General features: G+C 44.5%; 1 protein-coding gene across 1 annotated transcript; it reads left to right on the top strand.

Annotated features, from left to right (window-relative positions):
• Positions 1-25,661: 25,661 nt before the first annotated feature.
• On the top strand, positions 25,662-71,038 carry DNTTIP1 (deoxynucleotidyltransferase terminal interacting protein 1). Its single transcript, XM_069752224.1, has 13 exons — positions 25,662-25,991; positions 40,243-40,313; positions 40,400-40,496; positions 41,822-41,920; positions 41,990-42,058; positions 46,676-46,732; positions 46,807-46,868; positions 48,174-48,219; positions 67,951-68,009; positions 68,842-68,902; positions 69,865-69,936; positions 70,020-70,075; positions 70,203-71,038. Exons 1-13 carry the CDS (start codon positions 25,908-25,910, stop codon positions 70,309-70,311), a joined length of 942 nt encoding a protein of 313 aa, XP_069608325.1. The 5' UTR covers positions 25,662-25,907; the 3' UTR covers positions 70,312-71,038.
• Positions 71,039-72,089: the final 1,051 nt, after the last annotated feature.

Raw genomic sequence — 72,089 nt, 5'->3', positions numbered from 1 at the left:
CCAAAATGGTGTCACTTGTGGGGGGTTTCTACTGTTTAGGTACATTAGGGGCTCTGCAAACGCAATGTGAAGCCTGCAGACCATTCCATCTAAGTCTGCATTCCAAATGGCGCTCCTTCCCTTCCGAACCCTTCCATGCGCCCAAACGGTGGTTCCCCCCCACATATGGGGTATCAGCGTACTCAGGACAAATTGGACAACAACTTTTGGGGTCCAATTTCTCCTGTTACCCTAGGGAAAATACAAAACTGGGGCCTAAAAAATAATTTTTGTGGGAAAAAAATTTTGTTTTATTTTTATGGCTCTGCATTATAAACTTCTGTGAAGCCCTTGGTGGGTCAAAGTGCTCACCACACATCCAGATAAGTTCCTTAGGGGGTCTACTTTCCAAAATGGTGTCACTTGTGGGGGGTTTCAATGTTTAGGCACATCAGTGGCTCTCCAAACGCAACATGGCGTCCCATCTCAATTCCTGTCAATTTTGCATTGAAAAGTCAAACGGCGCTCCTTCCCTTCCGAGCTCTCCCATGCGCCCAAACAGTGGTTTACTGCCACATATGGGGTATCAGCGTACTCGGGACAAATTGGACAACAACTTTTGAGGTCCAATTTCTTCTCTTACCCTTGGAAAAATAAAAAATTGGGGGCAAAAATATAATTTTTGTGAAAAAATATGATTTTTTATTTTTACGGTTCTGCATTATAAACTTCTGTGAAGCACTTGGTGGGTCAAAGTGCTCACCACACCTCTAGATAAGTTCCTTAGGGGGTCTACTTTCCAAAATGGTGTCACTTGTGGGGGGTTTCAATGTTTAGGCACATCAGTGGCTCTCCAAACGCAACATGGCGTCCCATCTCAATTTCTGTCAATTTTGCATTGAAAAGTCAAACTGCGCTCCTTCCCTTCCGAGCTCTCCCATGCGCCCAAACAGTGGTTTACTGCCACATATGGGGTATCAGCGTACTCAGGACAAATTGGACAACAACTTTTGAGGTCCAATTTCTTCTCTTACCCTTGGAAAAATAAAAAATTGGGGGCAAAAATATAATTTTTGTGAAAAAATATGATTTTTTATTTTTACGGTTCTGCATTATAAACTTCTGTGAAGCACTTGGTGGGTCAAAGTGCTCACCACACATCCAGATAAGTTCCTTAGGGGGTCTACTTCCCAAAATGGTGTCACTTGTGGGGGGTTTCAATGTTTAGGCACATCAGTGGCTCTCCAAACGCAACATGGCGTCCCATCTCAATTTCTGTCAATTTTGCATTGAAAAGTCAAACTGCGCTCCTTCCCTTCCGAGCTCTCCCATGCGCCCAAACAGTGGTTTACTGCCACATATGGGGTATCAGCGTACTCAGGACAAATTGGACAACAACTTTTGAGGTCCAATTTCTTCTCTTACCCTTGGAAAAATAAAAAATTGGGGGCAAAAATATAATTTTTGTGAAAAAATATGATTTTTTATTTTTACGGTTCTGCATTATAAACTTCTGTGAAGCACTTGGTGGGTCAAAGTGCTCACCACACCTCTAGATAAGTTCCTTAGGGGGTCTACTTTCCAAAATGGTGTCACTTGTGGGGGGTTTCAATGTTTAGGCACATCAGTGGCTCTCCAAACGCAACATGGCGTCCCATCTCAATTCCTGTCAATTTTGCATTGAAAAGTCAAATAGCGCTCCTTCCCTTCCGAGCTCTCCCATGCGCCCAAACAGTGGTTTACTGCCACATATGGGGTATCAGCGTACTCAGGACAAATTGGACAACAACTTTTTGGGTCCAATTTCTCCTGTTACCCTTGGTAAAATAAAACAAATTGGAGCTGAAGTAAATTTTTTGTGTAAAAAAGTTAAATGTTCATTTTTATTTAAACATTCCAAAAATTCCTATTAAACACCTGAAGGGTTAATAAACTTCTTGAATGTGGTTTTGAGCACCTTGAGGGGTGCAGTTTTTAGAATAGTGTCACACTTGGGCATTTTCTATCATATAGACCCCTCAAAATGACTTCAAATGAGACGTGGTCCCTAAAAAAAAATGGTGTTGTAAAAATGAGAAATTGCTGGTCAACTTTTAACCCTTATAACTCCCTAACAAAAAAAAAAATTGGTTCCAAAATTATGCTGATGTAAAGGAGACATGTGGGAAATGTTACTTATTAAGTTTTTTGTGTGACATATCTCTGTGATTTAATTGCATAAAAATTCAAAGTTTGAAAATTGCAAAATTTTCAAAATTTTCGCCAAATTTCCGTTTTTTTCACAAATAAACGCAGGTACTATCAAAGAAATTTTACCACTATCATGAAGTACAATATGTCACGAGAAAACAATGTCAGAATCACCAGGATCCGTTGAAGCGTTTCGGAGTTATAACCTCATAAAGGGACAGTGGTCAGAATTGTAAAAATTGGCCTGGTCATTGACGTGCAAACCACCCTTGGGGGTAAAGGGGTTAAAAGATTTTCTCCAAAGGTGTAAACTGACTCATGGAATATTAAAAATTATCTATAAAATGTTCATAGTAATGTTTCCCATTCTGTAGGAAATGTTCTTTAAGAGTTTGCCATATGTTAATTACAGTGCCTCCTGGACTAATTTTCTGAGAGACATTTTGTGGTTGTGGAAACAGTAAAGAAATACTGGATGGAAAGGGGCTACCCTACTACTTCATATTTAATGTCATATGTTTACAACCATAGCTGAAAAAAGGTACTCTACAAAGTAATTGCATTATCTGTCCAATTTCATAAGTATTACATAACCCCTCCTAACCAAAAAGTTTCCTATGAGATCTTTGCCATCTAATACTAGCCGTTCAGTTGATTTCTTTGTCTTATGAAACATTTACAATGAATCATTCATCACACCTCAAAGGTGTGCAGCTCATCTCCTATTGCCACATCATAGAAGAGATTGAAACAATTAACTTGTGGGATAAAGCCAGTCATTAGGGTACCGTCACACTATAACATTTCGATCGCTACGACGGTACGATTCGTGACGTTCCAGCGATATCGTTACGATATCGCTGTGTCTGACACGCAGCAGCGATCAGGGATCCTGCTGAGAATCGTACGTCGTAGCAGATCGTTTGGAACTTTCTTTCATCGCTGGATCTCCCGCTGTCATCGCTAGATCGGTGTGTGTGACACCGATCTAGCGATCTAGCGATGCGATCCAGCGATGCGTTCGCTTGTAACCAGGGTAAACATCGGGTAACTAAGCGCAGGACCGCGCTTAGTTACCCGATGTTTACCCTGGTTACAAGCGTTAAACTAAAAAAAAAACAAACAGCACATACTTACATTCTGGTGTCCGTCAGGTCCCTTGCCGTCTGCTTCCCGCACTGTGACTGCCGGCCGTAAAGTGAAAGCAGAGCACAGCGGCTGTGCTTTCACTTTCACTTTACGGCCGGCAGTCACTGAGTGCGAGAAGCAGACGGCAAGGGACCTGACGGACACCAGAATGTAAGTATGTGCTGTTTGTTTTTTTTTTAGTTTAACGCTTGTAACCAGGGTAAACATCGGGTAACTAAGCGCGGTCCTGCGCTTAGTTACTCGATGTTTACCCTGGTTACCCAGGGACCTCGGCATCGTTGGTCGCTGGAGAGCTGTCTGTGTGACAGCTCCCCAGCGACCACACTACGATTTACCTATGATCACGGCCAGGTCATATCGCTGGTCGTGATCGTAGGTAAATCGTATAGTGTGACGGTACCCTTACAGAAGAGGCATTGTAAAGACAGTATCTATCTATCCACTGCTTGAGGGCTCATACTCACTTGCGAGAAAAACGGACGAGTGCAATCTGATAAAAATTTCGGATTGCACTCGGACCAATGTTATTCAATGGGTGACATCTCATCTGCGATTTTTTTTCTCAACTGAAATCGGACTGAGAAAAAAAATCGCAGCATGCTGCGCATTGCTGCGTTTCTTAGACGAGACTCACCAATGCAAGTCAATGGATGTGAGGAAAAAAATGCACAGCACTTGCACCATGCGAGTGCTGTCCGTTTTTACACACCGGTGTCCTTTGAAAAGCCGGTAATTCATATACCGTTACTGCAAAAATCACACTGACATGTTATAATAGAAAAGATAGAATAGATATATACACATAGAATACATACCGTATATACTCGAGTATAAGCAGAGATTTTCAGCCCCCTTTTTTGGGCTGAAAGTCCCCCTCTCGGCTTATACTCGAGTCATACCCAGGGGTCGGCAGGGGAGGGGGAGCGGGGGCTCACCACACCCCTCTCTCTTCCCAGCAGTCACCTGGTGCCCTCTGTCCAGGGCAGAAAGTCTTCCCCCCAACAACCCAGCTGTCTGACTAAGTGGTTCCAGGCAAGGAGCAGGGAAAGCAACCTCCTTAGGCCAGTTTCACACGTCAGTGTCTCCGGTACGTGAGGTGACAGTTTCCTCACGTACCAGAGCCACTGACACACGTAAACACATTGAAATCAATGCATCTGTGCAGATGTCACTGATTTTTTGCGGACCGTGTCTCCGTGTGCCAAACACGGAGACATGTCAGTGTTCGTGGGAGCGCATGGATTACACGGACCCATTAAAGTCAATGGGTCCATGTAAAACACGTACCGCACACGGACATTGTCCGTGTGCAGTCCGTGTGCTGTGCAGGAGACAGCGCTACAGTAAGCGCTGTCCCCCCACTGGTGCTGAAGCCGCCATTGATATCTTCTCTGCAGCAGCGTTTGCTGTAGAGAAGATATGAATATTCCTTTTTTTTTTGTCCCCACGTGACCGCTCATACAGTAGAAGGTGCGGCCAGGACAGGAAGCAACGCCAGCCAGCGAGGGAGCCGGGTGAGTATTTTAAAAACAGCGGGAGGGCGCACAAGGGGTGGGAGGGGGTGGGGACATGGATCTTTATTTTAAACACGAGAAACAAAGAAAAAAGGAATATTCATATCTTCTCTACAGCAAACGCTGCTGCAGAGAAGATATCAATAGCTTCAGCACCAGATGCAGGGGACAGCGCTAAACTTTAGCGCTGTCTCCTGCACGGTGCGTGTGGTACCCAGTGGGCACACGGGCTGCACATGTGTGCCGCACGTGTGCCACACTGATGTGCCACAGAAACGCACGGGCACACGGACACGGATAATTCCGGTACCGGAATTATCTGGACGTGTGGGACTGCCCTTAGATATATGCCAAACACGGACAAAGGCAACGCGTTTTGATCAAAGATCGCTGAGATCGAAACGCGATGCCTTTGTCTGTGTTTGGCATATATCTAAGGGAGCATGTACACCATGTGCATTTACTTTCAGGCTGTGTGCACACGTTGCTGTTTTTTCGCATTTTTTTCGTGGTTTTTCCCGATAAAAACACTATAAAACCGCGAAAAAAAACACATACAATAAGCATCCCATCATTTAGAATGAATTCCGCATGTTTTGTGCACATGATGCGTTTTTTTACGCAAAAAAAACGCATCGCGGTAAAAAACGCAGCATGTTCATTAATTTTGTGGGTTTTTTGCGGATTTCCCACTACAAAATGCATTGGGAAATGTCCGGAAAAAAACGCATCAAAAACGCGGCCTAAACGCGGCAAAATCGCATGCAGATTTCTTGCGGATTTCTTGCAGAAAATTTCAGTTTTTTCTCAGGAATTTTCTGCGAGAAATCCTGAACGTGTGCACATAGCCTAAATGATGAAATAATGAAGAATTTTAAGGATATGGTACTGCTTTCTCTTTTCCCTTGGAAAACAGCGCCTTTTTGTTTTTTTAAACAAACTTTGGATTTTTCTTGTCACCATTTTAACCCCTTTACCCCCAAGGGTGGTTTGCACGTTAATGACCGGGCCAATTTTTACAATTCTGACCACTGTCCCTTTATGAGGTTATAACTCTGGAACGCTTCAATGGATTCCAGTGATTCTGACATTGTTTTCTCGTGACATATTGTACTTCATGACAATGGTAAAAATTCTTTGATAGTACTTGCGTTTATTTGTGAAAAAAACGGAAATTTGGCGAAAATTATGAAAATTTCGCAATTTTCCAACTTTGAATTTTTATGCAATTAAATCACAGATATATGTCCCACAAAATACTTAATAAGTAACATTTCCCACATGTTTACTTTACATCAGCACAATTTTGGAACCAAAATTTTTTTTTGTTAGGGAGTTATAAGGGTTAAAAGTTGACCAGCAATTTCTCATTTTTACAACACCATTTTTTTTTAGGGACCACATCTCATTTGAAGTCATTTTGAGGGGTCTATATGATAGAAAATACCCAAGTGTGACACCATTTTAAAAACTGCACCCCTCATGGTGCTCAAAACCATATTCAAGAAGTTTATTAACCCTTCTGGTGCTTCACAGGAATTTTTGGAATGTTTAAATAAAAATGAACATTTAACTTTTTTTCACAAAAAATTTAATTCAGCTCCAATTTGTTTTATTTTACCAAGGGTAACAGGAGAAAATGGACCGCAAAAGTTGTTGTACAATTTGTCCTGAGTACACCGATACCCCATATGTGGGGGTAAACCACTGTTTGGGCGCATGGGAGAGCTCGGAAGGGAAGGAGCGCCGTTTGACTTTTCAATGCAAAATTGACAGGAATTGAGATGGGACGCCATGTTGCGTTTGGAGAGCCACTGATGTGCCTAAACATTGAAACCCCCCACAAGTGACACCATTTTGGAAAGTAGACCCCCTAAGGAACTTATCTAGAGGTGTGGTGAGCACTTTGACCCACCAAGTGCTTCACAGAAGTTTATAATGGAGAACCGTAAAAATAAAAAATCATATTTTTTCACAAAAATTATCTTTTCACCCCCAATTTTTTATTTTCCCAAGGGTAAGAGAAGAAATTGGACCCCAAAAGTTGTTGTACAATTTGTCCTGAGTACGCTGATACCCCATATGTGGGGGTAAACCACTGTTTGGGCGCATGGGAGAGCTCGGAAGGGAAGGAGCGCCGTTTGACTTTTCAATGCAAAATTGACAGGAATTGAGATGGGACGCCATGTTGCGTTTGGAGAGCCACTGATGTGCCTAAACATTGAAACCCACCAAGGGCTTCACAGAAGTTTATAATGCAGAGCCGTAAAAATAAAACAAACATTTTTTCCCACAAAAATTATTTTTTAGCCCCCAGTTTTGTATTTTCCCGAGGGTAACAGGAGAAATTGGACCCCAAAATTTGTTGTCCAATTTGTCGTGAGTGCGCTGATACCCCATAAGTGGGGGGGAACCACTGTTTGGGCGCATGGGAGGGCTCGGAAGGGAAGGAGCTCCATTTGGAATGCAGACGTAGATGGAATGGTCTGCAGGTGTCACATTGCGTTTGCAGAGCCCCTAATGTACCTAAACAGTAGAAACCCCCCACAAGTGACACCATTTTGGAAAGTAGACCACCTAAGGAACTTATCTAGATGTGTGGTGAGCGCTTTGACCCACCAAGGGCTTCACAGAAGTTTATAATGCAGAGCCGTAAAAATAAAACAAAAATTTTTTCCCACAAAAATTATTTTTTAGCCCCCAGTTTTGTATTTTCCCGAGGGTAAGAGGAGAAATTCGACCCCAAAAGTTGTTGTCCAATTTGTCCTGAGTACGCTGATACCCCATATGTGGAGGGAACCACCGTTTGGGCGCATGGGAGGGCTCGGAAGGGAAGGAGTGCCATTTGGAATGCAGACTTAGATGGAATAGTCTGCAGGCGTCACATTGCGTTTGCAGAGCCCCTAATGTACCTAAACAGTAGAAACCCCCCACAAGTGACCCCATATTGGAAACTAGACCCCCCAGGAAACTCATCTAGATGTGTTGGGAGAACTTTGAACCCCCAAGTGTTTCACTACAGTTTATAACGCAGAGCCGTGAAAATAAAAAATCTTTTTTTTTTCCCACAAAAATTATTTTTTAGCCCCTAGTTTGTTTTTTCCCAAGGGTAACAGGAGAAATTGGACCCCAAAAGTTGTTGTCCTATTTGTCCTGAGTACGCTGATACCCCATATGTTGGGGCAAACCCCTGTTTGGGCACACGGGAGAGCTCGGAAGGGAAGGAGCACTGTTTTACTTTTTCAACGCAGAATTGGCTGGAATTGAGATCGGACGCCATGTCGTGTTTGGAGAGCCCCTGATGTGCCTAAACAGTGGAAACCCTCCAATTATAACTGAAGCCCTAATCCAAACACACCCCTAACCCTAATTCCAACGGTAACCCTAACCACACCCCTAACCCTGACACACCCCTAATCCCAACCCTATTCCCAACTGTAAATGTAATCTAAACCCTAACCCTAACTTTAGCCCCAACCCTAACTGTAGCCCCAACCCTAACTGTAGCCCCAACCCTAACCCTAACCCTAGCCCTAACCCTAGCCCTAGCCCCAACCCTAACCCTAGCCCTAGCCCTAACGGGAAAATGGATATAAATACATTTTTTAAATTTTTCCCTCACTAAGGGGGTGATGAAGGGGGGTTTGATTTACTTTTATAGCGGGTTTTTTAGCGGATTTTTATGATTGGCAGCCGTCACACACTGAAAGACGCTTTTTATTGCAAAAAATATTTTTGGCGTTACCACATTTTGAGAGCTATAATTTTTCCATATTTTGGTCCACAGAGTCATGTGAGGTCTTGTTTTTTGCGGGACGAGTTGACGATTTTACTGGTAACATTTTCAGGCACGTGACATTTTTTGATCGCTTTTTATTCTGATTTTTGTGAGGAAGAATGACCAAAAAACAGCTATTCATGAATTTCTTTTGGGGGAGGCGTTTATACCGTTCCGCGTTTGGTAAAATTGATAAAGCAGTTTTATTCTTCGGGTCAGTACGATTACAGCGACACCTCATTTATATCATTTTTTTATGTTTTGGCGCTTTTATACGATAAAAACTATTTTACGGAAAAAATAATTATTTTTGCATCGCTTTATTTTCAGGACTATAACTTTTTTATGTTTTTGCTGATGATGCTGTATGGCGGCTCGTTTTTTGCGGGACAAGATGACGCTTTCAGCGGTACCATGGTTATTTATATCCATCTTTTTGATCGCGTGTTATTCCACTTTTTGTTCGGCGGTATGATAATAAAGCGTTGTTTTTTGCCTCGTTTTTTTTTTTTTTTCTTACGGTGTTTACTGAAGGGGTTAACTAGTGGGCCAGTTTTATAGGTCGGGCCGTTACGGACGCGGCGATACTAAATATGTGTACTTTTATTGTTTTGTTTTTTTTATTTAGATAAAGAAATGTATTTATGGGAATAATATTTTTTTTTTTTTTTCATTATTTTGGAATATTTTTTTTAATTTTTTTTTACACATTTGAAAAAATTTTTTTTTTACTTTTTTACTTTGTCCCGGGGGGTACATCACAGATCGGTGATCTGACAGTTTGCATAGCACTCTGTCAGATCACCGATCTGATAGGAGTGCAGGCTGCTTCACAGTGCCTGCTCTGAGCAGGCTCTGTGAAGCCACCTCCCTCCCTGCAGGACCTGGATCCGCGGCCATTTTGGATCCGGGCCTGGAGCAGGGAGGGAGGGAGGTAAGACCCTCGCAGCAACGCGATCACATCGCGTTGCTGCGGGGGGCTCAGGGAAGCTTCCCTGCACCGTCGGCACATCGCGATCATCTTTGATCGCGGTGTGCCGGGGGTTAATGTGCCGGGGGCGGTCTTTGACCGCTCCTGGCACATAGTGCCGGATGTCAGCTGCGATAGGCAGCTGACACCCGGCCGCGATCGGCGGCGCTCCCCCCGTGAGCGCTGCCGATCGCATATGACGTACTATTGCGTCCTTGGGAAGTAAAGCCCACCCCACATGGACGCAATAGTACGTCTAATGGCAGAAAGGGGTTAATTAAATAGAACCTATATATGTTTGTGTCTGTGAACTTGTAATGACCTGGAAAATCATAATGGCAGGTCAGTTTTAGCAATTAGTGAACTTGGTAAAAAAAAAAAAAAAAAAACTGTGGAATTGCACTTTTTTTGCAATTTCACTGCACTTGGAATTTTCTTCCCGTTTTCCAGTACACTGTATGTTAAAACTAAGGTTGTTGTTCAAAAGTACAACTCAAAAAACAAGCCCTCGCATGGCCATATTGACTGAAAAATAAAAAAAGTTATGGCTCTGGGAAGAAGGGAAGCAAAAAACGGGAAATTCAAAAACTGAAATACCCCTGGTCGTTAAAGGGTTAACAGGCAAAACTGAGGGATAAAAACAATGCGCAAATATACTTCAGTAAATAAATAGTGCATGTATATAACATGCTGTACTTAGTTGATACTATTTTGATCATTAAAGGGAACCTGTCACCCCGTTTTTTGAGATTGAGCTATAAATACTGTTAAATAGGGCCTGCGCTGTGTGTTCCTATAGTGTATGTAGTGTACCCCGATTCCCCATGTATGCTGAGAAATAACTTACCAAAGTCGCCGTTTTCGCCTGTCAATCAGGCTGGTCAGGTCGGGAGGGCGTGGTGACATCGCTGGTTCTTCCTCAGCTTTACGTTGGTGGCGTAGTGGCGTAGTGGTGAACAAGCAGCGCGCGATCTGCGCTGTCATCCCTTTCGTCGGTGGGGGCGGCCATCTTCCTGGGGCCGCGCGTGCGCAGATCGAGTGCTCTGCTGCACGGGGCTTCAGGAAAATGGCCGCGGGATGCCGCGCGTGCGCATTAGAGATCGCGGCGGCCATTTTCCCAAAGCCGAGTTTGCATCTCGGCTTTGGGAAAATGGCCGCCGCGATCTCTAATGCGCATGCGCGGCATCCCGCGGCCATTTTCCTGAAGCCCCGTGCAGCAGAGCACTCGATCTGCGCACGCGCGGCCCCAGGAAGATGGCCGCCCCCACCGACGAAAGGGATGACAGCGCAGATCGCGCGCTGCTTGTTCACCACTACGCCACTACGCCACCAACGTAAAGCTGAGGAAGAACCAGCGATGTCACCACGCCCTCCCGACCTGACCAGCCTGATTGACAGGCGAAAACGGCGACTTTGGTAAGTTATTTCTCAGCATACATGGGGAATCGGGGTACACTACATACACTATAGGAACACACAGCGCAGGCCCTATTTAACAGTATTTATAGCTCAATCTCAAAAAACGGGGTGACAGGTTCCCTTTAAAGCAAAAAAGCCATCCCACTATTGCTAATGGCCACAGTGTGAATGTTCACATACACATTGCACTTATATTGTACGTATGCCAGCCCATTTCTTTGGCTTTGCTTTAGTTCCTTTGTTCATATAAGTCCATGCCCCACTCCCCTTTTTGGGTTGTGCACCTTGTCTATCTAGCTTTCCATGTGCAGGTGCAGGTCCAAAAATAGGACCATCCTCATTGTATATGCATTATTGCAGTAGGATGGCTTTTCGGCTTGTTTGGTCAAAATAGTGTCTACAAAGTCTCCTGTCATTTATATGTATTATTAGGGTATGTGCACACGTAGAATGGTCCACTGCGGATTTTTCCGCAGCGGATTTGATAAATCTGCAGGGCAAAAACGCGGCATTTTTGCTGCAGATTTATCGCGGATTTCACTGCGGTTTTCTATTATGGAGCAGCTGTAAAACCGCTGCGGAATCCGCAGAAAGAAGTGACATGCTGCGGAATGTAAACCGCTGCGTTTCCGCGCGTTTTTTTCCGCAGCATGGGCACAGCGTTTTCTGTTTCCCATAGGTTTACATTGTACTGCTGCGGACCCGCAGCTGCGGATCCGCAGCAAAATCCACATCGTGTGCACATAGCCTTACAATTTACTTACTGCAGGGTATTTATTCATTGCTTTTATCATACGTTTTGTCTGTTAATGGCTACAGTGTGAATGTGCACATATACATTGCACTTACGCCAACACGTCTGCTGGCCACTTTTTTGGGTTTTCCCTATACACATTAAGGTACCTTCACACATAACGATATTGTTAACGATATCGTTGCTATTTGTGACGTAGCAACGATATCGTTAATGAAATCGTTCTGTGTGACAGCGACCAACGATCAGGCCCCTGCTGGGAGATCGTTGGTCGCTGAATAAAGTCCAGAACTTTATTTCGTCGCTGGACTCCCTGGAGACATCGCTGGATCGGGGTGTGTGACACCGATCCAGCGATGTCTTCACTGGTATCCAGGGTAAACATCGGGTTACTAAGCGCGGCCCTGCGCTTAGTTACCCGATGTTTACCCTGGTTACCCGCATCGTTGGTCGCTGGAGGAGCTGTCTGTGTGACAGCTCTCCAGCGACCAAACAGCGACGCTGCAGCGATCCGGATCGTTGTCGGTATCGCTGCAGCGTCGCTTAATGTGAAGGGGCCTTTAGACTTATGTCGATATTGGAGGGTTCAGCTGATAGTCTAATGTGTTTTCAGATGATTGTTGGGAGAGATAAGGATCTGGTATGTTCAAGTTTGAACTGCAGATCATTTTGTTCTCTAAGGCCAGCGTCACACACAACGTCTAAAAAAATCGGTCCGTTTTATACGGACGAGAATCGCACAAATGTTTCCTAAACACTGATCCGTCTGTAATCCGATTGTAATGCGAGGATGCGATTTCCTCGCATGTGAGCGTCCGTTCGAAATCCGTTTGACATCCGTCTGGCGATATTTTGTCGGCGGCTAGCAAAATGGACAAATAACGGTTTTTAGGCCTGTAATAAATTAAAAACAGCAGCCAGACACCTATTTATTGTGAGGCTACCAACTTTACCCAACATTTGTTGCTTGGTTTGTGTTAGTTGTGCTTTGTGACAAACATGACAGATAAACTGGCATTGAACCACCACTGAGCATGTGCTTTTCAATTGTGTTTTATTCCGACGTTTTTGAGAGGCATACCCTGTGATTGTGGATCCGCGAAGGAGGAGCAAGAATGTTGGTCCATCCACTTTTGAGGCAAAGGCTAACTAAAAGGACATTTCCCCCATCTAAAATCATGTCTGCGTAGCCATCCTGACAATTATTTGCAATATTCTTGGATGGGCCTTGTTTTTTGTTATTTTTTGGTGATATTGGGCACCCTGAGGTCACGTTTCCGGACACCAGAATGCACAAACCTATTTCTTGAGAGGAGCGGCTTATCATTACGTTATTGTATGTCTAAACAATGATATGTTGCTGTTCCTAGAATCAGCATAGTTACTTCCCTGCCCTAGGACCCTCCCTCCCCATCGTCCCCTTGATGACTTAAAGTACGTGATGAGTTAACAACTTATTTAGTGTCACCTCAGGGTGCTACTCCCTGTCAAGAGGATGCATTATCTATGTAGCGTTTTCCTAGTATAAACTCTATTCATTTCCCGATTTTGGGTATGTTCTTTTGCTATTGTTTTCCTGTTATATTTAGCTAACAAATTACGTAACATGTCCTAACATTAACAAGGAGTCATTGTGCTTAAACATGGAACTTTTTATTTTTTGTTTTGTATGAAAATTAGAAAACCATATTTCAAACATATGGTATAATGTTATCCTCACATATCAATGTCCAAATATAAAACCAAACATAAAAATTTTTGATAAAAAAAATAGAAGGCACTCACTGTGTCACAAAATCAAAACTACAAATGATGGTAGGTCGGGGGTGGAGAAGGCGGTGGTCCAGATTGGGTTGCTTGCCTAGGTTGCTGGCCAACCTCAGTGTCAGCATGTGTGGTGGCAGACAGACCTGGATTCTGTTGGAACCTTCCAGGATCCAGTTGTGGGTTTTGGTATTGTAAATTTTGTAAATGTTGAGGGTTGTCCTGAGTGTAGGGCTGACCAAACTGACTATATCCCCCAATATGGCCATGTCGCCCATACCCATGTTGTGGCCAGCCAACAACATTGGGTATGTTCAAGTGGCCATATTGGGCATGTGCACTATGGCCCATATATTGGCCTTGATGAGGCACATTTGTGAGTGGTGCTAGCTGTGGCGGAGGTGTAGGCATCCGTGCTTGAGTAGGAGGAGGAGCTTGTGGAGGATGAGAGGCTGATTCACCTTGCACTTGATGGCTTACATGTGACTGTATTGGATTATCATTTGTAAGCTGCCGCCTTTCTAATAAAGAAAAAACAGGCCTGGGATTATTGGGTGGGGTACTGGCATCTAGGACTATTTGTATAGCCCCTCTTGTACGCAACCGGAACTCACGGGGAATAGCCCTGAGATACTGTGCCAGACTGCGTCCATATGCCTCCTCCCCATCATCACGAGTCACTGATGACAAGTAATCCAAAACACCTCTGTCCACCTGAGTCCTTGTGACAGAACCTGCTCCTTCTCTTCTTCGCCGGGCTCGCCATGGGATGCCAGAAGCCTGGGGAGAGGCAGCCAGAGGCATGGTGGGGCTGCTACTGATGGCCTGTTCATCGGAATGTGCAGCCTGGCTTTCTGATTCCGGTGGTGGTAGTGGTGGTGGTGGTGGTGCTGATTGGGTGCTTCTGGAAAGTGATGAGGAAGGACCAGCCTGTTCATCATCATCACCCACTGGATCAATTTGCACCTCTGATTCGGTACCCGTCTCCCTCTCTGTCAGGTTTGACTCAGTGCTATATTTAGAAATTAAATCATATAAATTAAAATAATTCAATCACCAAAATAAAACAAAAACAGAATAATAAAATTCACTTACGGTCTCAGATCCATCACCGGAGCTAGGAAATTCAGCCGGTCAAAGTAGAGGTATTTCCTCTTGGTGGTTCCATCCGCACCACTCCGGCTCCGCAGCTGTCTCTCCCTCCTATATGAATCCCTACAGCTACGCCAACGCCTTGTCACATCATTCACTGAAATGTAACACAAAACACAAGTTTTGAAAACACAAATATGGTATGTTCAGACCATCAAAAAATTGACTTTGCAAACAATAAAAATCAATTAATTAATTGATTAACCCACTAAAAAAAAAAGGGTGGAAAAGGACCTTCATCAGAACATACTTGAAAAGGAAAGTAACTACAATGATGATGTTTTGATTCACCTATATACTGGCTAAGATAGGGGCAAAACATCAACAAGAAATGGTAAAATTTTTGAGTGAAAAATGTGGAAATTAATGCATAGCAAAGTAATGGGGACAACATACATTGCGGCCCAAAATTTAGGGGGTAAACATTCACACATAACAATGTGCCGTAATACTTGGAAAAAGCTGTTTATCTGACAAGGAGGACACTTCTGTCTCTCTTGGACCAGAACTATGAGCATCTCGACGTTAATTAGCATCGACATGCTTGTAGGAATCCGTGGAGGCGTTGTTCCTGGTTTTTTTAACTCTCCCAGTGTAATTAGCATGCCAAAGCTTCCTGGCAATGCCTGATGCAATTTCCTGTCACCTGGCGAAGTCTGGCGATTTAATCGCAAGTCACACTTGTGGTCCGTTTGTAATCCGATTTTTCCTCGCATCCATAGACTTGCATTGGCGAGTCCGATCCGATAATCGGTGACAATCGCAGCATGCTGCGATTGTCTCGGACCGAGGAAAACGGGCGTCAAAAAGTCGGCTGCTGGGAGCGGCCCCATATGTTAACATTGGTCCGAGTGCAATGCGATTTTTTATCGCATTGCACTCGGCCGTTTTAAACGCCAGTGTGACGCCGGCCTAAGGCTAGGTTCACATTAGCATTTCTGTGCACAGCGTATCATCTGCATGCGCAAACGCATGCCAAAACGCATGTTTACGCTGAGTTTTTTATCTGCATGATCTTACGCATGATGGCCAAAAAATGCTGCGTGTGCATGCATTTGTATGCGTTTTTGCATGCGTTTGCATTGTTTAGGTGCATGCGCATGGCATTTCCCAATGGGGGTGGCTTATGGAATTTCTACATATAGACCCTGCACAGATGAAATCCTCTTCTTTTGATGCTGTATCCTGCTGCAAGATGGATCTTAGCGTGGAGAGCTTCAATCTGAATCTGGATTTATCATTGATTTTGGCTTTTGCTGTGGCTTGTGAGGAAGAAAGGAGAAGAGAAAGACGGAGATGTCGTTGTTGCTATTGGCAACACCCCATTGTTGAAGCCTGAGCGAGCTGTGGAGCCTACCACTCGTACACCGAGCTTCGTGAAAACCCGCAAAAGTTTTTCGAATACACGAGTATGCCTGAACAGAGCTTCGATGAATTGATGCAAGGATCCATCACCAGTCAGGACACGCAACTACGTAGAGCAATTCCTGCTGAGAAACGTCTGTTGGTGACCCTGAGGTACGTAATTTTGAGAAAGAAACACCTGCCATTAATATTATTGTTCTAAAAGCCAGGTACTCATTTTTTTTTCCCATTTTCTTTTCCACAGTTTTCTGGCTACCGGAGAGACCTTAAGATCTCTACATTTCCTAATTCCGGATTGGAGTGTCCACCCTTTCTGGGATTGTTGGAGACACCTGCCTTGCATTGTGTGACGTTCTGCATGCAGAATTCCTCCCCCAACCCACAACTGAACTAAGGCTGAAAAATTAAAGGAAATTTGTAATTTTCCAAACTGTGTGGGGGCTGTAGACGGCAAACACATTCGGAGTCTTAAACCTGCTAGAAGTGGATCCTTCAAGAACTGCAATTATAAAACATACTTTTCCATTGTTCTCATGGCGATTGCAGCTGCTGAGTGTCGATTTGTCGCCATTGGCTCATCTGGACGAGGAAATGACTCACACAATTTCAAAAACTCTGACATGAGACAACGTTTCTATGTTAATAATTTTAATTTTTCACTGCCACAACCTCTTCTGAACACTGAAGGACCACCAATGCCGTTTGTTGTTGGGGATGAGGCGTTTCAAATGTGTGCCAACCTCATGAAACCATTCAGCCTCACAGCCTCCTGCAGCAGGATTTATCCTATGGTGCTTTCTCCAGCACTATTTTCACCTTTTGACCACTCCTAGGATCAGACTATGCAGGGTATTTCAGTGTTTATATTTGGACATCTTCCCCTGTCCCTTTCTTTGGATATCTAGGGCAGTTTATTTTATCTGCTCCTCTGGGTCCATAGGGGTTTTTTTTGCTGGAAGACTATTCAGCCTCACAGCCTCCTGCAGCAGGATTTATCCTATGGTGCTTTCTCCAGCACTATTTTCACCTTTTGACCACTCCTAGGATCAGACTATGCAGGGTATTTCAGTGTTTATATTTGGACATCTTCCCCTGTCCCTTTCTTTGGATATCTAGGGCAGTTTATTTTATCTGCTCCTCTGGGTCCATAGGGGTTTTTTTTGCTGGAAGCTGCATATTGTGGTGGGGTGTTGCATGCTATTTGCATGCTGTGTGGCTTGTATTATACTTGACTGTGTGCATATTTGTTGTTATATGGTTGTATACAGCGTGTTCATTTCAAATTTTGACTATTTATAGTTACATTAATAATATTAAGTGCAGAGGGCAGGGACACGTCTGGAAGATTTCATACGTTTATATATCTATGTATATTTTGGCATACAGTGTTCACAGGGGCATCTGCACGGAGGTTATGTGTGATTTTAGATGTTTTTAATTATGTTCCCAATAAAGCTTATATTATTTTTATCATAACTTTGGTGGTGTGCAGATATTTTGATGGCTCTTGTTTCTTCTTGTGCTTTTGTTAGTTAACCTCATAAAACCATACTCGAGTCGGGACTTGATTCACACAAAAAGGATTTTAAACTACAGACTGACAAGGGCACGAAGAACTGTGGAGTGCGCCTTTGGTTTTTTGGCAGCTAAATGGCGCGTTTTGGGAACACCAATGAATCTTAAAATAGAGACAATTGATGAGGTTGTGAAAGTATGTGTTGTTCTGCATAATTACATCCTGTCAAAAGGGCAACCCCACTTCGTACTTACGAAACCTGTTAATACCACATTGCCGGATTACCATGATCACCCTCTGAGGACTACAGTGGAAGTTGCACAAATGAGGAATAAATTTGCTGCCTACATAATGAGTACAGAGTACAGACTGCAAGACATACAGACATTTTCAAAGCTTCTATACTTTCATCCAGCAGCACCAGGAAGACGGCGGCACCACCAGGAAGACGGCAGCAGCACCAGGAAGACGGCAACAGCAGCAGGAAGACGGCAGCAGCAACAGGAAGACGGCAGCAGCAACAGGAAGATGGCAGCACTGTGATACACACCATGTCTCCAAACAGCACAGTGAGTATCTGTAGCCCTATATACAAGCCCATTCACTGACTCCAAGATTGTAGACACCTGTGATGCTAGTTAATGGACACACGGTGATTTAACATGTCCGTTTTGTCACATTATTTTCAGGGGTACCATCATCTCTGTCCAGGCCTATTTCATGAGTTTTATTTTTTTTTAAATTCTGTGGAACCATGGTTGAAAAGCAATGTCTGACTTTCATTTGTTCATTTTCATAGATTTATTTATTATTACTTTTGTCAGATTCAAGCTATTTCTGTGACCATTGTAGGTTTTTCTGTCATTAAACGAGGGGTACCAACAATTTTGACTACGTGTGTATATACCTGACCAGAACCATAATCAGTACACGAATGTAGAATTAGAACAATGCAGCACCTGAATGTAGCACCAGAACCATGTTCAGTACATGAATGCAGCACCAGAACTACAATCAGAACATGAATACATCACTAGAGTCACCAACAATATAAGACTTTGACACCAAAAACCATCATCAGTACATGATCACTAAGCTTAGTACAGTGATCAATTGCATTATGAGGTCAGCCCGCAGCATATACAGTGGACTGCAAAAGTGTTCAACCCCTTGGCTAGTTACATTACAACCTGTTTTTGTAATACACTTTTTGTGGATACTAAAATACTATTATCATATATATCAGCACTAAATAGTCTAACTTGGTGAAGTGGGAAAAAGAAAGGCATGAATTAATTTTATGGGATCAAATAACTAAAAATTGGCATGTGCATATGTATTCATCCTGTTGCTATGAAGCTCCTAAAAATTTCTGGTGCAAGCAATTACCTTCATAAATCACATACTTGGTGAAAGGAAGTCCATCTGCATGCAGTCTAAGTGTCACATGGTCAGTCAGTACATACACACCTTTTCTGAAAGACCACAGAGGTTTCATTAAACATTTAAAAAGTAACTTGACTTTTGGAAGATATTTTCGGCTCAGCCTGCAGTAGCGCAAAGTAGATTTCGCCCAGCTATGTGGATTAAGCAGCAGACGTCATACATTTCAATCAAAGCAGGAGGATGGCACGCAGCAGCCAGGAGGATGGATAGAGAGCCCATGATTACCGCCTCTCAGACCGGATAAAATCCTTGAGGGGTGCAGTTTCCAAAAAGGGTAACTGGGGAGGGGTGGGGGGGAGTTTCCACTCTTAAGGCACATCAGGAGAATGTACATCAATGTACTCAGGAGAAATTGCGCAACAACTTTGAGGGTTAATTTTCTCCTGTTGCCCTTGTGAAAGTAAAAAAAATGTAATATAGGCCCAGGGCCGGCTCCAGGTTTTCGAGGGCCCCGGGCGAAAGAGTCTCAGTGGGCCCCCCCACTTTAACACATACCCCGATTTATGATGCCCAGATACGGCAAATGTATAGTACAATGCCAGATTTCACTTCTTACAAGTGACAGCTATTGTAGATTCTGCAGTGTATATATACAGGAGGAAAGGCTCTGTGCAGTGTATATATACAGGAGAGGTGCTTTTCTGTTTTGAGCTTTTCTATGAAACAAAGACTTTTCTACATAAACAACGTTGTTTGGTTTTGCGGCCCCAACAGATCTGTGCTACAAAGTAACAGGCGGCTCGGGCATTAATGAGGGACCTGATGCTGAATCCTTTCCACAAACCCTAATGACCCAATTAGTGCCCCGTCATTAGAAGCTCATTAAACGCCTCCCTGTCCCGAGCAGTCATGTACAGTATGGGGGGATCCTGCAGCCCACCCCCTGACTGCTCCATACCATGCACTGCCCTCTGTCGCGCTCACTATTATCCTGTGCATTTCTCTGTCATCGTTACCCCATGTTACACTTGTCACCCCCCACTACAGAGTAGCAGGGCAGCCAACGTCACCCCCTCCCGGACCCTAATGGCAGCAGGAAATGTCTGCTCCTCTATTGGGTTGGAACCTGATTTAATCAAGGAATAATGTGGATTTGTTGCTGGTGGCTGCAGGGGAAGGGTTAAGTGATGCCATGTCCTTGGTGGGAGCAGTGGCAGCTGCTGGGACCTGGACAGACACAACCACTGTTGCTGTGACTGCACAGTGTGACCTGGAGGAGAGAAGCTGAGACTCCGGAGCAGAAATCACCCACATGCCAGCACTGGGCAGAGTCCCTCCAGTCACCAGCCTGGGGCCACGAGGCCCCAACATACAGCCCACAGCTCAGATTTATCCATGGCAGCAGCTCCCCTTCCTCCTGGCATCTGGTTAACCCCATTTATGCGGGTCGGATTGTTATCTTTAAGGTTCAGCAATAACCTTCATACAGATGGGAAGGGGTTAAGCTTCTTCCTACCCCACTGGTGCAGGTTTGGTGCAGCATGCATGTATTCTGGGTGAGCTGGGCGGCTTACAGGCTGCACCCCACCAGCTGCTCCTCCAGACATCACCCACATTTTTAGGCAGCGGAGACAGACAGCAGCAGACTGAGCCACAACTGCAACCACTGCTGGATACCTTTGCACTCACTCAGTCGCTAGTAGGACGGAGCTCCTCCGGAATCTGCCTGATAAACTTCAGCACTGTCTGCAGCTACCCAGGGGGGACCTGCTCTCTCCGCCCACAATGTCACACTGGCTGCCTTCTGTTAACCCCTATGTGTGCCTGCCTGGCTGCACTGACTGAGTGAGAAGATGCTTGTGTCAGAGCTGGCACATAGGGGTTAAGAGAACACAGCCAGCAGTGACTTTGTGGGGGGAGAGAGCATGTTATCTCCTGCTCTGCTCTCCCAGCTGTATCTATGACAGCATGAGTGGGCCCCCCCCTCTCCCCAGGGCCCCGGCATTTGCCCGGTGTGCCGGGTGCTGACGCCGGCCCTGTATAGGCCCCCCAAAGTCACTTCAAATGTGATGAGGCCCCTAAAAAGTGGTTTTGGTAAAATGATAAATTTTGTTGGAAAAATGAGAAATTGCTGATCAACTCTGAACCCTTCTAATTTCCTATGAAAAAATTTATGCTTAAAAAATTCTGCTGATATACAGTAAATAATATGTGTGGAAAATGTTATTTATTAACTATTTTGTGTGGTATAACTATTTGATTTAAGGTAAAAAAAAAATTTCAGTTTGAAAATTGAGAAATTTTCACATTTTTTGTTACATTTTCATAAATGTACGCAAGTGATATCGACCAAAATGTATTACTAACATGAAGTACAATATGTCACTAAAAACAATCTCAGAATCCGTGGGATCTATTGAAGCGTTCCAGAGTTATTACCACATAAAGTGACACTGGTCAGATTTCAAAACTTTGGCCCAGTAATTATAGCGAACCTGTCAGCAGGAATGTGCACAGTAACCTACACACAGTGTCAGGTCGGCGCCATTATACTGATTAAAATGATGCCTTGGTTGATATAATCTGTCTTGTGGTTGTTGTTTAATCTTTATTTTCAGTTAATGAGATTCTCGTGCTTCGGGGTGGGCCAGTGGGGGGGCTGTGTGGTGTTTTGATTAGGTATTCATCTATATGGGCTTATGACAGGTCACTGATCCTTCACTGACCTGCCCTCTATTTTATATAAGGCACATCATATTGTGTGGTCAGAAAAAAATGTTTTAACTTCATCAACATGGCGCCGCCGCATGTGCAGTAGCATCTATCGCATTCCGATAAAGCTACTGTGCAAGCGCTGCCGCAGGCACCATTTTGATGGAGAAAGAAAAAATTAGCTGCAGCAAAAGGGAACATGATAGATGCTACTGTACATGCGCCGCTGCCGTTTTGATGAAGTTCAATTTTAATTTTAATTTTTTTTACCAGGCAATATTATAAGCATAAATAATGCTCCTGTGGTTTACGCTATAAAGTGATACATGATGCTGTGCAGGCACCGCCGCAACTTTTCTAATCTCACATTATATGCATTATGTAAAATAGGGGGCAGGTCATTGAGGGATTCGTGACCTGCCATAAGCCCATATAGACGAATGGAGCACTAGTGATGAGCGAATATATTCGTTACTCGAGATTTCCCTAGCAACCAGGCAACCCCCACATGTACTTATGCTGGCTAACAGATGTAAATCATTCAGCTGCGGAGAGAAAAACTAAAACTCCGAGCACTAAAAAATACTCGGAGGACCCCCGAGCGTGCTCGGGAAATCTCGAGTAACGAGTATATTCGCTCATCACTACAGAACACCACATGAAGCCCCCCACAGACCGCTTCGGGGCACGGGTATATCATTAACTGAAAACTATAAATCAAGATTAAACAACAAGACAGATTTCACCAACCCACGTATCATTGTAATCAGTATAACGGCACCGACCTGACACTGTCTGTAGGTTACTGTGCACAATCCTGCTGACAGGTTCCCTTTAAGGTCAAAATTGACTCGCTCACTAAGGGATTAAAGGTTGAAAAAGTTCTGAATTATTTCTTCTAGGTATGCTCTTTTTACATGGCAAGAACCTTGTATTTTAACAGGGTGTGTAGACTTTTTACATCCATTGTAGATGATATCTTCACTGTTTGGATTTGTTCTCACTTTCTTCATGTGGTCCAGACACCATGATGACTTTTCACAGCTACGGCTCGCCTCTACAGACTTCCCTCTTCTCCAGAGCACCCCAACATAGTTCACATAGCAGTGACATTATTTCGCCACCTGACTAAAAATCACTGCCAACGTTGAGCCCAAAATATTTATAATTTTATTCACTTATATAGCACCATTAATTCCACATTGCTTTACGGACATTATCATCACTGTCCCCTTTGGGGCTCACAATCTAGCTTCCCTATCGGTAAGTCTTTGGAGTGTGGGAGGAAAACCCATACACACAAACATGGGGAGAACATACAAACTCCTTGCAGATGTTGTCCTTGGTGGGATTTGAACCCTGGACCCCAGTGCTGCAAGGCTGCTGTGCTAACCACTGAGCCACCTAAGCCCTACACTATACCCTTTGATAAATAATTACCCCTCACTGTGCTCCCTGCACAAAAAATGACTCCAACACTATCCCTCTTATGGTACATTACCTACACACAGTCCTATCCTATGAAATATTCTCTCCATACCATCCCAACTAATGTACTATGACTTCAACACTGTCCGCTCTTGTGAACTACAACTGCTACACTGTCCTTCCTTATGAATTATATCCAGCACATCTTCCTTCTTCATGAACTATGGCCTCGAGACTGTGTCCACCCCTTCTCCACGCTGTCATCTCTCCATACTAAGCTTACTATTCTCTGTCCACCAATCATGTCCTCTCCGCATGCTAAGCCCCCATTACACTATTCCCCCTATAATGCCCTCCTTCCATATTGTTCGCCCTTCATGCTGCCCCTTTCCATACTGTGCCCTCACTCTTTATGACCCTATAGTAAAAGGCCCTGGTATTTTAGGCTCTACATGGCGCTTTCTCTTGCTTGCTGCTCCCGTGTCTTCGCCTCCTCCGTGGTGCTGTAGTTGCAGTGTGATGAGGTGACCGCTGACGTCAGAATATCGTGCCACGGACGTGCGTAGGGGAGCTGATCCAGTATGTCAGGGAAACTAGCTGGTCTTGAAAAACAAGAGATAGCACACTAAATATTGAGGCTTTGCATAATCTTCATGTATTCGTCAATATAAAGTGTAAAAACTTGTGAAATGCTGATAATTGTACTTCAGTAACCATAGAAACATCTAAACGATGGAAAACCACAGAATAAGAAACCAACAGCATCGTCTGAAGTAACAAACTTTGGGAAAACCAAAACTTGCATCAGTCTGAAAGCTTTTGGCCAGGACTGTACACTCGGAGTTATCACTGTATTATGTGTGGTGTTACATAGGACTGCAGGGAACATCCATTATGTTAGGCTCTGTGCACACAATTGGGATTTTGCTGCGGGTCCGCAGCAGTTTCCCATGAGTTTACATTACAATGTAAACCTATGGGAAACAGAAAACGCTGTGCCCATGTTGCGGGAAAAAATGCGCGGAAACGCAGCAGTTTACATTCCACAGCATGCCAATTCTTTGTGCGGATTCCGCTGCGGGTTACACCTGCTCCACAATAGAAAACCGCAGTTGTAAAACCGCTGTGAAATCCGCACAAAAAACGCGGTAAATCCGCGATAAATCTGCAACAAAAACGCAGCGTTTTTGCCCTGCAGATTTATCAAATCCGCTGAGGACCATTCTATGTGTGCACATAGCCTTATCGTGACTCAGAGCGGAATCTCTGTAGTGATGTGACGTTCATGAACGAGCCGACTCAAAGAGCCGGCTCTTCACAGTGAACGATATGAGCCGGCACCCATCAGTGAGCTGCTTGTTATCTAGTGGCTCTCTGCTCTCCTCCCTTCCCTCAGCCTGGTGGTGGAGGGGGAGGAGAGGAGCCAGGAGAGACTGTGCTGGAGGGGGAGAGAGGAAAGCTGCTGCTGAAAGTCCTGTAGGAGAGGAGTCGGCACTTGGCAGCAGTGCACAGTGTTATCTCATTCACCCGGCCAATACAGAAGCAGGATGTAAATGAAGGCAGAACATGTGACCACAGAGCAGCCAGTCACAGCTCAAGTTTCACTTGTCCTCATGCACTGTCTTCTTGCATCTTTGGCTACTTTCACACTAGTGTAACTGCAATCCATCACAATGCGTCATTGTGCAGAAAAAACGCATCCTGCAAAAGTGTTTGCCGGATGCGTTTTTTCTCCATTGACTAACATTATGCGACGGATTGCCACACGTTGCAACCGTCGCGCGACGGTTGTGCCGTGTTGTGGCGGACCGTCGGCCGCAAAAAACGTTCCATGTAACGTTTTTTGCAGCCGACGGATCGTCTTTCCGACCGCGCATGCGCGGCCAGAACTCCGCCCCCACCTCCCCGCACCTCACAATGGGGCAGCGGATGCGCTGAAAAGCAGCATCCGCTGCACCCGTTGTGTGGCGGAGACGCTAGCGTCGGTAACCTCGGCCCGACGCACTGCGACGGGCCGAGCCCGACGCTAGTGTGAAAGAAGCCTTTATTGGCATCCTGCCCTGTGTTCAGTAGCAACATCAGTCCCTTCAGAGAGAATTTTCTCCAAAACAGGGCAGATAATCACAGAGAGAAGAAACCGGATCAGTCCGTCCAAACTGAGGCACTTAGTGTTTCTTAATGCCAATTTGTCCTAATGACCTTCTAAAAATGTTTCACTGTTAAGTTATACTGCTGTTTTGCACATTTTTTGCATTTGTTTGATGTTCTTATAATGAAAAATAATATAAACAATGTTAATCTGTTAACTAGAAGGTTTTGTGTCATTATTTTGGTGAGATTACTGAAGAGCCGATTCAAGAGCCGAAAGAGCCGGCTCTTCTTGCTGAGCCGAGCCGAAAGAGCCGATTCCCAAAAAAAACCCCGAAGTCCCATCACTAAATCTCTGGATGTTATAGTGTTACATAGGACTGCAGCTGGCGGCCGAATGAGAATGTAATTGTGCTTCCTGGGAGGAAGGGGCAGCTGAAATAAAACAACAGTGTGGTTTGCTCCTTTATTACTGAGCTGCCTGAAAGACTGAGTCTGTATTTGGAAAGGAGTGTGCCTTACTGCAGCAGCCAATCAGATTTCAGCTCTAATTTGTCTGCCACCCGTAAAGCAATAAAGGCAGCAACCTGATTGGTCGTTATGTGTAACATCCCCTACACTAATTTCGGAGACACTAGCATCCCAGGACAGAACGCAGGACAGAGCTGGTTACAGGAGGCGGCGCGTCTGGATGACGTCATCGCGCCATGTTTACTTGATGTCCGGGATTGCTGCTGAAATCAATGATGGGGACGAGTAACGATTCGGAAGTCAAGGGCCAGAGCTGTGGAGAGGAGGATGGAGACCCCGGGGACCGAGCGTCACCGGTTAGTGTTACTGCAGCGGATTGATATACAACCTGGCTGTATGGGCGATAGTGGCACTACTGTATGTACCTACCTGGCTGGTGGTGGCCGCTGTATGTGAGTCATCATCACCTCCATGTAAGGGATCGGTGTATGTGAGAGACGTGATCACCTCCATGTAAGGGATCGGTGTATGTGAGAGATGTGATCTCCTCCATGTAAGGGATCGGTGTATGTGAGAGATGTGATCTCCTCCATGTAAGGGATCGGTGTATGTGAGAGATGTGATCTCCTCCATGTAAGGGATCGGTGTATGTGAGAGACGTGATCTCCTCCATGTAAGAGATCGGCGTATGTGAGAGATGTGATCTCCTCCATGTAAGGGATCGGTGTATGTGAGAGATGTGATCTCCTCCATGTAAGAGATCGGTGTATGTGAGAGATGTGATCTCCTCCATGTAAGAGATCGGTGTATGTGAGAGATGTGATCTCCTCCATGTAAGAGATCGGTGTATGTGAGAGATGTGATCTCCTCCATGTAAGGGATCGGTGTATGTGAGAGATGTGATCTCCTCCATGTAAGGGATCGGTGTATGTGAGAGATGTGATCTCCTCCATGTAAGGGATCGGTGTATGTGAGAGACGTGATCTCCTCCATGTAAGAGATCGGCGTATGTGAGAGATGTGATCTCCTCCATGTAAGGGATCGGTGTATGTGAGAGATGTGATCTCCTCCATGTAAGGGATCGGTGTATGTGAGAGATGTGATCTCCTCCATGTAAGAGATCGGTGTATGTGAGAGATGTGATCTCCTCCATGTAAGGGATCGGTGTATGTGAGAGACGTGATCTCCTCCATGTAAGGGATCGGTGTATGTGAGAGACGTGATCTCCTCCATGTAAGGGATCGGCGTATGTGAGAGACGTGATCTCCTCCATGTAAGGGATCGGTGTATGTGAGAGACGTGATCTCCTCCATGTGAGAGACGTGATCTCCTCCATGTAAGGGATCGGTGTATGTGAGAGACGTGATCTCCTCCATGTAAGGGATCGGTGTATGTGAGAGATGTGATCTCCTCCATGTAAGGGATCGGTGTATGTGAGAGATGTGATCTCCTCCATGTAAGGGATCGGTGTATGTGAGAGACGTGATCTCCTCCATGTAAGGGATCGGCGTATGTGAGAGACGTGATCACCTCCATGTAAGGGATCGGTGTATGTGAGAGACGTGATCTCCTCCATGTGAGAGACGTGATCTCCTCCATGTAAGGGATCGGTGTATGTGAGAGACGTGATCTCCTCCATGTAAGAGATCGGTGTATGTGAGAGACGTGATCTCCTCCATGTGAGAGATGTGATCTCCTCCATGTAAGAGATCGGTGTATGTGAGAGACGTGATCACCTCCATGTAAGGGATCTGTGTATGTGAGAGACGTGATCTCCTCCATGTGAGAGACGTGATCTCCTCCATGTAAGAGATCGGTGTATGTGAGACGTGATCACCTCCATGTAAGGGATCGGTGTATGTGAGAGACGTGATCTCCTCCATGTAAGGGATCGGTGTATGTGAGAGACGTGATCTCCTCCATGTGAGAGACGTGATCTCCTCCATGTAAGAGATCGGTGTATGTGAGAGACGTGATCTCCTCCATGTAAGGGATCTGTGTATGTGAGAGACGTGATCACCTCCATGTAAGGGATCTGTGTATGTGAGAGACGTGATCTCCATGTAAGGGATCGGTGTATGTGAGAGACGTGATCACCTCCATGTAAGAGATCGGTGTATGTGAGAGACGTGATCACCTCCCTGTAAGGGATCGGTGTATGTGAGAGACGTGATCACCTCCATGTAAGGGATCGGTGTATGTGAGAGACGTGATCACCTCCATGTAAGGGATCTGTGTATGTGAGAGACGTGATCTCCATGTAAGGGATCGGTGTATGTGAGAGACGTGATCTCCATGTAAGGGATCGGTGTATGTGAGAGATGTGATCTCCTCCATGTAAGAGATCGGCGTATGTGAGAGATGTGATCTCCTCCATGTAAGGGATCGGTGTATGTGAGAGATGTAATCTCCTCCATGTAAGAGATCGGCGTATGTGAGAGATGTGATCTCCTCCATGTAAGGGATCGGTGTATGTGAGAGATGTGATCTCCTCCATGTAAGAGATCGGTGTATGTGAGAGACGTGATCTCCTCCATGTAAGGGATCGGCGTATGTGAGAGACGTGATCTCCTCCATGTAAGGGATCGGCGTATGTGAGAGACGTGATCTCCTCCATGTAAGGGATCGGTGTATGTGAGAGACGTGATCTCCTCCATGTAAGGGATCGGCGTATGTGAGAGACGTGATCTCCTCCATGTAAGGGATCGGTGTATGTGAGAGACGTGATCTCCTCCATGTAAGAGATCGGTGTATGTGAGAGACGTGATCTCCTCCATGTAAGGGATCGGTGTATGTGAGAGATCTGATCTCCTCCATGTGAGAGACGTGATCTCCTCCATGTAAGAGATCGGTGTATGTGAGAGACGTGATCACCTCCATGTAAGGGATCGGCGTATGTGAGAGACGTGATCTCCTCCATGTAAGAGATCGGCGTATGTGAGAGACGTGATCTCCTCCATGTAAGGGATCGGTGTATGTGAGAGACGTGATCTCATCCATGTAAGAGATCGGTGTATGTGAGAGACGTGATCTCCTCCATGTAAGGGATCGGTGTATGTGAGAGACGTGATCTCCTCCATGTGAGAGACGTGATCTCCTCCATGTGAGAGACGTGATCTCCTCCATGTAAGAGATCGGTGTATGTGAGAGACGTGATCTCCTCCATGTAAGAGATGTGATCTCCTCCATGTAAGGGATCGGTGTATGTGAGAGACGTGATCTCCTCCATGTAAGGGATCGGTGTATGTGAGAGATGTGATCTCCTCCATGTGAGAGACGTGATCTCCTCCATGTAAGAGATCGGTGTATGTGAGAGACGTGATCACCTCCATGTAAGGGATCGGTGTATGTGAGAGACGTGATCTCCTCCATGTGAGAGATGTGATCTCCTCCATGTAAGAGATCGGCGTATGTGAGAGACGTGATCTCCTCCATGTAAGGGATCGGCGTATGTGAGAGACGTGATCTCCTCCATGTAAGGGATCGGCGTATGTGAGAGACGTGATCTCCTCCATGTAAGGGATCGGTGTATGTGAGAGACATGATCTCCTCCATGTGAGAGACGTGATCTCCTCCATGTAAGAGATCGGTGTATGTGAGAGACGTGATCACCTCCATGTAAGGGATCGGTGTATGTGAGAGACGTGATCTCCTCCATGTGAGAGATGTGATCTCCTCCATGTAAGAGATCGGTGTATGTGAGAGACGTGATCACCTCCATGTAAGGGATCTGTGTATGTGAGAGACGTGATCTCCTCCATGTGAGAGACGTGATCTCCTCCATGTAAGAGATCGGTGTATGTGAGACGTGATCACCTCCATGTAAGGGATCGGTGTATGTGAGAGATGTGATCTCCTCCATGTAAGAGATCGGTGTATGTGAGAGACGTGATCTCCTCCATGTAAGAGATCGGCGTATGTGAGAGACGTGATCTCCTCCATGTAAGGGATCGGCGTATGTGAGAGACGTGATCTCATCCATGTAAGAGATCGGTGTATGTGAGAGACGTGATCTCCTCCATGTAAGGGATCGGTGTATGTGAGAGACGTGATCTCCTCCATGTGAGACGTGATCTCCTCCATGTGAGAGACGTGATCTCCTCCATGTAAGAGATCGGTGTATGTGAGAGACGTGATCTCCTCCATGTAAGAGATGTGATCTCCTCCATGTAAGAGATCGGTGTATGTGAGAGACGTGATCTCCTCCATGTGAGAGACGTGATCTCCTCCATGTAAGGGATCGGTGTATGTGAGAGACGTGATCACCTCCATGTAAGGGATCTGTGTATGTGAGAGACGTGATCTCCTCCATGTAAGGGATCGGTGTATGTGAGAGACGTGATCACCTCCATGTAAGGGATCTGTGTATGTGAGAGACGTGATCTCCATGTAAGGGATCGGTGTATGTGAGAGACGTGATCTCCATGTAAGGGATCGGTGTATGTGAGAGACGTGATCACCTCCATGTAGCGGTCAAATCTGCTAAGGTGGTCAACACCCGATAATAGACGAAGCATGACTGCAGTTTTCCCAATGGCATTTACTTGATGCCATTAGGGGGCTTTAAATGGTATTCAGTCTGGTCATGTGAGTCCAGCTGATTAGCATTTGTTGCAATTCTCTGGCAATGTGTGGCCCAGCATTCTGCATTGTCACAGTGCTATGAGAACTTTTTAATTCCTTCCAAACGTGGCCAGTGTTAAGTTTTGCAATTTCATTTTTTTCAAGAGTCATAACTTTTTTTTTTTTTTTTACATTTTCCTGTTGACATTTCCATGTGAGGGTTTATTTTTCCAGGGTGAGTTGCAGTTTTGAATGACATTATTCAATGTACAAAAGAATGGGGTGAGGAGGGGGTATGAAAAAAAATCCAAGTTGGTTGAGGTGAAAAGAATACAGATCTGCTGTTATTTTGTAAGTTTTTATTTTTTTTGTGTGTGGTAAAATGTTACATGGTAACTTGATTTTCCAGGTCAGTAAAATTACCATAATATCAAACTTTTCTTTATTGATTTAGTGGTGAAAACAAATTATTATTATTATTATTATACATTTTTTATAGCGCCATTTATTCCATGGCGCTTTACATGTGAACGGGGCGAATATAGACAAGTACAATAAACATGAGTAAAACAAGGCACTAAAGGTACCGTCACACATAACGATATCGTTGCTTTTTGTGATGTAGCAACGATATCGTTAAGGAAATCGTTGTGTGACAGCGACCAACAATCAGGCCCCTGCTGGGAGATCGTTCGTCGCTGGGGAAAGTCCAGAACTTTATTTAGTCGCTGGATCTCCTGCTGACATCGCTGGATCGGCGTGTGTGACACCGATCCAGCGATGTCTTCACTGGTAACCAGGGTAAACATCGGGTTACTAAGCGCAGGGCCGCGCTTAGTAACCCGATGTTTACCCTGGTTACCAGCGTAAACGTAAAAAAAACAAACACTACATACTTACCTTCAGCTGTCTGTCCCCGGCGCTCTGCTTCTCTGCACTCCTGCATCCTGTGTCAGCGCCGGCCAGCCGGAAAGCACAGCGGTGATGTCACCGCTCTGCTTTCCGGCTGACCGGCGCTGACAGTGCAGAGGAAAGCAGAGCGCCGGAGGACAGACAGCTGAAGGTAAGTATGTAGTGTTTGTTTTTTTTAACGTTTACGCTGGTAACGATGGTAAACATCGGGTTACTAAGCACGGCCCTGCGCTTAGTAACCCGATGGTTACCGGGGACCTCTGGATCGTTGGTCGCTGGAGAGCTGTCTGTGTGACAGCTCTCCTGCGACCACACAGCGACGCTGTCGGTATCGCTGCAGCGTCGCTTAGTGTGAAGGTGCCTTAAGGCTGCCGTCACACTAGCAGTGTTTGTTGAGTTTTTTTACCTCAGTATTTGTAAGCCAAAACCAGGAGTGGGTGATAAATACAGAAGTGGTGCATATGTTTCTATTATACTTTTCCTCTAACTGGTCCACTCCTGGTTTTGGCTTACAAATACTGATGTAAAATACTGACCAAATACTGCTAGTGTGACGCCAGCCTAACTGGTACAGAAGGAGAGAGGACCCTGCCCGTGAGGGCTCACAATCTACAAGGGATGGGTGAGGATACACTGGGAGGATATTTATAGCCACATTTATGGTAAAACATTTCCAGGGTGCCAATATTGATACTACTGGAATTACACAGTGCTTTTAAACCTTCTACACCTTCAATAATTCTGAAGTTTGTGAAAATCTAAAAAAAAAAATAGTCTTGTGTCTTTTCTGAGACCCATCATTTCTTTTTCTGTCTGGTGCTGTGAAGGGACATTATTTTGCAGGGTGAGCTGTAGTTTTTAACATGCCATTTTAGGGTGCGTGCAATACTTTGATTTATTTGTATTGTCAAAAAACATTGGCGTTTACCTTATGGGTTAAATTATTTTAGAGCTGGCAATAATGCATATCTAATATATAATTGCCTAGAATACTACTTCCTGCTATTTGTGCCAACTTCCTGTCCGGAGATAACTGACGTCAACAGTGTCCAGTGTCTGATTGGTTGCCGCCTGCTGCGAGCGACCAATCAGAAACGTGCCGTACTGTGACACTCCACCCACCATTTTGGTGTGATTTTTGAATTTTTACCTCACAGCAAGTTTCTACTGCGTGGAGGCGGGCCCAGTGACGTTGCTCTTCAAGCTCCTGCCGAATTTCGTCAAAAAAATGATAATACCATTTACCAAAACTATATATATTTAGTTGTGAAGTGGTTCAGTGACATTTTCACACCAATTTTGAACTTTTGTTTGGTGTTTTCTCCATATACTGCCTATTATTCACTGACTGTTATACTGAGAGACTGCAGTTTATCAACCTCTTCTTTGCCACATTGGGTATATTGCTCTATTATTTGCCACATAAGGACATTGTCCATTATTGCCCAGCAATTTCTTAAATAACAAGAATTGTCAAGAGCTGGTAAGTGCAGCCATTTTTTGTTCTTTCTTACTATTATTTATTAATTGTATTATTCTTACATTTGAATAAATAAAGTATATATGGATTCTAGACTCCCGATTCTTTAGAATCGGGCTGCCATCTAGTCTAATATATAAAGCTGTATATATGTATGTATGTCCGGGATTGGCATCTGCACCGTCGCAGCTACAGCCAAAAAATTTTGCACAGTCACACGTCTGGACCCCGAGAGCATCATAGGCTATATTGTGAGGCTAAATTTTAACCCCGCGCGTTCCAATTCACCAAACAATTTTGCCCCTACCTACATAATGGGGGGGGGGGGAGAAGTGAAAGGAAAAGTGTTGGCGGCAAATTAACAGCTGCCAGATGTGAACAAGGGGGACTTAAAGAATGAGAGCGATGGCGCCAAAGAGTATATACCATACAGTTGCTAAGGTGGGGCCCCAACATGGGATACTCACCACACACGGGGATATGAACACACACAAAATGCGCCACACACTACCACGTACTTGAACACTTATACCACCCTCAGCACACATTTCACCACACGTACACCAACCTCCCCACATAAAATTCGAAACACAAAAGTCGCCGCTCAAAACTCGCCACGCTCAAAACTCGCCACATGCAAAACTCGCCACACGCAAAACTTGCACACGCGGTCAAATTGCCACATGCACAAAAGTTGCAAAACATGCAACAGTTGCCTCACACAAAACTTGCACATACTCAAAACGCACCACACATAAAACTCGCACGCGCAAAACTCGCCATGCGCAAAACTTGCTGCACACAACTTGCTACACTAACCTAACACCAAGAATGAACACCAGGCCATAACATATGAAAAAATACAAACTTTATTTTGAACATATCTAAAACCATATACCACACATAAAATTATGGAGCAACCAAAATACAGAGACAACCGACAGGTATGACTGGAACAGTGGCAAAGAACTAATATATATATATATCCTTCCAATCAATCATATAGTGCCTATATACACACCCGCAAGAAGGAAAAAAAAAAAATCCTGCAGGTGTAGCCAGTAGCATCCCCAATGCAGCCGTCATAGATGACAATGCCCAAAGATTATTTAAATAGAATATGAGAAATATTTATGTATTAATGTTAAATATATTAAAAGACTAATAGGGAATAAATATATCTTAGTAACAAGTGCAATGTCACCGACAGCCGCAGCATCATGGACAACCACCGTGCAGTCACCAAAATGTTCGCAGTACATATAGAGGAAGGACCATAGTTACCAAATGTAAGCCACCAGTCAGGGACCCACTAACCTGTCACATGCAACTCGACACACAAAAAGTTGCTACACGCATGTCGCCATACATAACTCATCTCACAAAAGTCGCTACATGCATGTCGCCACACGCAACTCAACACACACAACTTGACACACAAAAGTCGCCCTAAAACACACACAAGTCTGGTATTATCCATCAAAAATAAAAATCTTGATTAATAAGCAGACAAACTACAAGAGCAACAAATGTACCGTATAGGAGATCCGGCAGCTGTCAGTCACATGACCTGTCTATTATGTGTAGGTGTGAGCTAATATATACTGCCAGGGGGGAGGGCTTCTTGTTGGCTGGGGATTTATCAGGCTGCCAATTTATCTTACAAATACTGAGGTGAAAATACTGACCAAATAACATGTGAACGAGGTCTAATACAGGAGGAGATGACACACAGGTATATACTATATACAGGAGGAGATGACACACAGGTATATACTATATACAGGAGAGATGACACACAGGTATATACTGTATACAGGAGGAGATGACACAGGTATATACTGTATACAGGAGGAGATGACATACAGGTACAGTCATGGCCAAAAGTATTGACACCCCTGCAATTCTGTCAGATAATACTCAGTTTCTTCCTGAAAATGATTGCAATCACAAATTCTTTGGTATTATTATCTTCATTTAATTTGTCTTAAATGAAAAAACACAAAAGAGAATGAAGCAAAAAGCAAAACATTGATCATTTCATACAAAACTCCAAAAATGGGCCAGACAAAAGTATTGGCACCCTCAGCCTAATACTTGGTTGCACAACCTTTAGCCAAAATAACTGCTACCAACCGCTTCCGGTAACCATCAATGAGTTTCTTACAATGCTCTGCTGGAATTTTAGACCATTCTTCTTTGGCAAACTGCTCCAAGTCCCTGATATTTGAAGGCTGCCTTCTCCAAACTGCCATTTTTAGATCTCTCCACAGGTGTTCTATGGGATTCAGGTCTGGACTCATTGCTGGCCACCTTAGAAGTCTCCAGTGCTTTCTCTCAAACCATTTTCTAGTGCTTTTTGAAGTGTGTTTTGGGTCATTGTCCTGCTGGAAGACCCATGACCTCTGAGGGAAACCCAGCTTTCTCACACTGGGCCCTACATTATGCTGCAACATTTGTTGGTAGTCTTCAGACTTCATAATGCCATGCCCCTGGCAAGCAGTCCAGTGCCAGAGGCAGCAAAGCAACCCCAAAACATCAGGGAACCTATGTTTGACTGTAGGGACCGTGTTCTTTTCTTTAAATGCTTCTTTTTTTTTCTCCTGTAAACTCTGTTGATGCCCTTGCCCAAAAAGCTCTACTTTTTTCTCATCTGACCAGAGAACATTCTTCCAAAACGTTTTAGGCTTTTTCAGGTAAGTTTTGGCAAACTCCAACTTGGCTTTTTATGTCTCGGGGTAAGAAGTGGGGTCTTCCTGGGTCTGCTACCATACAGTCCCTTTTCATTTAGACGTCGACGGATAGTACGGGTTGACACTGTTGTACCCTCGGACTGCAGGGCAGCTTGAACTTGTTTGGATGTTAGTCGAGGTTCTTTATCCAACATCCGCACAATCTTGCGTTGAAATTTCTTGTCAATTTTTCTTTTCCGTCAACATCTAGGGAGGTTAGCCACAGTGCCATGGGCTTTAAACTTCTTGATGACACTGTGCACGGTAGACACAGGAACATTCAGGTCTTTGGAGATGGACTTGTAGCCTTGAGATTGCTCATGCTTCCTCACAATTTGGTTTCTCAAGTCCTCAGACAGTTCTTTGGTCTTTTTTCTTTTCTCCATGCTCAATGTGGTACACACACAAGGACACAGGACAGAGGTTGAGTCACCTTTAATCCATGTCAACTGGCTGCAAGTGTGATTTAGTTATTGCCCACACCTGTTAGGTGCCACAGGTAAGTTACAGGTGCTGTTAATTACACAAATTAGAGAAGCATCACATGATTTTTCGAGCAGTGCCAATACTTTTGTCCACCCCCTTTTTTATGTTTGGTGTGGAATTATATCCAATTTGGCTTTAGGACAATTCTTTTTGTGTTTTTTCATTTAAGACAAATTAAATGAAGATAATACCAAATAATTTGTGTTTGCAATCATTTTCAGGAAGAAAATGAGTATTATCTGACAGAATTGCAGGGGTGTCAGTACTTTTGCCCATGACTGTACATACTATATACAGGAGGAGATGACATACAGGTACATACTATATACAGGGGAGATGACACAGGTATATACCATATACAGGAGAGATGACACACAGGTGTATACCATATACAGGAGAGATGACACACAGGTGTATACTATATACAGGAGGAGATGACACACAGGTATCTACTATATAATTGTCTAAGGGTCACTTCCGTCTTTCTGTCCTTCTGTCTGTCTGTCACGGATATTCATTGGTCGCGGCCTCTGTCTGTCATGGAAATCCAAGTCGCTGATTGGTCGCGGAAAAACAGCCACGACCAATCAGCGACGGGCACATTCCGGAAGAAAATGGCCGCTCCTTACTCCCCAAAGTCAGTGCCTGGCGCCCGCATACTCCGTTACCGCCGCTACTAACCCTGCGTGTCCCCAACTTATTACTATTGATGCTGCCTATGCGGCATCAATAGTAAAAAAATGTAATGTTAAAAATAATAAAAAAAACCTGCTATACTCGCCCTCCTTAGTCCACCGAGCCGCTCGCGCCTGCCGCCATCTTCCGTTCCCAGCTATGCATTGCGAAATTACCCAGAAGACTTAGCAGTCTCGTGAGTCTCGTGAGACTGCTAAGTCTTCTGGGTAATTTCACAATGCAGTCTCGCGAGACCGCTAAGTCTTCTGGGTAATTTCGCAATGCATCCTGGGAACGGAAGATGGCGGCAGCCTCGCGTCGTGCCCATCGCCACAGCACCGTTGGATCCCAGGGGGTGAGTATGTAACTATTTTTTATTTTAATTCTTTTTTTTAACAGGGATATGTGCCCACACTGCTAAATACTGCGTGGGCTACATGGCTGCTATATACTACGTGGCCTGTGTTAGATACTGTGTGGGCTGCGTTATATACAACGCATCGGGTATTCTACAATATGTATGTATGTATGTATATAGCAGCCACATACTATATAGCACAGGCCACGTACTATTTGTATGCTATATACTACATGGCTCCTATATACAACGTGGCCTGTGCCATATAGTATGTGGCTGCTATATGCATACATATTCTAGAATACCCGATGCGTTACAATCGGGCCACCATCTAGTATACTATATATACAGGAGGAGATGACATACAGGTATATACTATATACAGGGGAGATGACACACAGGTATATACTATATACAGGAGGAGACGACACACAGGTGTATATAGTATATACGATTTACAGGGGAGATGACATACAGGTATATACTATATACAGGAGATGATGGAGCGCCCCCAGACACAGGGCCACGAGTTCTCGGTACCGGGCCTCTCTGGTTCGGTTCTGAGGCTGTCACGGTGGCTAGACTTGGTCCGCGACCCTGCTAAGGGGCGTCCAATAAAGGTGGTGCAGTCTGTCAGGGGTTCGTGACGCCACCTGTGGTGTTCAGTCAGGGTGACCGACGCTGCTGTGGGGTTCGCTGGGGTGTTGGAATGGCAGCTGGATGGTATACCTTCCCACAGGTGGTGTGTCCCCAGGGCTTCCCAGTAAGGTGGATGGTGATGGTGTGAGGTGCAGGCAATAACGAGGACACAAGGTTGCAGTCTCTTTACCTCTTTACTGAAGACTTCAGGATCCTCAATCCAGAGCACGTTTAACAGGGCTATCTGAGACCGGCCGGTCCGATGGGCACATCCAGAGTTTCCCTCGCAGATGGAAATCGTTGCCTACCACTAGCGCCTGTGTGTTGTAGTGCTACCCTGCTGAGCATTCGGAATAGTCCTCACAACTGCTGTGTTCGTTCGTTCTCTACAGCTCTCTCTCTCTCTCTTTAGTTCGAGATGTTACTAGTTTCTCGTCCCCCAGATATGTTATGGCTAGGACGCACCCATATGACGGGAAGGCCTGGAGGTCTTCCGGGACCCTAGAGACGCCCCTCTCCCACTGTTGCCCCCTATGTCTTCGTAAGAAATTTAAGGTAGACAGCCAACCTATAATTAACTGTCCTGCGGAGTTCGAAGTAAGGCCTAGAGTCAGTTACTCCCGCGGTGTTCCGGCCACCGGCTATGCGCCTCAGTAGGATGTTGCCTCGGTCTCACGGCACGACTCCTACTGGTACTCCTTTTTGCTTGATCTCGTTTACACTGTTCCACAATATCCTTCCCTTCGTGTCTCTTTCTTAGGATACCGCCGCAAGGTAGTGCAGGCGCGGTTCCATTACGTTCTGTTCTGTTCGCTAGGCACCTGCCAGGTTCCCACGCCTGACAGGGACCCCCCTGTGTCTTCTCCCTGCAACACCCCCTGCCACGGGATGTTGCCTGAATCCAACCCAGTCAGCTTCTGACTAACTTCCTCCCCAACCCCTAGTTTTACCAGTGTGAGGAGTGGCCCAATAAATAAAGCCTTTTTCTCCCCCTAGTGGCCGGAGTGTGAAGTGTAATGTGTTCTGGTGATACCTGGTCAGGAGAACTCCTTTAGTGCCATCAGACTTACCATCACTCCCCTTAGTGGCAGAGCGTCATACTGCAACGGCCAGGTCTCTGGGGCGCTGCAATGACATACAGGTGTATACTATATATAAGGGCGATGACAAACATGTATATACTGAGGTGAAAATGAGGGGTGTGAGGTGAAAATGAAAAGGTGTGAGTGCAAAATGAGAGGAGTGAGGGAAAATAGTGGAGTGATCGGAAAATGACAGATGTGAGGTCAAAATGACAAGTGTTAGGGGGGGAATGAGAGATGTGAGGTGGAAAATGAGAGGCGTGAAGGGAAAATAAGAGAAGTGAGGTGCTATAACTAACCACAGATATTTACTTTGCCCAGGCAACGCTGGGCTCTTCAGCTAGTGTATATTTTTTCCTCTTTTTTTTTATTTTGTGCAGAACTTGAGTCAGTGTGTGTTGTTTTTTTTTTTTTTTTTTTTTTTAAACTAAATACTTCAATATTGTAGTATATGGTGAAAATCACGATCTCTGAAGCCCAGTCTGCGGCTGAGCTTCATAGGACTGCAGCCTGCTTCCAGCTGCCATATAAATCCAATGGTCCCCCGTAATTGGCGACCTACCGGACGGCCCACCATTATTGCACCACTGTTGGATATTGCCATCAGCATTCAGGTGTGGCAATGATCGGAGCTAGCTTCCAACGCTGCTGTTAAAGGGACTGTCAGCACAGAGTGACTGTTTAAACTAAATACAAGAACTCAGTGCATACTCGGTGTGGCCAATCATTTATATACACCTTCACTCCTGCTTGGTTTCTATCTATCTCCACCCCTTCTTCTATGATTGACAGCTCTGGTTTTATAGAGCCAGAGAAGGGTGGAGATAGATGGAAGCCAAGCAGGTGGAAAAGTGTATATAAATGTTTGGCCACACCGAGGGTGCACCGAGCGCCTGTGCTTGGCTTCAACATTCATTCTGCGCTGATCCAGCCCACACATGCCTTTATAGGGACTCTTATCACACCTCTGGCACTTGCCCTGTGTCAGCTGAACCTGTTCCATGCACCCACGTCAGCTTCATAATATAATACTATGTCATGGAGTGGGAGGTGGTAAAACGAATAATTTCTATTAGTATAGCCCCTACTACTGTCACCCAAGCTGAGGCAAGCTCCTCACAGACCGGACCCTTGTGCTACTCCCCCCTAATAATTGGGAGGGCTTCTTACCTGGTTCTCCTAGTAACTACTGGTTTAAAATGGTTTACAGACTTATTAGACAGAGCGTTCCTAGTTCTGGACCCTCCACTTTTAGCCAGCCCACGTATTGACTTCAAAGTTTCTGGAGGATAATAATTTTGACTTTTAACGGCCTGATGTAACTTAAAGTGCACCCACCTTTACATGCCATCTAAGGCTTCTTTCTCACTAGCGTCGGGCTCGGCCCGTCGCAGTGCGTCGGGCCGAGGTTACCGACGCTAGCGTTGCCTCCGCCGCACAACGGGTGCAGCGGATGCTGCTTTTCAGCGCATCCGCTGCCCCATTGTGAGGTGCGGGGAGGTGGGGGAGGAGTTCCGGCCGCGCATGCGCGGTCGGAAAAGACGGTCCGTCGGCTGCAAAAAATGTTACATGGAACGTTTTTTGCGGCCGACGGTCGGCCGAAACACGGCGCAACCGTCGCGACGTGTGGCTTCTGGGAGTCCTCAGTCCTGTCCTTAGGTCTCTTTGTTTTCCTTGCAGAACCCATGGAATATCATGATCAAGCACAGGCAAGTGCAGCGTCGGGGGCGCCGCGCTCATGTTGCAGTCAGGTAAGAATAGGAGCACTGCTATTTAGTCTGCACCTTTATTTATTTTTTCTTGCGATTAATGTGTATAGTTTCTTATTGACTTACAGTTTTACTGACCCGGTAGTCTCCATGGATCTGCTGCGTGCAGTTTTGCAGCCGAGCATCAATGAAGAAATTCAAGGCGTTTTCAATAAATATATGAAGGTAAATATTGTCATCCTACACTACCTATTTATTTATGATGCATAAGGGTCTGTCATGTTCTCAGCTCTGAAGCCATCATTAGATTTTGTGCCAGAGAATGTGCATTTAGCCAACCTCTATATCAGACTGCTCGAGACTCAGCGGAACTAATGGCAGATCTCCTACTACATAAGGTTATGTTTAGAGGAACGTATTTTCGGTCAGTGTGTAGGCCTCGTGGTTTGCACATGGACAGCGCCCTGCTCAATGGAAGTCACCTAAGTGATTTTCCATGTTTGAAAGATTTCAAAATAGTTTGTGCACTCCTCTGTGATGCAGCCAAGCGCTCATTAGGAGCTGCCCTGAGCTGGAGCACAACATTGCAATGTAAAAGTTTAAATGGAATCATCCACCCAGTCTGACAGCTCCTCAGTGTCCCTCCACCCTCTGACAGCTCCTCAGTGTCCCTCCTCCCTGTTTGTGCTGAGATCTTGTTAGGTTGAGCAATAAGAAATGTTCACTCCAGTTGCCTAATGGATATTGATCAGGTGCGCACTAAAGAAATAACATCGGACAACACAGTCAGATATAAACTCTCCTTGATCAATCTATGGCTCAGCTCCAAGGGCCTTTATTTAGTCAGAACACAGGTTTATATAACCCCTGTAAGGGGGGCTCGGTTAGCTCTAAAATGGGAGTGATCGGATGTATTCCGTTGGTTAGTGGATTCGGCAATGAGCAAGTCCATGGGCGGATCCATGAGGTCATCAGGGTGGGTTGGTCCATGAGGTCATCAAGGTGGGTATCACTGTGGGCAGATCCATGAGGTCATCAGGGTGGGCATCATTGTGGGTGGATCCATGAGGTCATCAGGCTGGGCGTCACTGTGGGTGGATCCATGAGGTCATCAAGGTGGGCGTCACTGTGGGTGGATCCATGAGGTAATCAGGGTGAGCATCATCTTGGATATCAGCACATGGTGTGCTGAAACAGGAAATGGCAGCCATCTTTAGTGTCCCACTTTGATCTGAGAAAGCTTATGTAAGGTTAAGCAATACACGTTATGGGTCGCTTCTCTCAATCTCTTATTAAGTCTTGAGGTTAATTAAGTGTTTGATCTTATGGCTCTCCTCAACAATCTCACACTGCTCAGTACAAGCTGCAGCTGTCAGTTAGGGGGGGTGGGCAGAGAATGAATAAACTAGAGCTAGTGGGTTCTCACTCTCTGGCTGGATTGTGCAGCATGATGGGTAGCTAATGTGAAGTCACTTTGCAGTCTGTATCACATTGGCTGTAATATTCTAGCATAATAAGCCATGTCTGTTCTAATTGTGTTTTACTCCTAGTTCTTCCAGAAAGCTGCGACAAATGTGAGGGAGAATGTCGGAAATCAGGTGGACCCAGAACAGCTGATTCGGGAGACTTGCCGTAGTTGCCTGGAGCAGGTAATACATAAAGTTACTACTGTACTGTACTGTATTTACTACTAATTATTGTCCTGTTCCCTTACACAGGCTAAGGTGCTGTTTACAGATCGAGACAAGGCCGTAGTAAAACCTGTGTTAGAGGGGAGCTTTGTGAAGGTAAGATGAAAGCATTAGTTATTGCTGGTGGTTTCATGTGGAGGTGTCATGCCAGCCTTCCTTTATATATTGGAGAATATCTGCATTAAAGGGGTTGTCCAGAATTAAACCTTAACCGTTCCTGTTATAATAGTGTCCAGCTGAATGTGGCTGAGCTGCAACACAACACATGACATGGCATGGAGAAAGGTGGCGCTGTTCCTGGGAAAAGGCAAACCTTTATTTTTATGGCGTCTAACATACATTACATATTAATGAATCGAGGTAAAGCTGAATAACTGTCACAGGGAAGTGTGCCCCCCTTCCATATAGTACAGGCTCAGTGTGTGGCTCCTTATTTATGTGGAGGGACATCACAGCTGCCTCTGTCCATTGCCAGATATTGGGCGCTGTAAACTTCACCTGTATTCCGAGAGCAGCTGCAGGTTACATGGTTCCCCACACCAGCTGTCCCCTATTACTAGAATCACTCACATAAGTGAATTGAGATTCTCAACTAATACATCTGTTACGTATTGTCTATAAATTCCCTTATCTTACGGGTGTATGCTCTTTTTAGTGGAAAAACCTAAAAATACAGAATCTTCCATTTGCAATTCATTACTGGTTTTACACCACATTGCCCCTCTGTTATTGCTCATGACAATGCATAAGGCCTCCTTCACATGCCCGTGCTCCCGGGACATGTCATCTGTTTTATTCTCAGATGCCACACCTACTTATAATAACCTTTGGGGCTGCTCACATGTCAATGTTTTTACACGGATCGGGTGTCCTTGTAATCTACACGGACACATGTCCATTTTTTTCGTCAGCACGTATGATAAGGGCCAATACAAGTCTATGGGTCCTTGTAAAACACGTACAGCACACAGATGCCATCCACTGAGGTTTTTAAAGCAGAATCTCGCCAAAACATGGTTATAATCTCAAAACTCTACGTTTTGGGGATTTTAGAGTCTTAACATAGTCTTGAACATTTTGTATTTCTACATATGTACAAGATCAGAACCACCATCAGCACATGAATGCACCGTCCGAACTACCATCAGTACATGAATAAATCACCGAGCTTAGTACAGGGATCAAATGCAATGTCGGGTCACCCCATGTATAATTGCATCACGTGAACCTACAGCTCACAGTATGTCTTTAACAATGGTAAAGAGATACTGAGAGTCTGAGTCCTCAGACTGTGGGCCATACAAGAACCACCGCACTGACGAGACCGGATCACGAACAAACAATTATTCCCTGGTACGTTATATTTGACATCTTTTCTGATTGAAGTTGTTGCCATCCCTTTTTGTCTCCATGTAGCACATACGCCATGCCCAGAACTCGTCTGTGCTCTGGTCTTCTGCAGCACTTCCTGGCATGGTGCCCTTAAGAATGTAAATATCATTACACTGTCCCATAAATAAAAAAATAACTCCCATGCTGTGTCCCTGAATAAATAATTGCCCTCACTGTGCTTCCTGCGCAAAATATCCCCTCCAACACTGCCCTCTTCAAAAAATATCCCCCACACACTGCCCCTCTCCAAAATATCCCCTGCAAACTGCCCCTCCAAATTATCACCCCCACACACATGCTGCCCCTCTGAAAAATATCCCCACACACTTTGCCCTTCTGCAAAACATCCCCCGCTGCCTTTTTGAATAAAGTAACCCCACCTTCACTGCTTCTCGCAAAACTGTGCCCTTTCACAATTGTCCCCCTATTACGCGCCCTCACAACAACATTAACCCCCTGCCCCGTTATCCACATATGGATATATCCACATATGGAGCGCTTACTATTGCACCACTCCTGCAGTGCTTTGCTGCTGAGGTGCCGGTGGCAGCAGTGAAGGCATCAGCAGCGTGTTGTCCTAATCACACCACTGCATGCCGGGGGTTGACGAGGATTCCTGGGCCTCGTGTGAAAGACGCGAATGAATACAGGAAGGAGGCGGCACATCCCGTACAGCTACGTGGGCCACACAACATCCTTCAGGGGACGCCAGGCCTGATGGAAATCCTCTCTTCCAGGCTATGGGCAGGACATTGCCTGGATGATAACTTTGGCTCCACACTTTATGTCCATATATCTCGCCTCCCACTAACGACACTCTGTCCCTGTGACGTCGGCTGACTGTGAGGAAATCTGTCGCCTGTGCATTACCACACGTGCGTCGGGCCACACTAGTAACTGCTCCTGCACAGAAGGCACTTGATACCTACATCCATAGAAGGGTGCAACACTGTGAATGAAAGAACTGGACAGTAAGACACACTCACAAAATTTCCTCTCAAGCGGCTGATGTCACAGGGACAGTGATACTGGTGGGAGGCCAGATATATGGAGATAAAGTACAGAGATAGAAGTATCTTCTGGGCAACATCCTTCCCATAGCCTGGAAGATGTAATTTTTCTCACAATAAGGCATCATCCATGAGGCATACAGGTAGGACATCTTTTAGAAGTCTATAACCTGTATGTCCATATTAATAGTCTTAGATGGGTCAAATGCAGTTACAAATTCCCTTTAACCCCTTCACGACATGTGCCGTACTGCGCATGTTGTGTCTCTCCCTCTGATGTGGGCTCAGGTGAAGAGCCCACATCTTTCCCGGCACATGTCAGCTGTTTTGAACAGCTAACATGTGCCTCTAACAGCCTTGGATGGAATCACGATCCACCCGCAACTGTTAACCCGTTAAATTCCGCTGTCAATTTGACAGATCTGATCATCACCTGTGTGTAGCAGAGGCGATCAGACAACTGCAGGTATTGAGACATGCAAAAAGTAAAAAAAAAATGTTTTTATAAATATAAAAAAAATATAAACGTTTAAATCACCCCCATTTGCCTCATTTAAAAAATACACATATTTGGTATTTCCGCTTTCAGAATCACCCGATCTATCAAGCAATAAAAAGAATTAATCAGACCGGTAAACAGCTCAGAGGAAAAAAAGTAAACAATTTCGTTTTTTGGTTGTCACAACATTGCATTAAAATGCAGTAACGGGTGATCAAAAGAACGTATCTGCACCAAAATGGTATCAATAAAGGGAACCTGTCAGCAGGATTGTGCACAGTAACCTACACACAGTGTCAGGTCGGCACCATTATACTGATTACAATGATATTTTGGTTGATGAAATCCATCTTGTGGCTGTTTCTTAATCTTTACTTTCAGGTTTGTACGCCAGGGGCTGGTGTATGTGGTGCTCTGATTAGCGGCGCCATCTTGGAGGAGATCTTTTTTTTTTTTTTTTTTTTTCTTCTCCAAGATGACGCAACAGCAGCTATCAAATCTCTATACAAACTGATAGCTGCTACTGCGCATGCGCCATTTTCAAAATGACTTTTTTTTTTTTTTCCTCGCTCAAGTAAATCTGTGAAAGGGATTATTAGCTGCACAGCAACCACTGCAAAAGCGGTTTGTTTTTTTTTAAATTCAGTATCTGATGGTATTCATTATGCAAACTAGGGGGCAGGTCAGTGAGGGATCAGTGACCTGTCAGCAGTCTGCATTATGAATACCTAATCAGAGCATCACATACCCCAACCCCGCCTCAGGGCACAAGCATATCATTAACACAAAACTAAAAATAAAGATCAAGGGATAAATTAATAAAGATTAAGAAACAACCACAAAACGGATTTAATCAACCAAGTATCATTTTAATCAGTATAACAGCAGCAACCTGACACTGTGTAGGTTACTGTGCACAATCCGGCTGACAAGTTCTCTTTAAAAACGCTATCTCGGCATGCAAAAAATAAGCCCTCAACCAGTCACAGAAAACGAAAAATGGAGACACTACGGATCTCAGAAAGTGACGCATTATTTTATTTTATTTTTTTTTTTTAACACACTTTTTTTTTTTTTTCTCCATTTAAACAAAAAAAGAACCTAGACATGTTTGGTATCTAGGAACTTGTAATGACCTGGAGAATCATAATGGCAGGTCAGTTTTAGCATTTGGTGAACATGGTAAAAAAAAATCCAAAAAAGCAGTTGTGGAATCGCACTTTTTTTTTGCAATTTCACCGCATTTTTTTCCCCCCATTTTCAAGTACATGATATAGTAAAACCAATGGTGTCATTCAAAAATACAACTCGTCCCACAAAAAAACAAGCCCTCACATGGCCATATTGACGGAAAAATAAAAACAAGTTTTGGCTCTTGATATAAGGTTAGCGAAAAACAAACGCGAAAAGGGGTTAAAGTGGTTGTCTCATGATGCTTCCTGCGTTGTGGTGGGTGGTGCGCTCCTAAAGATTGGCAGTTCGGACCAGTGCCATGGTCACCCCGTGTAGTGGCCATCCCTCTGCCGGCATTGGTCCGGCCAGCTTCACAGCATAGTGAGCAGGCTTGTACAGCATAGCGCCTGCTCACCCCGTATGCTTCATGAATAGGTAACTGGCCTAGAGTGGGACTCCAGAGGTGGACAGCAAACTAGGCAGCAAGCTCTGCAGGACAGGGTTGACATTCTCTCCGTTCTTGAGAACAGAGCAGAGGTATCTTGTAAAGTCTTTGTTTTTACAAGCACTTAGCAGTGTTACCCATTTATGAACTTGAGTCCACCCACTTTAATACTTATTGTTCTTCTCTTTCTTCAGAGAACAAGAATAGCGGAAGATGAGTCATTTCTGCGGAGGAGTCCTGTCCCCAAAAAGGTAGCAAACAAACTAAAAGGTTGCTAATTAAGTCTTCATTAGAAGTGGATTTGAAAATTGTGTTTCTATTACAGAGAAAAGGGCGCCCCCCGGGACAGAGCTCATTATATGAGCGGAATTCCTCAGGACTTACATCGTGAGTATGAATAGTCATCTCATCGGCAGCGGCCGAATTGCATCTGTGGGACCCCAATGGTTCACTGCTCCACCAGTTCTGCAACGCAATGAAGCAGAACCCGTTACCTCCTTGATTTTTGTTATGTTTTTTCGTGTTCAGGCTTCCATTTTTTTTTTTTATCACCCCTTTTTCCAAGAGCCATAACTTTTTTTTTTTTTTTTGTTTGTTTTTATTTCTTTCGGGCGAGTTATGGTTTTGAATGACTTCATTCATTTTTACCATGCAATGAATTGGGAAACAGGATAATTCAAAGTGTGTAGAAATGGGGGTAAAGAACCTGCGATACCGTCATGTGTTGAGTTTTGTTTTTCCGCTGTTCATTGTGCTGTAAAAATGAGCTGACCACATTAATCTCCAGGTTAATCCAATGACTGTGATTCCAAACATGTTACTTGGCCAAGCCACGCCGCAGATTGCAGGAACTAACTTAGAGGCTCACTGCTGCAATCAAAGTTATCTTTAAACCCCGTCCACTTCTCAGACAGCACCTTCTGAATCCCTATGTTTGCCCTCAGTAAAATAATAACATTTTCAATAGGGTTTTTTTTTTTTTTTAAACTGAGGTTTTTTGAACAGTTGGAGGCTCTGGTTAGCTATAGGGGATATGCTTGGTGGAGAAAATGAGATGGGATAGTCTAATAACATGTTGGTTTCCTGGGATGCTGCCATTGGTAGAAATGGTTAACTAATAGTGATGAGCAAATGTGCTTGAATAAGGTGTTAACTGAGTGTCTTCGGTGTGCTCGAATAATATGTTCGAGTCCCCGCCTGCATGTCTCGTTGCTGTCGACAGTCACAACACATGCAGGGATTGCCTAACCAACAGAACCCCTTCATGTGTTGCGCCTGTCGAACATTCACGAGACATGCAGGCGGGGATTCAAACATATTATTCGAGCTCGCCGAAGACACCCGGTTAGCACCCAAACATGTTCGGATAACACCTTATCCCAGCACGTTCGCTCATCACTATTAACTAGATTTCATGCCAGACATAAATTTAGGGGAATCTACAAATTGTACTCAGCAGTGATAGATCTGATGGGGAAAAAAAAGCTGTCGTCTCTCAAAGACAAGCAATAAAAAAGATGGGAATGTTTTCTAGACCCCAGAATGGTAAAGATAAAACTACAGCTCACGTCACAAACAAGGGGAGGAAAAATAGCAAAGCAAAATAATAATAAAATGTTCTTCAAGTAGATAGTTATGGAGGATAAAATGGTTGTATGTGGACTGATTTTATTTGCTTTGTTCATTTTGCAGTTTAAAACCCAAAGCTGGTGATCCTATCAGACGTGAAGGGCCAAAGGTAAAGTTCTAAGCATCCTCTACATGGAGGACCTGAGATACATGTGCAGCTGGTGTACAATAAAAACATAATTATATTGTGGTACCATGTTAGCCAGAAAAAAATTCAAACACCCTAAATGACAAAAGTATAAGAGTGATACATTTTATTGGCTGTCCTGGAAAATTATGTCTGCAAGCTTTCCGAGCACGGAGGCTCCTTCATCAGGCATGTTTACAAATGCATTACTGAGAAAGGACATATTACAACAAGACATTTGTAGAAGGGGTGATGCCTCCTAAAGATGAACCAAAGTTCTAAAATAATAATATACAGTTTTGTTTTTGTTTTTTCATACAGGGCCAACATATTCCGCAGAACTTTACAAATAAAGTTTGTAAAGGTTTTTGTCACAGATAGAGACGTGGTGGAAGTGATGGCTTAGGAGTTTGGTGATCTGCAGTCATCATAGTGGAGGTGTGAATTCTGTCCAAGTAGAGAGAGTGAAGATGTTAGATTGACTCTCATTTTCAAAGACCTAAAGATCCTTATCCACTTGAATTCCTAGATTTTTCTCTCTCCTTAAAATGACCTTTCAGTATTTAATACTTTTCAATCTGTCATACTGTGTTTGGTCCAGAGAAATGTTTCTCTACCAGTGTGTCCAGTTCATTCCTTATAAGTGCGCCTGGTAGAATCATAGAATGTTAGAGTTGGAAGGGACCTCCAGGGTCATTGTGTCCAACCCCCTGCTCAATGCAGGATTCATTAAACCATCTCAGACAGATGTCTGTCCAACCTCTGTTTGACAATTTCCATTGATGGAGAACTCACCACCTCTCGTGGCAGCCTGTTCCATTCATTGATCACCCTCACTGTCAAAAAGTTTTCTAATATCTAATCTGTATCCTTTCAGTTTAATTTTATTGCTTCTCATGTTTCTGTGAGCAAATGAGAATAATGATGATCCCTCTACACTGTGACATCCCTTCAGATATTTGTAGACGCTATTAAGTCACCTCTTAGCCTTTTTTTTTGCAAGCTAAACATTCCCAGATCCTTTATCCGTTCCTTGTAGGACATACTTTGCAGTCCGATCACAATCCTGGTAGCTGTTCTCTGAACTTGCTCCTGTTTTTCAATGTATTTTTTTTAAATATACCCAGAACTGGACACAGTATTCCAGATGAGGCCTGACCAAGGAGCAGTAGAGGTGGATAATTACTTCACATAATCTACAGTTTATGCTTCTCTTAATACATCCTAGAACTGTTTGCCTTTTTTACTGCTGCATCACACTATTGACTCATTTGCAGTCTGTGATCAATTAGTATACCCAAGTCTTTTTCACACATGCTGTTGCTTAGGTCTGTTCCTCCCATTCTATGGATGTAATTTTAGTTTTTCTTGCCCAGATGAGGAATCTTGCATTTCTCCATTAAATACCATTCTGTTAGTCGCTGCCCATTGTTCAAGCTTATTTAGATCTTTCTGAATCCATTCTGTCTTCTCTAGTGTTGGCTATCCCTCCTAGCTTTGCATGGTCTGCAAATTTTATTTTACCTTCAGTTCCCTTTTTGAGGCAGCGACTGGTGTTATTTGTGAGGGATGGTGTGTGGTCCCCCTGGATGCCCTCAGAAACGTATTGAGGATGCGGGAGTGCATTGCAGTCACAGGCGTAGCAATGCAGAATAAAAGTACCGTAAGTGTAGTCTTGGGCAAGCTATTTGTCCAGGGCAGATTTAGGAAAACCTCCCATGGACTTTTATTTTTGAGACGGACGACAGGAAGGTAGCTGGGCGGTCTGTTTCTTCCCCCGGCCGGGTTTTCCATGTGGCCTAAGGCCACAGGTTGATTGTTAAAACCCCTGCAGTAGAGGGGTGAGTGTGTCAGTTTCGAGTTTGCAACTTGCGGAGCAGATGGCTCTGCAAAAGCTCAACCTGTGTGAGTTAACACAGAGCCAGCAGAGCAAACTCATGGCACCCCGCAGCTTGATACGGTGTTACCGTCACCCTCTGCAACCGGACTTCCACGAACGTTTGTTTCCCGGCTGCGATTTGGAGAATGCTGTATGCTGTACACTGTGTGAGTGTTGACATTAAAATACATTTGCTGTGAACTTTTCGTGTGGTCAGTATCTGTGACATTGAACCAACCCCGCTGCACTGCACCTTATCAAGATCATTTATAAAAATGTTGAACAACACTGGAGCCGAGGCAGAGCCTTATGGTATCCCACTTGAAACACTATTCCAGTTGGATGTGCAACCATTTATTACCACTCTTTGAGTATGATCACTGAGCCAGTTATGAATCCATCTAACCATAACCTTGTCAATCCCATACTTGGTCATTTTTTTCTATAAGGATAGTATGAGATACTTTATCAAATGCTTTGCTGAAGTCGAGATACACTATATCTACCGCATTTCCCTGATCCACCCAGTCAGTGATTCCATCATAGAAGGAAATTGGTAGATTCATCTTTGTTTGTAGTTTTTGTTTAGTTCCCCTATATATGTTCCTCCAGGGCACATTGTATCACGTACACCACATTGGAAGATGCACATGAAAAGACATCCATAATATTATAGTCTTGATTTGTGCTGGATATGTGGACTGTTTTTGTTGTTAATATTTGAGTACAAGTCTTGCATTTTAACTGTTGCTGGGAAATGTTCCCGTCTATGATATTGATGACCGGACACTTCTGACAAGAGATTCCTTAAGTTAGGGGGCTGTTTGTAGGAGTGGAATAGTAGATTTAGGAATATTTCTGTCAGTCTATAGTCCCTATGGGTTGAAGATCTGTAACAATTTTCCTTAATATGCTCACGCGGGAGTTGTATGTGACCATAAGAGGCTCCCTGTTCTCCCTCTGTTTTCTAGTCCAGGAGGCTGCTTCTTGGGTTTTGGATCATTCATCTATTACCAGGGGGTGATATCCTTGTGTAGGAATGTATTCCTCAGTGATGCCAGGTGTAGTTTTCTATTCTCACTGTCTGAACAGTGCATCTCAGAGCTTGACTGTAGATTATGGATGTTTTTTGTGTCTTGCATGAAGGCTGTTCCATCTAAGATGCACAGAACAGCCTGTGTGTTTATGGTAAATTGATGTTTGTATGGTACTGTCTTTGATGTATATGGGACCTCGTGTGTACTTCAGACTTTGGGATATTGAGAGCAGGATTGATGGTTGGGTGCAACTTGTTGAAGTTATTGTGGAAGGTAAGTAGATCATCCTTTTAAGCCTGTCCAGATAGTTAGATCATAATTCTAGCAAAATTATGGCTGGGTACGGCCAGTATACTCCTCAATTCAGCCAAAGGTATGGACAAGTCCTGTGGAATCTATACCTGGTTCATTGTAATGAATGTGAGCTTGCTCACTTTGACTGTGGACAGTCGCATGTGCTGGTCTGATCACCCTTCCTGCCGTGCTAAACATACATTCCGATAGAGATGCTGGTCTGCCCTGCAGAAAGTGTACTAAGGGGTAAAGGGCAAGCAATGCGATCGCGTTGTCCTGATTGTCTCTATGGAGACCCCCTCGGCCGCAAGATGGCCGTGGAGTCCTTCAGGGTCCTGCAGGGAAGGTGGCTTGTGAGCACCTGCTGAGTAGGCGCTGACATGCCTCCTTCCCTGCCTGTCAGATGCTGATGTGATACTCTGCAGTGCAGAGTATCCGATCAGCAACCTGACACCATACAGTGATGTCCCATCCTGGGACAATGTGAAAAGTGAAAAAAAATATTAAGTGTTAAAAAAAAAAAAATCCCCAATGGAAAAACAAAAACAAATGTTTCCAATAAATACATTTATGTAAATAAAAAAAAAACAATAAAAGTACACATATTTGGTATCGCTGTGTCCATAACGACACGGTCTATAAAACTGTCCCACTAGTTAACCCCTTCAATGAACACCATAAAAAAAAATAAACAAAAAACAATGCTTTATTTTCATACCACTGAACAAAGTGTAATAAATCGCGATCAAAAAGACGGATGTAAATAAAAATGGTACCGCTGAAAACGTCATCTTGTCCAGCAAGCCATCATTCAGCTCCATCAGCAGGAAAATAGAAAAGCTATAGCTCTCAGAATAAAGTGATGCAAAAATAATTTTTTCTATAAAATAGTTTTTGTGTAAAAGCGCCAAGCCATCAAAATACAATATAAATGAGATTTTGCTGCAAACGTACTGACCCGTAGAATAAAGCGGTCTTACCAATTCTACCATACGCAGAACAGTGTTAAAAAAAAAAAAAAATAGCAATTCCTGAATTGCTGGTTTTTGTTCATTTTGTCTCCCAAAAATCAGGATCGAAAGCGATCAAAAAATGTCATGTGTCCGAAAATGGTACCAATAAAAACATCAGCTCCTCCCTCAAAAATCAAGCAACCACTTGACTCTGTGGACCAAAATATGTAAAAATTATAGCTCTCAAAATGTGGTATAGCGAAAATTTGTTTTTGAATCAAAAAGCGTCTTTTAGTGTGACAGCTGCCAAACATAAAATCTCTATATAAATCTGGTATCCTAATCGCACTGACCCGAAGAATAAAGTCGCCTAATCACTTATACTGCATGAAGAACGGGGTGAAAAATAAAACCAATGTTTCACCTGCTGCTGTTTTTTTTTTTTTTTTTTTTTTTTTTCCATTCTGCCTCCCAAAGAACACAGTAAGGCTCGGGCACATTTATCCTGCGCTCTGTTCTGAGCGCTTACACCGGGGCTTCCATGTAAATCTCTGAAATACGTGATTCAGACAGAACCCCTGGTGGAAAATTCCCTATAGTGAGGCAGATGGAGGCACTGTGGGTGCTGTCTGACCTTTGATCTGATGGTGTCTGTCTTTTTAGGATTGTATGAAAGTGCCGTCAGCCACGTCAGTAAAACTTGGAGCTAACACACAATCTTGATGGTAAAATAATTTTCTTTGCTGCCCAATGGTATAACATTATGTAATCCACCTGTGGTGTCAATATAATCACTGCACCCCTGGATGAATTAATTGAGAGGTTTAGTTTGTAAAATGGGTCACTTATGGTGGGTTCTGCTGTTCTGGCACCTCCAGGGGCTCTGTCAATGTAACATGGCACCCTCAAACAAGTGCAGCAAATTCTGCACTGTAATATGGGGCTCCTTCCCTTCTGAGCTTTGCACTGTGCCTCAAAAGTAGTTTTCAACCACATGTGGGGTATCTGTGAACTCAGAAGAAATTGCACATCAAATTTTGGGGTCCATTTTCTCCTTTTGCCCTTGTGAAAATACAACATTTGTAGCTAAAAAAGTTTTTTGTGGGAAAAAATATATATTTTTTAAAATTTTTACGGCTTAGCATTATAAAGTTCTGTGAAGCACCAGGGGCTTTAAGGTACTCCCCAGACATCTAGATAAGGTCCCAAAGGTGTCTAGTTTCCAAAATGGTGTCACTTTTAGGGTTTTCTCTTATTACGCAACTCAGGGGCTCTCCAAACGCGACATGGCAACCGCTAATTATTCCAGCATATTTTACATTCAAAAAGTCATATGGCGCTCCTTCCCTTCCAAGCCAGCTATGCTACACTCAGGAGAAATTGCACAACAAATTGTATGGAGCAATTTCTCTTGTTGCCCTTATGAAAATGCAAAATTTGGAGCTAAGAAAGATTTTTGTTGGAAAAATGATTTTTTTTTTATTTATTTATTTATTTTTAATTTTCACGGCTTAACTTTATAAACTTCTGTGAAGCACCTGTGGGTTCAAGGTGTTCAGTTCCATCTAGAAAAGTTCCACAAGGGGTGTTTCCAAAATGGTGTCACTTGGGGACTTCCACTGTTTAGACACATCAGGGGCTCTCCAAAGATGACATGGCGTCCGCTAATTATGCCAGCAAACTTTACATTTCCCCCACATATGGGGTATCGGCATGCTCAGGAGAAATTTCACAACAAAAAATGTATGATCCATTTTCTCCTGTTACCCTTGCTAAAGTAAAAAAAAAAAAAAAATGGGTCTAAGGCTGTGTGCACACGTTCTGGATTTTTTTTATTTTTTTTTTCGCTATAAAAACGCAATAAAACAGCGCTCAAATTAAGCATCCTATTAATAGAATGCAATCCGCATTTTGTATGCACATGCTGCGTTTTTTTTCCTGAGCGGAAACGCATTCCGGAAAAAAACGCAGCATGTTCATTAATTTGCGGAATCGCGGGGATTCCGCACACATAGGAATGCACTGATCTGCTTACTTCCCACATGGGGCTATGCCGACCATGCGGGAAGTAAGCGGATCATGTGCGGATGGTACCCAGGGTGGAGGAGAGGAGACTCTCCTCCAAGCCCTGGGAACCATATACCGTAATTGTTAAAAGAAGAATTAAAATAAAAAAAAACAGGGATATACTCAACTTCCGGAGGCCCCCGGAATCCTCCCGCCTCTCAGCGGTGCACGCGGCGCCTTCAGTTCCCCGGGATGCTGTGTACGAAGGACCTGCGATGACGTTACGTGACAATGACATCATCGCAGGTCCTTCGCACACAGCATCCATGGGAACGGAAGCCGCTGCGTGCACCACTGAGGAGATCGGGACGCTGGAAGGTGAGAATAACCCTTTTTTTTTTTTTTTTTTTTTTTTTTATTATTTTTAACATTAGATCTTTTACTATTGATGCTTCATATGCAGCATGAATAGTAAAAAGTTGGTCACGCTTGTCAAACACTATGTTGTTCAGCTCCATTCTGTGTTTTCATCGGGTCACCACCGAGCTGATATCAGCTGATCGATGAGGAAGTCAGACCCCCACAGTTTTGTTATTGATGACTTATCCTATTCACAGGCCATCAGTGTCATAGAACAGGACAACACTTTAAATAGTATGTGTTCAGGATGCTCCCATCAGGATCTGACTGGTCCAGAACCCAAACACAGTACCTGGACCATTAGGTACTGCCAGTTCTGCTCAGCTATGTCATCTACACCAGAGAATTAGATGATGGCACTGCAACAGTTCTAGAAACTGGCAGTCATGGCGTCTTCACAGCATAAATGTATCCATAGTCTGACATGTCTTAGGGTCTCCCATACACATTTAGACAAATGATGGCTGAATTCACCTATCTCAACAGTTCTCCCACCATTATTTGTGATGGCCATTCTGAGCCACGGTGAGTCTGGCAGCGGTTTTGCCATAGAGAACCTCTGTGTATGAGGAAGACTGGAGCGATATTGAATGCTGTACTGTGGCTCCATGTGGCATCCGATCGAGATAGATAGATAGATACTGTACAGTACAGACCAAAAGTTTGGACACACCTCATTTAAAGATTTTTCTGTATTTTCATGACTATGAAAATTGTACATTCACACTGAAGGCATCAAAACTATGAATTAACACATGTGGAATTATATACTTAACCAAAAAGTGTGAAGCAACTGAAATTATGTCTTTTATTCTAGGTTCTTCAAAGTAGCCACCTTTTGCTTTGATGACTGCTTTGCACACTCTTGGCATTCTCTTGATGAGCTTCAAGAGGTAGTCACCGGAAATGGTCTTCCAACAATCTTGAAGGAGTTCCCAGAGATGCTTAGCACTTGTTGGCCCTTTTGCCTTCACTCTGCGGTCCAGCTCACCCCAAACCATCTCGATTGGGTTCAGGTCTGGTGACTGGAGGCCAGGTCATCTGGCGTAGCACCCCATCACTCTCCTTCTTGGCCAAATAGCCCTTACACAGCCTGGAGGTGTGTTTGGGTTCATTGTCCTGTTGAAAAATAAATGATGGTCCAACTAAACGCAAACCGGATGGAATAGCATGCCGCTGCAAGATGCTGTGGTAGCCATGCTGGTTCAGTATGCCTTCAATTTTGAATAAATCCCCAACAGTGTCACCAGCAAAGCACCATCACACCTCCTCCTCCATGCTTCACGGTGGGAACCAGGCATGTAGAGTCCATCCGTTCACCTTTTCTGCGTCGCACAAAGACACGGTGGTTGGAACCAAAGATCTCAAATTTGGACTCATCAGTCCAAAGCACAGATTTCCACTGGTCTAATGTCCATTTCTTGTGTTCTTTAGCCCAAACAAGTCTCTTCTGCTTGTGGCCTGTCCTTAGCAGTGGTTTCCTAGCAGCTATTTTACCATGAAGGCCTGCTGCACAAAGTCTCCTCTTTGTTGTTGTAGAGATGTCTGCTGCTAGAACTCTGTGGCATTGACCTGGTCTCCAATCTGAGCTGCTGTTAACCTGCGACTTCTGAGGCTGGTGACTCGGATAAACTTATCCTCAGAAGCAGAGGTGAATCTTGGTCTTCCTTTCCTGGGTCGGTCCTCATGTTAGCCAGTTTCTTTGTAGCGCTTGATGGTTTTTGCAACTGCTCTTGCGGACACTTTCAAAGTTTTCCCAATTTTTCGGACTGACTGACCTTCATTTCTTAAAGTAATGATGGCCACTCGTTTTTTTTACTTTGCTGCTTTTTTCTTGCCATAATACAAATTCTAGCAGTCTATTCAGTAGGACTATCAGCTGTGTATCCACCAGACTTCTGCTCAACACAACTGATGGTCCCAACCCCATTTATAAGGCAAGAAATCCAACTTATTAAACCTGACAGGGCACACCTGTGAAGTGAAAACCATTTCCGGTGACTCCCTCTTGAAGCTCAACAAGAGAATGCCAAGAGTGTGCAAAGCAGTCATCAAAGCAAAAGGTGGCTACTTTGAAGAGCCTAGAATATAAGACATAATTTCAGTAGTTTCACACTTTTTTGTTAAGTTTATAACTCCACATGTGTTAATTCATAGTTTTGATTGATGCCTTCAGTGTGAATTTACAATTTTCATAGTCATGAAAATACAGAAAAACCTTTAAATGAGGTGTCCAAATTTTTGGTCTGTACTGAATGTATGTGAATAAAAAAAAAAAAAAAAAAAAATTATATATATATATATATATATATATATATATATATATATATATATATATATATATATATATATATACATATATACACTAGCTATTGAACCCGTTCTACGCCCCGGTGGCGAGCATTTATATTGGTATGTCTGTGCTGCTCCATCCTGCGTCCCCATCCTGTCATGCGCTGCTCCCATCCTGCGTCCCCATCCTGTCATGCGCTGCTCCCATCCTGCGTCCCCATCCTGTCATGCGCTGCTCCCATCCTGCGTCCCCATCCTGTCATGTGCTGCTCCATCCTGCGTCCCCATCCTATCCTGCGCCCCCATCCTGGTATGTGCTGCTCCATCCTGCGTCCCCATCCTGTCATGCGCTGCTCCCATCCTGCGTCCCCATCCTGTCATGTGCTGCTCCCATCCAGCGTCCCCATCCTGTCATGCGCTGCTCCCATCCTGCCACACTCAGCTCTGCCACAGCTCTGCTACATCTGCCACTCTGCTCTGCTACTTCTGCCACACTCTGCTCTGCTACTTCTGCCACACTCTGCTCTGCTACTTCTGCCACACTCTGCCCTGCTACGTGTGCCACACTCTGCCCTGCTACGTCTGCCACACTCTGCCCTGCTACGTCTGCCACACTCTGCTCTGCTACGTCTGCCACACTCTGCTCTGCTACGTCTGCCACACTCTGCTCTGCTACGTCTGCCACACTCTGCTCTGCTACGTCTGCCACACTCTGCTCTGCTACGTCTGCCACACTCTGCTCTGCTACGTCTGCCACACTCTGCTCTGCTACGTCTGCCACACTCTGCTCTGCTACGTCTGCCACACTCTGCTCTGCTACGTCTGCCACACTCTGCTCTGCTACTTCTGCCACACTCTGCTCTGCTACGTCTGCCACACTCTGCTCTGCTACGTCTGACACGCTCTGCTACGTCTGACACACTCTGCTCTGCTACGTCTGACACACTCTGCTCTGCTACGTCTGACACACTCTGCTCTGACCCGCTCGGCCCCGCTGCCTCTGACCCGCTCGGCGCCGAGTGCTGGGGGACCTGAGCAGGCGGGGACACCGATGCGCTGTGAGGGTCAGGTGCCGGTATCGCCGCCAGCTCAGGCCCCCCAGCACTTACTATATTCACCTGGCCCCGTTCCACCGCTGCGCACCGCTATCTTCCCGGTCCTCTGGCTGTGACTGTTCAGTCAGAGGGCGGCGCCGGCGCGCATTAAGCGCGTCATCGCGCCCTCTGAACTGAAGGTCACAGGCCGAGGACCGGGAAGATGGCGGCGCGCAGCGGTGGAACGGGACAGGTGAATATAGCCGATACTCACCCTCCTGGCGGTCCCTGCTTCTCTGTTGGAGATCGCGGTGTGCGTTCAGTGTTGACGCATACCGTGATCTCCCGGGAGCATCACTCTGTGAGGCCCAGACTGCGCTTACGCAGTCTATAAAGGCTTCGGACAGAGTGATGCTCCCAGCGTTATATATACCCCTAATTTTGCCACAAAAAAACTGGGAAAATGACTCGAGTATAAGCCTAGGGTGGAAAATGCAGCAGCTACCGGTAAATTTCAAAAACAAAAATAGGTACCAATAAAAGTGACATTAATTGAGACATCAGTAGGTTAAGTGTTTTTGAATATCCATATTAAATCAGGAGCCCCATATAATGCTCCATCAGTTCATGTTGGCCCCATAAGATGCTCCATATTAAAATATGCCCCATATAATGCTGCACAAACGTTGAATATGGCCCCATCAGATGCTCCATAGAGATATTTGCCCCATATGCGGTTGCTGCGATTAAATAAAAATAATTGACACTCTCCTCGTCGCTCAGGCCCCCAGCACTTGCAATACTCACCTGTCCTCGTTCCGTCGCCGCTGTGTCTTCCGTAACCTCTGCATTGACGTTCAGGCAGAGGGCACAGACTAACCACGTCCTCGCGCCCCCTGACCTGAGCGTCACAGCAGAGGGCGCGGAAGACGGAGCAGCGCTGGAATGAGGAGAGGTGAATATCGCGCAGCGCTCCCCTCCCCATTATACTCACCTGCTCCTGGCGAGGTCCCTGCATCTCCAGTCCCCGGGCGCTGACAGCTTCTTCCAGTGTTGAGTGGTCACCGTTACCGCTCATTGCAGTAATGAATATGCGGCTCCACCCCTATGGGAGTGGAGTCGGATCCATAGTCATTACTGTAATGAGCGGTACCATGTGACCGCTCAAGACTGGAAGAAGCTGTCAGCGCCCGGAGATGCAGGGACCTCGCCAGGAGCAGATGAGTGTCACAGCCGCCGCTCCCCCTCCCCCACCGACCCCCTGGGACAATGACTTGAGTATAAGCCGAGAGGGGCACTTTCAGCCTAAAAAAGTGGGCTGAAAATCTCGTCTTGTACTCCTCGAGTATATACGGGGTGTGAGATATATATATAGTGACGCCCAAGAGACCGGGGTACCCAGCACCGGACCAATGGGGTCTGTCTGTTGAGGGGGGTGTCACGGGTGGCTTGACCCGGTGCTGTGGCCTCAGGCAATGCACAGTGTAAAGGGTATCGTGAGGGAACAGGCACTTACTTGATCAGCAGCAGGTTCTCCCAGCGGTGATGATCCCAATCCTGGATAGATGGCTATTGTCCAAATGAAAGACTGAGGCACTGAAACGTTTAACCAGTTTACTTTAACAAAAAAGGATTTACAACCAGTCCTGTCACCGGAGTCTGTATGGGAACTCTGAGTTACTTTGACCCTGCCGGGGTCTTCGCCTCTTATTGTACGCAATATCTGTGTGGCCCTGCTGCTGTATGTGAACTGGCTGCCGGCCCAATCTGTCCCCTCCGGGTCCTGGTTCGACGGGCAACCCGAGTCCTTTTATCGGCTTACCCCCTCCAGGAGTACCGCTGAACTCTGTGTCTGTTGCTGCGTCCGACCCTAGTGAAGCTGATATCACCTCACGTTTTTCCGGTTGCTGTATTATATGTAATGAATACAGCCACGGATCCGGTATCCGTCTTTGCGCCTGTTCTGGGTAGTGATTAATGCTACCCGGTTCTCACAATGTCCTTTTTCTCTATCCCTCTTCTCCTCAGGCCGGTGATTTAGGCCTGGTAACAGTCACAGGGCTGTTAGAGATTCAACTGTATGACCTCTCACTTTCAGCTCCTTGGCCCAACTGCCATTTCTTCTCTCAGACCAGAATGGATCAAGGGGAGTCTCTGGAGCTCCCCCTTCTGGCCGGAGGTGGTAGTGCAGTCTTGCTATTTTAGTATTTGCATTTACTGTCAGTAACTATTTTTGTTGCAAATACCCCTAGGGGTGCCACATTCCCCCTTAGTTAAGAACAGTACTCCGGGACTGTGGGACAATAACATTTTGAAATAACAATTAATATGTACAGAGTCTTAAAAATGAAAAGTTACAAAAACCACTCGAGGAAACAAAAATATAGTTTTGTACAAAGTCACTTCAAATAGCGTCCATTAATACAGTTCTATCCTTGAAGGTACTAGGAAAGGCACTGCACTTTGTGTCCAGGAATTTAGTTCCATTTTTCCAACGGAGTTATCAATATAAAGTCAAAAGAAAGTTCAAAAAGAGCGAGGAGCAAAGTTCAAAAAGCAGTCTTTCCGGAGCTTTGATTTAGTGCCTCCGGGCTGATAAAAAGTTCAAGAATATGCAAGAAGTTCATACAGACAAGTCTCTGTAGGCACTGGGCTTAAACGTTGCAGACTGATAACAATGACTATACTACATTTTCTGTTTAACTATATACGGCATAACATATATACAATTCACATTATGAGCTTTATAGTTGGTAATCTGCATACCTGGCCGGTAATTGACCCTGGGTACTACGCTGTGATCTACGTAATAGCGGTGTCTCTTCATGTGGTGTACTACTGTCTACTGCGGATGTAGTATCTGCCCGCTCTGCTAAAGATAATTCCACGACTATGGAGTTGGCAAGTCCACCGTGAATGGGATTACTCTGACCAGGAATCTGTTCTTCCTGGCCTGGAACCTCCTGTAGTACGGGGTCAGCCTCTTCCTGTCTTGGGACTTCTGGTATTGGGTTTGGTGTTGGGTAAAAGGCCACCATGGGAACCACTACTGCACCATGGTATGTTAGTAGGGTTTTGGGAAAGTCTCCTATACAGGTGTGATACACTTACTCTTCTTTTTCCTTTACTGGTTGAACCTGTATGGGTTGAATAACTTCTGTTTCTGGCTGGACAACGTCTGGCTCTTTCAATGCTTCCGGACATAATTTAAGATTGTCTCTTGACACTAGTACAGATGTTAAGCCTCCGTTTTTGCTAATGAGACACATTTTAGGATTATCCACTCTTGTTGGTAAAACTGTGTAGGGTACGGCTTCCCACTGATTGTCCAGTTTATTGGTTCGACGATTTCTCTTGAGCACTTGGTCACCTGGTCTTAATGGGGTCGCTAGAGCATTCTGGTTGAAAGTTCGCTCTTGTCTTTCTCTAGTTTGCTGAAGGCTTCTTTCCACACTCTCTTGCACTTGGCGATACTGCTTTTGCCGTATGATATCCCAATTGGAGTATTGGACTTCTGCGTCTGGTTTCAGAATTCCCATTTCTAGATCGATTGGTAATTGCCGGGTCTTGCACGCATAAGGTAAGCTGGGGTGCAATTGGTGGAACTCACCGGGACATGATTATACAGATCCACCAAGTCAGGCAATTTCTCTGGCCATTGATTCCTTTCTGCCTCAGGTAAAGTCTTTAGTAGTTCTATTACAATATGGTTCATCTTCTCGCATAAGCCGTTTGTTTGTGGATGATAGGCCGTCGTCCGGATCTTTTTGCAACCATACAGATTACAGAATTCTCTGAAGATCTCTGATTCAAAGGCTGTACCTTGGTCGGTGAGAACCTGTTCCGGATATCCATGGGGTCTACAAAAGTACGTTTGGAACGCTTTGGCTGCTGTTTTTGCTGTCAGATCTTTTACGGGTACTACTACCAAGAAGCGTGAATAATGGTCCACGATGGTCAAGGCATAGACATAGCCGGACCGGCTTGGTGTCAACTTCACGTGGTCCATGGCTACAAGTTCAAGTGGTTGTTTGGTGATTATGGGCTGCAGTGGTGCTCTTTGGTTCTTTTGATCGTTTCTTCTGAGGTTGCACGGGCCACAATTTCTGCACCACTGTTCGATTGATTTTCTCATCCCGACCCAATAAAATCTTTCTCTTAGAAGTACTTCTAACTTTTTCCAACCGAAGTGACCAGCACCATTATGGTAAGCTTCGAGGACCATCTTGACATCTTGTTTAGGCACGATAATCTGCCAAACCAATTCATGTGTTTTCGGATTGGTGTACCTTCTACAGAGCTTCCCTTGATACAGGAACATTTTGCCTCTCTCTTTCCAGAGTTGATGCGTCTCTTCTGGGGCATCCTCATCGGGATATGCACTTTGCTCAGTTAACAGTTCCTTCACCAACTTCACAGCCGGATTGCTGTCTTGGGTGTCAGCCCATCTATGGTGTGCTAACGGATTTAAATTCACCTCTTGTTGTTTCTGATAGGTACTTGACTGATGATGTTTTGCCTTGGGATGATGGAAGGCTGGTAGTTCGATTTCTTCAAGCTCCCCCGTTTCCTCTTCTACATCTCTCAAGTGTGGCATCCGGGATAGGGCATCGGCATTTCCATTCTTGCGACCTGCTCGATACTTGATCTTGAAGTTGTAATTAGATAACCGGGCTATCCATCGCTGTTCTAACGCACCTAATTTGGCTGTGTCCAGGTGGGTCAACGGATTGTTGTCAGTATAGACAATAAATTCTGCAGCGGCCAGATAGTGTTTGAAACGTTCAGTCACAGCCCAAACTACAGCCAGTAGTTCCAATTTGAAGGAGCTGTAATTTTCTGAATTTCTTTCAGTAGGCCGGAGCTTTCTACTTGCAAAGGCGATGACTTTCTCCCGACCTTCTTGCTTTTGTGACAGCACCGCTCCTAGTCCCACATTACTGGCATCGGTGTAGAGGATGAAAGGTTGATGGTAATCTGGGTATGCCAGAACCTCTTCTCCGGTTAGTGCCTTCTTTAGTTGTTCAAAGGAGTCTTCCCTTTCGTTGTTCCACTGAAAAGGAGGGTTTCGGTTTGAAGGTTTCTTCATCTGCCCTACCAAGGTGTCTTGCAAGGGTGCTGCCAACTTGGTAAATCCTTTTATAAATCTGCGATAGTAACCCACCAATCCCAGGAATTGTCTCACTTCTTTTGCGCTGGTAGGTCTTGGCCAATCCCTTATGGCGCTTATTTTCTCGGGATCTGGTGCTACTCCCTCCGAACTCGCGATGTGTCCCAGGTACTGTACCTTTGGCTTGAGAAGGTGACATTTGGATGGCTTGACTTTCATGCCATACCTGGATAAGGCTTCGAACACTTCTGCCAGGTCTATTAAGTGTTGTTCGTAAGTCTTTGAGTAGACGATCACATCATCTAGGTACAGGAGGACGGTCTCGAAGTTCTTGTGTCCGAGGCAGCATTCCATCAGCCGCTGGAAGGTACCGGATGCGTTGCAGAGTCCGAACGGCATGCGATTAAATTCACATAGACCCATTGGTGTGGTGAATGCCGTCTTTTCCTTATCTCGCTCAGCCACAGGGACTTGCCAATACCCGCTTGTTAAGTCTAAGGTGGAAAAATAATTAGCAGATTTCAAAGCAGTTAAGGACTCTTCTATCCTAGGCAAGGGGTAGGCGTCTTTATGGGTGATGTTATTAATCTTCCGGTAGTCTACGCACATTCTCATGGTTCCGTCCTTTTTTTTTGACAATCACTAGAGGGGCCGCCCAGGGGCTACAGCTGTCTCTTATTACCCCGGCCTGTTTCATCTCCCTCAGCATATCTTTTGCACATTGATAGTGAGCGGGCGGTATGGGTCTATATCTTTCTTTTATTGGGGGATGGTCACTGGTGGGGATTGTGTGTTCTACCCCTTCTATCCGTCTGAAGTCCAATGGGTGTTTACTGAAGACTTGTTCATATTCCGTCACTAGCCTATACACCCCTTGTTTTTGATGGGTAGGTGTTGAATTTATGCCCACGTGTAGCTGTTGGCACCAATCCTCCATTTCTCCATCTGAGCCATTGCCTTCCACCTGACAGGTTGGTTCTAAGGGCTCAATGGTTGTGATGGCATTGTTGTCAACAGTATATAGCTTTGCCATTGTAGCATACCTTGGCAAAGTGACCTCTTCCTCTCCACAGTTCAAAAGTCGTACCGGCACTCGTCCCCCGTGTACCTCGACTATCCCTCGTGCTGTGAGTATAGTGGGCCTGCTGTCGGTGTACACTGGTTCTATTAAGGCTTGATAATCTCGTCCCTTAGTACCAATGGCTGCTCTACACCATACCAGCATTTCTGTTTTTGGTGGGATTACAATAGATGTTGGATCACTTACCCTCACACTGCCGATTTCTCCACCTGCAACTTCTACCTGTTGCCTTAACATCAATACTTTTATTTCCCTCCGGAGAACTCTCTGCTGGCAGGATTGGGCAGTTTCAGCAATTTTCTGTAAGACAGAAATGACTTCGGAAAAGCAGTTCTCTAACACATTCATTCCTATCAATACAGTTGGTTCACAGTTCCGCCGGTCAACATCAACAACAATTATACCCTGTTTCTTCAATTCTACTTTACCAATCTTTATGGTCATCTCCCTGAATCCTAGTTTCGGTACCAACTTACCATTACTGGCCCATATATCTAGTTCAACATCAGAGGGCCCTTTATCAATATCTGCATCAGCCCAGTACCTCTTATAAAGGGTATACGGTATAGATGAAATCTGGGAACCTGTGTCCAGCAAAGCGTTGAGGGGCATTCCGTCCAGCACGATAGGGATAATGGGTCGTCCTCCGATGTACCTGTCGTGCCAGGGTGTTGGGCCTTGAAAGTTCATTCCTGCGAAGCGGCCCGCATTCCCAGGGGATTCCCGTTTAAATCACAATCTCGTGCAAAGTGGCCTGGCTGCTGGCAACGGCGGCAAATGGGCTGTCCATCCGGTTGGTAGCGGTCGCGGGGTCGTCCTCTCCATGTCGGGTATCTCCGGGGTCTCATCCATGGAACACCTTCTCTACGGTTTGACAACTCCATCTTGGGTCCTCTCATCTCCTGCATGGTTTTAGCCATTGAAGCAACAACATCAGTTAAAGAGTCAAGCTTTTGTTGAAGAGCCTCATTAGTACTGGGCCCCAGGGGCTTAGCAATGGCCCCGGACATAGCTGATGTCACTGGTACTCCATGTTGTTGAGGAGCCTCTGCCATGAGTTGCGCAGGATCCTGATCCCGAGGTGCCTCTGCCAGCTGGAGACATATAACGCTCTCCTTTAATTGGGCAAATGTCAATTCAGGGTTCTTAAAAACAAGCATGCTCACATGCCCCCGGTGAGAAGGGGTGTAGAGTCCCTCAATAAATTGATCTCTTAGCAGTTTATCCGCTCCGGTGTTAAAAATGGGTTCAGCCAGTGTAAGTGATTTAAGGGCTTCCTGCAGGTTTAAGGCAAAGTCTCTCACGCCCTCATTAACTTTTTGTTTGCAATTAAAGAATCGTACTTTAGCTTTGCTGCTGGCAGTGGTTTCAAATGTAGCTTTTAATCCAGCAAATATGCGTTCAACAGTGCCTTTTAGATCAGCTGCCCATGCTGTGACTTCTCGCTTAGCATGGCCACTTAACTGCATCATCAGGAGACTAACACGCTGAACTTCACCCACAGGGAACATGTCAAAATGGGCCAGCATCTTTTCTCTGAAATCGTCAAGGGTATTAGGCTCACCTTCATACATTGGAAGCCATGGGCCATCCGGGGTATATGGCATCAGCACCGGCATGATGGGCGCCACTCCTTGCACCGCTGCGCTACCGGACTCTCTATCGACACTCTGTCTTTCAGCTGCATTGGCGTCTCCGTGCTGCGACATACTGTGCCCCCTTAGTTAATCCGGACCCTTCCGGTCCTCCGCTTCCGTCGGGATAGTGTAGATTCGTTCCGCTGTGCAGCAGGATCGATTTTCCCCTTGCTCTGATGTCAGAGCGCTCAGCTTGGTGCCGCCCACAATGACACGCCCCCTGCTGCTCCCACCCACCGCGCTCTGTAATGGCGGATTCTGAAGTTTTTCAGTTAGACTGGGGCTCAGGTGATGGCGTAGCTCAATTAACAGTCTCGTGCCTAACGGTTATGAAGTGATTACCTCAGGGGATGGCGGCCATCTTTACTCCATTATAACCAATGGGGAAAAGTCACTTTCAATAGTTTTCAATGGAGAATGGATTTTTCTTTAATAAAGTCAATTTTCAAGATTTTTCATCCAAGTTTTCACAGTTTTGGGCTCCAATCACGGCACACAATACCCGGTATACGGGCTGGCTAGATCCTGTTCGTGACGCCAATTGTGACGCCCAAGAGACCGGGGTACCCAGCACCGGACCAATGGGGTCTGTCTGTTGAGGGGGGTGTCACGGGTGGCTTGACCCGGTGCTGTGGCCTCAGGCAATGCACAGTGTAAAGGGTATCGTGAGGGAACAGGCACTTACTTGATCAGCAGCAGGTTCTCCCAGCGGTGATGATCCCAATCCTGGATAGATGGCTATTGTCCAAATGAAAGACTGAGGCACTGAAACGTTAAACCAGTTTACTTTAACAAAAAAGGATTTACAACCAGTCCTGTCACCGGAGTCTGTATGGGAACTCTGAGTTACTTTGACCCTGCCGGGGTCTTCGCCTCTTATTGTACGCAATATCTGTGTGGCCCTGCTGCTGTATGTGAACTGGCTGCCGGCCCAATCTGTCCCCTCCGGGTCCTGGTTCGACGGGCAACCCGAGTCCTTTTATCGGCTTACCCCCTCCAGGAGTACCGCTGAACTCTGTGTCTGTTGCTGCGTCCGACCCTAGTGAAGCTGATATCACCTCACCTTTTTCCGGTTGCTGTATTATATGTAATGAATACAGCCACGGATCCGGTATCCGTCTTTGCGCCTGTTCTGGGTAGTGATTAATGCTACCCGGTTCTCACAATGTCCTTTTTCTCTATCCCTCTTCTCCTCAGGCCGGTGATTTAGGCCTGGTAACAGTCACAGGGCTGTTAGAGATTCAACTGTATGACCTCTCACTTTCAGCTCCTTAGCCCAACTGCCAGTTCTTCTCTCAGACCAGAATGGATCAAGGGGAGTCTCTGGAGCTCCCCCTTCTGGCCGGAGGTGGTAGTGCAGTCTTGCTATTTTAGTATTTGCATTTACTGTCAGTAACTATTTTTGTGGCAAATACCCCTAGGGGTGCCACATTTATTTATATATATATATATATATATATTATATTAATTTTTTTTTTCTCCTCGCACCCATCGGATTCCGCAGTGAATTTTTTTTTTTTTTTTCCAGAGACAGATTCTGTGAGGGAAAAAAGTCATCAGCACTTCCCCATTTCCCCATTATATAGCATTGATCCGAGTGCTATGGAGTAAAAAAAAAAAATTGCATATCACCCTGAAACTGAAACCCCATGATAGCCATAGGTAGAGGGCCTGTAAATATATAGCAGCTCTGCAGCCTGGCACACTGTTACGAGTCATTTAGTTATATAAAGCTATCAGGAAAGGGTTAATGTGTTGAGTTAGCAATTATTCATATATAAGAATAATCACTTTATGTATGTAGCATTAATACTGAAAGCAAAAATAAAAGGTTTTTCTAGAAACATTCAATCAGTGGCACCCTGCAACTGGGAACATGGTGTATAAAGTATAACTGGTAGTGAGAAAACACTTAATCCACCCTTTAAACTTTTTTTTTTTTTTTATTTATTTATTTATTTTATTATAGTGGGATCCAGCAAGACTCAATGACGCAACCAACTTTGTGCTGGGATCACGGGCTAATAAGTAAGAAGGATAGGTGCCTTGATCTTTTAATTTAATCATATATAATATCGTGCAAAATTCTTAGGCAGTTGTTGAAAAATGCTGAAAAGTAAGAATGCTTTAAAAAAAATAGTTAATAGTTTATTTTTATCAATTAACAATGCAAAATTGCCTTCAAAATAGCATCATTTTTGTAGGTAGACTTGCACAGTGTCACAAGGCATTTGGCAGGGAGTTTGTTCCAAACATCTTGGAGAAGTACCACAGATCTATGGATGTAGGCTTGTGTAAATCCCTCTGTCCCTTCACGTGATCCCAGGCAGACTCGATGTTGATATCAGGGCTCTGTGGGGGCCATATTAACACTTCTAGGACTCATTGTTCTTTTTTACGCTGAAAATAGCTCTTAATGGCATTGCTTGTATATTTGGGTAAATATCCTGCTGAAGAATAAACTTGAAGCCTATCCGACACCTCCCAGCTCCCAGATGGTACTGCATTATGGATCAGTACCAGTCTGGATTTCTCAGCTTGAAAAGACAGAATGATTTACACATCCACAGCAGATCTGAGGTTAGTTCTCCAAGATGTTTGGGCCAACCTCCCTGCCAAGTGCCTTAAACCTTTGTGCCAGTCTACCTAGAAGAATGAATGCTGGCTTGAAGGCAAAAGGTGGTTACACCAAATATTGAGGTGATGTAGATTTTTGTTTGTTCACTTTACATTTTGTTAATTTATAAAGATAAACTATTATCACTATTCTTACTTTGTAGCATTTTTTCCACACCTTCCTAAAACTGTGCCACAGTACTTATGTCTATAATGTTATCAGTGTTTTTTTTTTTTCTTTTAGGGCTTTAGGAATGGGAGGGACCAGGGGACGGATTTATCTAAAACACCCACAGCTTTTTAAGGTATGTAAAGCCTGGAATAAAGAATGAGTGTCTGCAATAAAGCCATATGCATCCATAGCTAGCCGTAGTCAAATCTCAGAATGTTAGATAGCTGTGCCAGGTAAGTACGGGATCTGGAGTTTAGGAATAGAGAAATAAAGCTGATCATATATGCACCAACCTGTGCATAAAACAGTAGTAACAATACTTTTAATATATGTGCTTAGAGAAATATACTTTTTACTCCACTTACTAGCCACTTTTTATTCCCTTCTAGCCTCCTGAACCCAAGATTACTGTAGTGTATTTTAGTTAAAAAAAAAAAAACAGGCTGATTTTCAGCTTCCTACGGTATCAAAATAAAGTTGCCTGTTGAAGTCTGTAGAGAGGGGCAGGGGAGAAGCCGAGTGAGAGAGAAAAAGGAACAGGACACACATATATGGTTCTGTTGCTTTCTTGAAAGTATTTTATCTCCGCATAGTGCTGAATTCACAGCTACACTGCTTTATAACGGCCACACACTATGAATGCTGGATCACAGCAACTTTTGAAAAGAGTAATAATAGCCATTTTGGATATAACTCTGCTTTCTGAGGGACAAACTTCACTAAAAAGTAGACTGATACGGGTGACTTTTTATGTTGGGGAAAACTTTCTAAAAGCATGTTCAGTTATATGTAATCTAATCATGCATATATTACATATAATTTATAATACAGGGTGGGCCATTTGTATGGAAACACCTAAATAAAATGGGAATGGTTGGTGATCTCAACTTTTTGTTTGTGGCACATTAGTATATGAGAGGGGGAAAACTTTTCAAGATGGGTGGTGACCATGGAGGCCATTTTGGATTGCATCTTTATAAATGGCCCACTCAGGTGTATCCATATAAATGGCCCACCAATTTTGCATATACCATTTTGAAAAGTAAACCCGCATAAAGGGATTTCACCAAAGTTCTAGTTTTGTTTCTCTTGCAGTATACAGTTGACCCTCAGGACAAACAGTGGTTGACAGAAAATCAGTACATGAGAGCTACCGGTGGTAAAATGGTACATTTCTGAGCTAGCTACCTTACTGCATATGCCCTCCATGCTGTTTATTACTATGACTGTTCATACCTTTTATGTTGCAGGTGTATATACTTTTGGAAGCAGATATCCTTGAGTTATCAAATACAGATGAATACAGGTACTATGGATACCCAGTGGTAGAAAACTATGCACAAGATGCACAATGTCAGCCTTCTACTTTATATTATGTTTTTCCATTTGCATCTTGATTGACTTGTTCCTCGATTCTTATTGATATCCTACAGAGACTGCAGGGAGCTGCGGCTGGATGAGCTGAAGCCATTTACTGCTCCTCCATGGATGATTGAGAAGATGAGAAAGTACATGGAGCTCATGAGAACAGAGCAGGAGTAGATGTCTCATTAGACGTTTCTCCACAAGTCTATAGGTGCTGATGACGTAGTCGAGCTGGATTTATGACATGTGACCTAGCACATAAGGCTACTATTGTGTCCCGTCCTCATGGATTGAAAATACAAAGGTCTCGTTCGGCTGTGTTTCCCACGTACATGTTCTAGTCATATTTCACTGATGGAATACATACACATTATAGTTTTTGGGGCTGTTCACAATTTTGTAGTTTTCCGCGGACCAGATGTCTACAAAACAACATGTCCACACATGAAAATCGCCCATACATGTCTGTAAAAAGCACAGACCACATATAGATGCCATCTTTGCTGTCCGTTTTTTACAAAGTAATGGGTAGGAGAAGCTTTGCAATTGTTTATTTCTGGGGCAGATGAGAATATTCCTGATAGAACCCTCATGGTGATAACTAACACATTGACCAAATACTGAAGAAAATCCGTTTTTTGTTTTTTTTCACCTATAAGGGTATGTGCCCACGATACAGAGTTGCTTAGGGTTTGACGGTGTGTATTTATGCGTCTGCCGATCACCCGCGGAGACTGACATGTGACTCATCTTTCCAGACCACAGCATGTCAATTTCATCTCCGCAAGAGCAATTGCATCAATAGAAATGTATTGAATTTGGTAAATCCGGATCGTCAGCACGCGGCCTGACAAAGACAATGCACGTCGTGAATGAGTCCTAATAAAAATGATCCTTTATGCTACTGCACTGTTCTTATATTTTAATAGCAGATAATGACATAGGAATGAACAGTCAGGAGCCACTCGTGTGAATTTCAATTTTGATTCCAGATATTTCCATTAGTGTATCAGTCCTGAAAGGGAATCAGCGACTTATTGCTTAGAGGTGTGATGTCCTAGGACTATGCTGTTAAATCTGACATACTTGAAAGCTTTTTTAGAATTATGAATGATAAGTCCCATTCTATGAGCAGATATAAAGCAGGGATGGGCTGATACTCCTTTAGAACTGTATCGGAGCATTAAAAGGGATCATATACAGGAAAATAAAACGGTTAATCTTGACCATAATGAAACGTTCTCAGCTGGTTCTGTGAAATGAATCATCATTTGTTATGTTTGACGAACATTTGTAAACATTGAATACACCCAAGGGGGTGTTACCTCAGATTTTTCTTTGGGAGTGTGTGCTTCTTCCCCTGCATGACTTTGATCAATCATCAGTGACATACTGGGAAAAGAACACGCCCCCACAATAGATTTAGAGCAGGCCTTCTCAGTGTGAGACATGTAATGACAGTTTGATTCGCTCGCTGCTGAGCTGTGTACAGTGACATGTGAAAGTTTGGGCACCCCTGGTCAAAATTACTGTTATTGTGAACAGTTAAGCAAGTTGAAGATGAAATGATCATCTAAAAGGCCTTTAAGCTACTGTTCATTTACAAAGTGCGGGGAGTTGAGCAGAGATGTGTGATTTTCACGGGATGCTGCAACATTGTAGACCGTAAAAACACTTTGGCTGCACGTAAATCTGCGCTGCTTAGAACTGATTCACCTTCTTATTAGCAGTTCAGGTTTTCCTTGCTCTGTTCTTTCAAGGGTTAAAGAGTCTTGTCTTCCATAGCTCTCTGTCCTTAGTTGTCTCAGCTGTTCTCAGAGTTCGTCACTTCCCTCTGGTTTACTCTTCGCTAAGCACCAGTTATTGCCTGTGATAGCTTGCAACTACCTGGTCTGGAGCTGGAGGAGTGAACTGAGAAAGGAGCAGGCCGTTTGGAGCTGTTTCAGAGATATCTG

The sequence above is a fragment of the Ranitomeya imitator genome, chromosome 2 (genome assembly GCF_032444005.1).
Source record: "Ranitomeya imitator isolate aRanImi1 chromosome 2, aRanImi1.pri, whole genome shotgun sequence".
Classification (NCBI taxonomy): Eukaryota; Metazoa; Chordata; class Amphibia; order Anura; family Dendrobatidae; genus Ranitomeya; species Ranitomeya imitator.
The sequence above is the reverse complement of the archived record's forward strand: the minus strand, read 5'-3'. Positions and strand labels throughout refer to the sequence as shown.

What these genes read in the sequence shown, in the direction of transcription:
- DNTTIP1 (XM_069752224.1), top strand. Translation starts at nt 25,908, where the DNA reads ATGATGGGGACGAGTAACGATTCGGAAGTCAAGGGCCAGAGCTGTGGA. An exon ending in TAGAGGGGAGCTTTGTGAAG is followed by an intron (nt 42,059 to 46,675) that starts GTAAGATGAAAG and finishes CTCTTTCTTCAG; the next exon opens with AGAACAAGAATAGCGGAAGA. An exon ending in TCAGACGTGAAGGGCCAAAG is followed by an intron (nt 48,220 to 67,950) that starts GTAAAGTTCTAA and finishes ATTTTATTATAG; the next exon opens with TGGGATCCAGCAAGACTCAA.